The sequence below is a fragment of the Helianthus annuus genome, chromosome 15 (assembly GCF_002127325.2).
Source record: "Helianthus annuus cultivar XRQ/B chromosome 15, HanXRQr2.0-SUNRISE, whole genome shotgun sequence".
In the NCBI taxonomy this organism is placed as follows: Eukaryota; Viridiplantae; Streptophyta; class Magnoliopsida; order Asterales; family Asteraceae; genus Helianthus; species Helianthus annuus.
The window spans coordinates 64,488,447-64,560,535 of record NC_035447.2 but is presented as its reverse complement, the minus strand read 5'-3'; the positions used below and the strand labels follow the sequence as shown (position 1 = coordinate 64,560,535).

At 37.1% G+C, this 72,089-nt stretch overlaps 4 protein-coding genes across 5 annotated transcripts; 3 read left to right on the top strand and 1 right to left on the bottom strand.

Moving 5' to 3' along the window:
- Positions 1–1,041: 1,041 nt before the first annotated feature.
- On the top strand, positions 1,042–3,360 carry LOC110902791 (F-box/kelch-repeat protein At3g06240). Its single transcript, XM_022149187.2, has 2 exons — positions 1,042–2,237; positions 3,159–3,360. The coding sequence occupies exon 1, from the start codon at positions 1,096–1,098 to the stop codon at positions 2,194–2,196; it is 1,101 nt and encodes a 366-aa protein (XP_022004879.1). The 5' UTR covers positions 1,042–1,095; the 3' UTR covers positions 2,197–2,237; positions 3,159–3,360.
- An 8,781-nt stretch (positions 3,361–12,141) lies between these two features.
- On the top strand, positions 12,142–14,601 carry LOC110898105 (F-box/kelch-repeat protein At3g23880). Of its 2 annotated transcripts, XR_004880845.1 has the most exons (3): positions 12,142–13,424; positions 14,045–14,097; positions 14,199–14,601. XR_004880845.1 is itself a non-coding variant. In XM_022144845.2 (2 exons), exon 1 carries the CDS (start codon positions 12,280–12,282, stop codon positions 13,381–13,383), a length of 1,104 nt encoding a protein of 367 aa, XP_022000537.1. In that variant the 5' UTR covers positions 12,142–12,279; the 3' UTR covers positions 13,384–13,424; positions 14,199–14,601. The 2 variants fall into 2 exon arrangements, 1 of the variants encoding a protein (XP_022000537.1); XM_022144845.2 differs by lacking the exon at positions 14,045–14,097.
- Positions 14,602–20,078: 5,477 nt separating this feature from the next.
- On the bottom strand, positions 20,079–26,392 carry LOC110901029. The gene is made up of 13 exons (XM_022147883.1): positions 26,080–26,392; positions 25,555–25,989; positions 24,447–25,401; positions 23,299–24,397; positions 22,129–22,402; positions 22,004–22,061; positions 21,744–21,871; positions 21,581–21,665; positions 21,383–21,488; positions 21,246–21,304; positions 20,650–20,773; positions 20,206–20,488; positions 20,079–20,089 (listed from the first exon to the last, which is right to left on the bottom strand). The coding sequence occupies exons 1-13, from the start codon at positions 26,390–26,392 to the stop codon at positions 20,079–20,081; spliced, it is 3,930 nt and encodes a 1,309-aa protein (XP_022003575.1).
- A 43,190-nt stretch (positions 26,393–69,582) lies between these two features.
- LOC110898104 (F-box/kelch-repeat protein At3g06240) lies at positions 69,583–70,958 on the top strand. Its single transcript, XM_022144843.2, has one exon. The coding sequence runs from the start codon at positions 69,648–69,650 to the stop codon at positions 70,698–70,700; it is 1,053 nt and encodes a 350-aa protein (XP_022000535.1). The 5' UTR covers positions 69,583–69,647; the 3' UTR covers positions 70,701–70,958.
- The last annotated feature ends 1,131 nt before the right edge of the window (positions 70,959–72,089 follow it).

The window sequence follows — 72,089 nt, the reverse complement described above, 5'->3', positions numbered from 1 at the left end:
TGGGGGCCATTTACTTTAAATAAATTTCTTTCTAATTGTTATAATTTTATTTTTTATAATAAGGGTATTTTTGTAATTTCACATACATTTAACTGAATAACTTAACGTCTATCCAGTATAGGGACCAGTGTTTTAAAAACCGGTAAATATCAGCCGATTATACCGGTATTACCGTTTCCAGATGTAAATCCGGTACGAAACACCCCGGTAAATATGTGAAACGGCATAAGGTTTGTATCGTTGGTAAAATCCGGTATACTGGTTTGAAACGTAATACCAGTACCGGCCCAAAGTTATTTTAGTTTGGGTTGTTACTTATTTTTATTACATACGTTACTTATCTTACGTAATTTTTATGTATTATGTTTATTCGTAACTAAAAGTTCTTATTTAATATTGTATGAAACGAAAATAGTTATCCTCTAGTTGATGAGGATGACGATAATAGTGAATTTCATCTTTTACGCGATCGTGAACTTGATCTATTCAACACTCAAATGGCTTAAACATATCGTACACTTTCATTTAAAAGAGCTTGTTGAAAAATTGAATGATTTTTTATTATCTTTTGGATTATTTTTTTATTATAGATTTACTTTTATATCATCTTTTAATATGTGTTCGTACATTTTTAGATTAACTTTTGAGTTGATGTTGTAATTTATGAAATTATAGAGTTAGCTAGTCAACTTGGTTGAACCGCTCGGTACAACCTGGTTCAACCGGTTGAACAATTTTTAGCCTAATCCGGTTTGATTTAAAAACTGGTTTTTAAAACATTGATAGGGACTACCCGGGTAACAAGTGAGCAAACCAAAAGGAACAAACATGCTATTTTAAAAAGTTAATGACTAAAGATGAAAAAATTACAAACCGCATAGACAATCCAAACAATTAACTCTTATTTGAATCATCCATAATGGTAAATAAAGTTTTCACCAAGGCTCTTTTTGAGAAAAAAAAAATAGTCTTTAAATAAAACACACGATCACACATATCTATCGTCTTCTGTTTTCATGTCTCTTAAATAAACCCTGGAAGTTTCATATCTCCTTGGACCTTAAACCCTAGAAGTTCGAAATCACAATCGAAATAATGTCAGACCACTTACCTTTCGAAATCCAAACGGAAATCATGAAGAGGCTTCCTGTGAAATCGTTGCTTCGATTCCGATCTGTCTCCAAATCATGTAAGTCTCTCATCGACAGCTCTGATTTTATTAAACATTATATCGGCCAAAAGCAACATCTGCTTGTTCGTTGTTATGATTACGTTGCACATTCTGAAAAACAACCCATGTCCATTGTTGATGATCATACTTTCCCCACCCAGAGAATTTCTGTTACTCTTCCAGAATTTGTTAAATATCCCGACATAATCGGCAGCTCTCATGGCTTGTTGTGTTTCTACAGCCTTGATAATCCCACCTTTGGAACTACTACTGGCAGGGCAGTTATTTTCAATCCGTGTATTAGAAAAACGGTTGCTTTCGCTGTGCCTCGTGTCATATATGGCCCCATATATCGAACCGCTATAGGTTTTGGGGTTTGTTGTCAGACCAAGGACCCTAAGATTGTCAAGATTACACTTGTTAAAAGCCATATAGATTTCAAGAGTGTAGATTGGATCCCATGGCAAGTTGAGGTGTTTACATTAAGCACAAGGACTTGGAGAAGTCCATATAGCAACAATGTTCCGAGTAAATCGATTATTTATATGAATCAGGTGGTTGTAGATGGGTGTCTTTATTGGCTTGCTACTGATAGGCTTGATCAGTGTGATAATTTGATTATTTCGTTTGACATGACAAGTGAAGAATTTAGAGAGGTAAACCTTCCGGATAGTTTAGCCCATGGTTATTGTAGTCTCTACATTTATAATCTAAGTGAGTCCCTTGCTGTGGTTAAAGATGGTGTAGAGGACAATAAACGGGTTTATGATGTATGGATGATGCAGGATGATTCGTTTATAAAGCTCTACACTATTAATAGTAGTCACTCACCAGATGTATCCATACAGCGTGTGTGTGGATTTAGGAAGACAGGTGAACCTGTAGTTGCACTAGAAACTGATCCTAGCTCTAGAATACTTGCTACATATGATCCCTACTCTAAATCCATCACAAATGTTGGGATTAATGGAAAATTAGTTTCATACTTTGTGTTTTCTTACATGGAAACCCTACTGCTGCTTTGATCAGCCCGTTTTTACTTCTGCGTTTGAAGCATACAAGCAAGGTATGGATTTTTGTTCTTATTTATGTTTGTTTATTACTCATATTTGGAGCCATCCATAAGGCTTATTGATTCACATACTCATCCCAGATCGCTTAGTAGAACCAGATAATTTAAATAAAGATCTCGGCCCATTGATTGAAGAAAATAAATAAATAGTTGGCTTTCTATATTATAAGTTAAAAAAAATAGTCTAAGTTAAGTTCATTTTCTGGTTAACCGAAAGTTCGGTTATGGTTATGACCCATACACAACCCTGCTCATTCATACAGTTGCAGAATCTTGAAAAAAATATATCAAGAACCTCTTGTGTTAATGACGTTTGATTTCATGTATTGTTTTATTTCATACATAAACTTCACTTGATTGTTATCTGTGTCCAAGTGTGGAAACTTGTTCTCCCATGGAATTGCATTCTAGAACCAGATTGACAAACTTGTTATAAGTGTTTTTGCGAGAAACAAACTTGCTTTTAATTGTTGGTTAAATATGAATTCAAAGAGACTTGTTTGGGAAAAGAAATTTTTTGATCGTAAAGTGAATGGCTTCTCGCTTTATTAACACCATCATCGTCGTCGTCGTCGTCGTCGCCGCCGCCGCCGCTGCCGTCGGCATCATCATCATCATCATCATCAGCAGCAGCATCAGCAGCATCAGCAAATCTTATCAATAGCAAAGCTAAGGTAGGGTCTGAGAAGTTTAATCCATATCCCGAGAAACACCTTATAAGTTATAACACACTTTCTAAAATGAAAAAGATAAGTGTTGTTTAATTAAGTTTCGAAGTTAAGTGATAAACTACGTTTTATAAGAGTTCAAATTACATTGTTGCTTTACTATATTGCCACATTATAGATTATTGTTGTTCCGTTTATGCACTAATTGAATGTTTGGCATGGTCGTGATTTTCTTTCAGCATGACAGGTTTGAGCATGGCGAAAGGAGTGCGTTTGGACTTTGGAACTTTTAGACAACTTTGTTTGGCTAACACAATGGTGGACTCTATATCTTTAATTTCTGAATTTGGATTTTAAAACTTTTGTAAGAATGTAAATGTTTCCTTAATTGGCTATTCAAGCGACTTTTGTGATTGATTCTTATATTTTAGTATTCGATGATTATTAAAGAATATACTTTATTAGGTTTATGATTAAATACAAAGGCTCCTAAAAATAAAAAGTGTACAAAGGCTCCTGAAAATAAACCCACTAAAAAAAAACCCTTAACACCCACCACCACCCAAAAAAAACATAAACCCACTATATATATATTTTTTTCTTAATTAGTCTTCAATGCCTAAACATTCAATGTAGTAAATATCTTTTTTAGTGAATTTTGTTCTGAAAATTATGCATGTCTTTTATATGTTGGTGCAAAATTCAGCTTTTTGGTTGTTGGTTTGTATTATCCTTTGTTTGCATGAGGCATATTTTTTTAGACCAATGCTATTTCCTCGGTCACTTAATTTTCAATATAGAGGCTCAGAAATTCTTAGGTGAAGAGAGGCAGTTCCAAGAGGATTATTGATTGGTGAAATCTGCATTCTTCTTCTTCTTCTTCTTCTTCTTCTTCTTCTTTTTTTTTTTTTTTTTTTTTTTTTTTTTTTTGAACGGCAAATTTAGATCACTAACGGACTACAGTCAAAAGTGAGTGTCTGATATGTTTGCTCAATGACGTTATTAATCTGAAACATGAAGGCAAGGCAATGATCTACATATTGCATATCTTACGAAACGGAAAACAACAGCCAAGAGATGGTACGAAAAAACTAATGAAAACCCCTAGATATAATCTAGCTATAGCTCAGTTTATTTGGTTTTGATCATTTCAATTTCGGTTTGAATTTCAATTTGGTTGTAAGATAATCAAAATCGAGGAACTCAAAACCTGAACCGATGAACATCCCTACTGCTAACTCTTATGTGACATTGGATCCTCGATATTATAATTGCGTATACCACCATGTTCATATGGAATTAATTCTTTTATGGTGATTGTAACTTATAACCAATATCCTAGATATTATAATTGCATGCACTACCACGATCATATGGAATTAATTATTTTACGGTGACTGTAACTTATAAGTCATAGAACAATTAATATTTTACACCAAAGTTCTTAACTTTTATAGAGAAATAGAGATACTAAAATGATCTTATATTTCAATAATGTAATGAATTTGAAGATGTCAGTTAATTTATCAATAAACTAGCGTTGTCCAAAAAGCTCGCATCTTGAAGCTCACTCAGTTTTAGCTCTAGAAAAAGCTTGTTGGATACGTCTAGGTTTGAAACTGAGTCAAGTCAACTTGGCTCGGTTAGAAAGTGAGCCTAGCTCAACTCGGTTCGTAACGAGCCGGATTGGCTCGCTCGTTAGCTCGGCTCGGTTTAGCTCAGACTGTTTACTTTAATCTAATATATACATATAAATATAACATAAAAAAGTTGACTATTATTTATAGGTATTTAGGATTGTAGTTGGATATCTATGGTATGTTTGGGGGTTGAATATGATCAGTGGCGGAACTAGAACATTAACTCAGGGGTATCCCAAAAAAAAAAAATTTTACCGTACAATCATACAATATTAAATTAAAAAAAATGCATAAATAAAGTAAAACAAATACCTAATAGATTTGTCCTCTTCTTTTTTTCATAGCTTGAAATCGTTCCATCACATCGTTGTCTTTTACTTCACGTAAAAAATCCTTTTCGACCGCACAAACCATAGCATTGTTCAAGAATTCCGGGCCGATTCGATTGCATAAATCCGTCTTCACAAGCTTCAATTTCGAAAAACATCTTTCAATTGTTGCGGTTGCAACCGATAAAAACAAAGCTAGCTTAACTACCCGATTTGTAATGACATTCTTTCGGTTTCTTGGATTACCATAAGTTTCCGCCATGTCCAACATTGTAATGTCGATTTGGTTGGATGTTATCATTATCAACATTCGGACTTGAATCAACGTCAACATTCGGAGGAGTTGTTTCATTCGGAATTGTATCATTAATTTCCTCGTGTTTTCTTTTGAAAAAGTTCCCAATTAAAGCTTGTTTTTTGGAATTTGGTTTCGTCATCATTTCAAACAATTCAAAGACAACTAATAATCTGCCAACAAAAACAAGTAACAAGAATAAAAATAAAGAAACTAACCAATAATGAACTAATCTTCTGTTCGACTCCGTTCGATGACTCGATTATTGATATGCTACTGCCAACAATTAGTAACAACAACATATTAACAAAAAAATCAAACTTTTTTCATCTAATAAATCCAAACTGAAGTCTGAAAACAATCAAAAACAATAAAAAAAATTATAAGTAACAATAAGTAACAACAACATAAAGATTAAAGAAACTAACCAAACTGAAGTCTGAAACAAAACCTCCTGTGTGTGACTGTGAAAGTGTGAATGATTAATATTAACAAAAAAAATCAAACTTTTTATCTAATAAATCAAACTGAAAGTCTGAAACAAACCTCCTGCGATGAGCCGATCCGATAACAGCAAGCCGGTGTCAATCTGTGTCGTGATGATCAGCCGATGACAAACCTCCTGCGATGAGCCGGTAATCGTGTATTCGAGTTCGATGATGATGTCTTCGTGTTATGCGATATCCCTGTGTTAAGTTCGACTTCGACATCAAGTCAGCAATTGTCGACAATTTGTGATCGACCTTTGATATCCCTGGCTCCCTGCATAATTCAATCTGGTGCCTCCCAAATGCCCAATACACTATTGGGTTATTTTTTTAAGTATTTGGGCTAACTAATATTGGTCTACCATTTGTTTATTTGGGCCAATATATTCAGAATTATTTGGGCTTAATATCAGCTTCTAAATTTTTTTTAGGGGTGTCCTAGTAGTTGTTGAGGGGTATCCTTAGTATAAAAATCGAAAAAAAAAATTTACACTACCGGTTAAAAGTTGAGCCGTAGCCCGGGCTACGCCTCCGAGTACACTAGGTCCGCCCCTGAATATGATGCTAATGAACTTATATTGTATTTCGTTGAAATTCAAAACTTATTTTGTATTTGGTTGAACTTGATTTTTTCCTTGTAATGCATTAAGTTGAACATAAAATTGGCACTCATACGACATCGTAAACAAGCCTACTTTAAACTAACAAAAATTAAAATTGGCACTCATACGCAGGGCCGTCTATCAGGGGGTGCAGGAGGTGCCTGCGATCAGGGCCCAAATCAATATAGGGCCCGAAAAGTTTTTATTATACATATATATATATATATTTAAAAAAAATCTGGATGTTTGTATAAGTAAGGGCCTGCTAAAAGACGCAAAGTTTTTTAAATAAAGGCATGTTTAAAAGTTTTTAAAAAAATGGTCCAATTAACAAGCCCAAGTGGCTAGTCTAAACAAAAATAAGGGCCAGCTAGATCAGGGAAAGAAAACAAAATGTCGCACTGTCGCATGCAGCATAGTATATCGCACATGGAATTAGGACAAGGGAATCTGGAAACAAAACGTCGATCATCATTCGATCAGATCAGGGAGTTTCGCAATTTCGCAGTGATTTAGACTTTCAGTGATTCAGTTGCAGCACGGCAGCAGTGAGAAGATTTGCGAATAGGGCCCAAATTTGTTTATCTATTTCATAACAATTATCGTAGTATTATGGGTTTTTAGTATTTATACATTTGATTGAATGATTGATGAGTTTATATTATATGAAGATTTGCGAATAGAGCCCAAATTTTTTATCTCGAACATGGCCAATTTTTTTTTTTTTTTTGTGTTTTCAGAGACGGCCCTGCTCATACGACATGGTTTAACCTCAAAATGCTAAGAAATAAACCCTAGAAATAAGATTGTATCACAAAATTGTAGAATAACCATAAGTGGAATGATGATGAATAGTATCATAGAAAGGTGGACCAAACTGAGAAAAAAACATCATTGGTGTCGAGTGGTGTAGCAAGTAGCAACTGGTCTGGAGTCAAAACTCAAGAAGACCCAGTGGGTTCCGATCTGGGGCGCACCTCACAGCCGTGTCTGCGACTGTACAGTCCCAACCACCTAATAGATGGTATTTTAACAGTAAAAAAAAAAAAAAAAAAAACCCCATGAGCCATGTGCATATTCGGTCTAACTAAGGCCAGGGGGTGTGGCCTCACGCCACCCCGCCACATCAATAATCTTGGCGCCCCATAGCGCCCTACCTCAACCCCGGCTCGTTAACAAGGGGGCGCTACCGAACGTCCACCAGCATGCTAACGGCCATATTTTGGCTTTGATGGAGGCATTTGGTCAATGTTGCCGTTGGACAACGGTCATCTTTAAAAAAAATTAAGTTTAAATCTTATATTTTACTTATAAATACATTACCCCTTTTTTATATTTTTCATCTTTAATCTTTACAATTTTCTCATATACACACAATGTTTCCCAACAACCAAAACGTGTGGGATCCCAATCATCCGTTCGGCCGACTCATTTTCGAGCAAGTGGACCGCAATGCGGACCAAGATTAGCAATTTCAACAACATATATAATAATCTCGTCAACAATCTTAGAAAAAGAAGCGGTTCGAGCGACGTGGACATTATGACCGCCGCCCACAATGACTATAGAATTAATCATGGGCATGCGTTTACGATGATACCTTCGTGGGAGCGTTTTCGCAAATCTCCTAAGTGGCATCTTGTACCGTCGTTTGACCCAACGGCCCATAGGTCATAGCGGTCCAAATCAACATCGACTACCAAACCATCCGAGTCCGATGCTCGTACTACTATTAATCTAAACGACGATTCGAGGAATTTGAAAAACCGCAAGAGCTGCGACGACCAAAGGGTAGGGATAGAAGTAAGGCAGCTGCACGAGCACGGGACACGTCTTCTTCAACGCCATCGGATGGCCAGTCAAGGTTGGACGAGTTCGACAATAGACTCAACAAGCTTCTCTCGATCAAGGAAAATGAGCAAGAATTAAATATGGAGAAACAAATCCAGAAAGATATGGAATATCTCGCGAAAGACTTTTCGCAACTACTAGAGGAGGACCGAGTCATTTTAGAGGCTCGTAAGACAAAAATTCGAGCGAAATATATATGTAGTTTTTTTTTTTTTATTTCCTAGTACTTTAATTTTTAAGGACTTTGTAATGTTTTATTTATTTTAATGAAATTATGTTTTTTATTTTGTTTTAAATAAAATTGGCATATAAATTAAAAAAAATAAAATATATAAATAAAAATAATAATAATTAGGTAATGATGATGGATGCTTTAAACCATTGCATGTAAGTTAAAGGAGGGGGCTTTAAAGAAGCCCCCTGTGTGACGTGGCAGTGAGATGACGCTGAGGTGGCATGATAAATAAGGCTGGCAAATTTGACACGAACACGATAACACGACACGAACCTACACGAAGTTAACAGGTTTAGTGTTTAACCTTAATAGGTTTCGTGTCTATAACATGTCGACACGATAAAACCTGTTTAATTTTGTGTCGTGTTTGTGTTTACTAATTTTGTGTTCGTGTCTTATCGTGTTTGTGTCTTAACAGGTCGTGTTCGTGTCTTAACAGGTCATGCCAATATGACATGTTAAGACCAATTAAGACTTAAGATCATTATACAATACATGTTAAGACCTGTTAATGGCTGAATATCAAACATGTAGTAACAGGTTGTGCTCATTTCTTAACACGTCTTGTTCGTGTCTTAACAGGTTGTATGATACGTTGGTGAATTTTTCATGTCTTAACAGGTCGTTTCGTGTAACGTGTTTATTATCAGGTTCATGTTCGTGTTTTGAAAATTTAATACGATAAGATCTTGTGTCATGTTCGTGTTTACCTGTTTCAAAGTCGTGTCTTAACAAGTCGGGTTGACACGATATGCGAGCCCTAATGATAAAGCCTTAGGCCGTGGGGTATGGTGGGGCTTGGGTTGGGGCATATGTTGACACGTGGAATGGGAGCCCCCCCCCCCCACCGCCTGGTTACGTGGCCGCGGGGTATGGCGGGGCGTGGGTTGGGTGCATCGCGTGGCAGAATAATTAAACAAAAAAATACAAAAAATTAATAAAAAAATCACACAACATTTATAAAAAAACCTACAACTTCATTAAAATTTTAAAGAGTTAATTACACAAATGGGTCCTGTGATTTATACCTAATTTCGGCTTTGGGTACTAACTTTTTATTTTAACAGATTTAGGTTCTATGGTTTCAATTTTGTAACACCTTTGGGTACTAACACCAAAATTAGTTAATTAATAACTAAAATACCCTTGCATTTTTTTAAGTTTATTAATGTAACACATTTGGGTACTAACACATAATTTTATTTAAGTTTAAATCAATTTTACAAAATCTATTTATTTTTTTTATTTTCATCTTTTTATTATATCTCTTAATTAACATAAAGTCTATTTATTTTTTTATTTTCATATTTTTATTAAATTTCTTATTTAACATAAAATCTACTTGTTACACCAGTATTTTTTTAAATAGATTTTTAAATAAAATCTAGTAGCTATATAGTTTTATGTAAATTAAATTTCTTACTAGTTTTAAATAATGTAAACCTTACTCGTTTTGAATTTTGGATATATATGATTGATAATAATAATAATAATATAATAATAATAATAAGAGTTAATTACATAGTTAGTCCTTGTGGTTTGCACAAAATAACATACTTAGGTACTAATAGTTTAAAATCACCTTCTAGGGTATTAACTTTTCATTTTGTAACGTTTGGAGGTATTAAGTTCTTGGGTATTAACATAGGTAGTCCTTGTGGTTTGCATAAAATAACATATTTAGGTACTAATAGAATGTGATTTTAAGCCTATAAATAACGTTAATACCTCCAAACGTTACAAAATGAAAAGTTAATACCCTAGAATGTGATTTTAAACTATTAATACCTAAGTATGTTACTCTGTGCAAACCACAAGGACTAACTATGTAATTAACTCTAATAATAATAATAATAATAATAATAATAATAATAATAAATATCTTTCATGTAATAAAAATTAAGCCATTTTTAACTCGTTTTTTGTTCATTTACATTTTACTATTTTAGAAAGATATTTAATTCACATAAAATCTACTAGTTGCACCAGTAAAATCTACTAGCTATATAGTTTTATGTAAATTAAAAATCTATTTTACAAAAAAAAAAAAACGAGTTAAAAAAGGTTTAAAAAATACCTAGCTATATAGTTTTATCTAAAATACCTAGCTATATAGTTTTATATAAATTAAATATCTTTCTAAAATAGTAAAATGTTAATGAACAAAAAAAATAGTTAAAAAGGCTTAAATTTTTTTACATGAAAGATATTTATTATTATCAATCATTTCAATCCAAAATTGAAAACGAAAATTTAATTTACATAAAACTATATAGCTAGTAGATTTTAGAGTTAATTATATAGCTAGCCCCTGTGGTTTGCACAAAGTAACATACTTAGGTACTAATAGTTTAAATTCACATTCTAGGGTATTAACTTTTCATTTTGTAACGTTTGGAGGTATTAACATTATTTGTAGGTTTAAAATCACATTCTATTAGTACCTAAGTATGTTATTTTGTTCAAACCACAGGGACTAACTATGTTAATACCGTAGAAGTTAATACCTCCAAACGTTACAAAATGAAAAGTTAATACCCTAGAAGGTGATTTTAAACTATTAGTACCTAAGTATGTTATTTTGTGCAAACCACAGGGACTAACTATGTAATTAACTCTAGATTTTATTTAAAAAATCTATTTAAAAAAATACTGGTGTAACAAGTAGATTTTATGTTAAATAAGAAATTTAATAAAAATATGAAAATAAAAAAAAATAAATAGAGTTTATGTTAATTAAGAGATATAATAAAATAATGAAAATAAAAAATAAATAGATTTTGTAAAATTGATTTAAACTTAAATAAAATTAGGTGTTAGTACCCAAATGTGTTACATTGATAAACATAAAAAAATGCAAGGGTATTTTAGTCATTAATTAACCAATTTTAGTGTTAGTACCCAAAGGTGTTACAAAATTGAAACCATAAAACCTAAATCTGTTAAAATAAAAAGTTAGTACCCAAAGGCGAAATTATGTATAAACCACAGGACCCATTTGTGTAATTAACTCAATTTTAAAAATTACATAATACTAAAAATTACAAAATAAAAAAAAACCTAAAGCGTTATATAAATTTCAAAAAGGTCGATCTTGTCAAACGCCTTTTTTTCCTTGCCTCGAAACTCTATGTTAGCCACCGCCACCCGGTTCTCGTGGCTTAAATCGCCACCGGGAACGGCTTCGTAATAAACCTTGAAACGCTCAAGCTTGGGCCGTAGCTCACACCATTTATGTTGGCACGCGTTGAGGTTGTGGCGGTCGTTACCGACGTTATGTCGGTAGGCTCCGAATGCTTGCACCCAATATTTTGTTTGGCCCGGTGGCCGACCCTTCATAGCGCCAACGAGGCTTGTGACGAGAGCAATTTCCTCTTCATTGGTCCAGGATGCCATAGTGGGGTTGGGTTCGAGAGAAGTGGGGTAGCGGATTCGAGAAGGGGTGGACCAGTGGGGTAGCCGGTAGGACAGAAGTGGTAGCCGGTGGGGTTGTTGGGTTCGTGGGATGGGGGAACCAGTGGGTTGGGGTTACCATATATAGAGGCCTTTGGGGGACCTGGGTGGCGGTTATAGAAGATGAGGGGACCGTTTGAAATTTAAAATTCGAAATTCTCACCCAATGAGATTCAGCCAACTAGCATGGCCATACCTCCCCACGTCCGGCTTGAAAGCCAAGCCTCAAAGGCCACGCCCCAAATCCAAGCCCACCCATAGTGATGGATTGGGCGTTTTCCCCCAACCCAAGCCCCATACCCGACGGTCTTAACGGCTTTATAAACCTAAGAAAAAAGTGGAAAAAGTCCATTTTCCGTGTAGGAGACCTCAAGCCCCCCAAATCTTCGATATCATCTCGTAAACCCTAGAAATACACGATCAAAATCGATTTCATATCTCCCGTAAATCCTAGAAATTCGTAATCAAAATCGCAATGTTAGACCAAATACCGTTGGAAATCCAATCGGAAATAATGAAAAGGCTCCCTGTGAAATCGTTAATTCAATTCCGATCGGTCTGCAAGTCATGGAATTCTCTGATCGAGAGCCCTGATTTCATTGCACATTACAGCAGCCAACAGCAACATCTGCTTGTAAGTTATACAGTTAACTATGAGGCTAAATATGTTACAGTTGATGATGATGAAAACATAGTTTCCGTTACTCTTCCCCCGTTGGTTAACAAACTCAGAACCATAGTTGGCAGCTCTCACGGCTTGTTGTGTTTCTTCGGTGATGTTCAAGAGCTCACTGAAATCGGCAGTGCGGTTATTTGGAATCCTTGTATTAGAAAAGCAGTTCATGTTGTTGTGCCTCGTGTCAAATTAGATAAAACATATAGAACACTTCTAGGGTTTGGGGTTTGTCCTGAGACTTTTGACCCTAAGATTGTCAAGATTACACATCGTGTAGATATGGAAAGTGTAACTTTCATCCCTTGGCAGGTTGAGGTGTTTACATTAAACACACGAGCGTGGAGAAGTCCTTATAGCAGTAATCTCCCTCGTAAATCGATTTATGTTGACTCGGATCAGGTAGTTGTAGATGGGTGTCTTTATTGGCTTGCTACTGATAGAATTGCCTTGGATGATGGTACATTTAGGTCTTATAATTTGATTGTTTCATTTGATCTAATAACTGAAGAATTTAGAGAAGTAAACCTTCCGGGTAGACTAGCTGGCACTTCGTGTCGTTTTTCAATGTATAAGCTAGGAGAGTCAATTGCGGTGCTTGAACTCGGTGTAGAGGCCAACAAACTAGTTTATCGTGTATGGATGATGGAGGACGGTGTTACAAAATCGTTTTACAATCTCTTTAGTTTTAATAGCCACTCACGAGACCCAGACGTATCAATAATTTGTGTATGTGGATTTAGGAAGACAGATGAAGCTTTAATTGAATTATATGATCGTCCTAGCTCTACTAGAATACTTGCTGCTTATGATCCCTACTCTGAAACTATTAATGATATATTGATTTATGGAAGACATTCTTCATATTCTGTGTATTACTGCATGGAAACACTACTTCTGCTTTGATCAACTGATTTTTACTTTTGCTTTTGAAGCATAAAAGCAAGGTATGGATGTTTTCTTATTTATTTGTGTTTGTTATTTATATTCGCAAATTGAAACTTTTGGATTTTTTATAATAGCAGCTGAATAGTTGGAGTTCAGTTATACATCTAAATTTATCTAGATTTATATATGCATATAAAAAACTGGTATATAAACCAATATTTCATTGATAAAGTATAAAAAAGAACTAATGCTACAATATATTCAAGTAACAGAGTCATATTGTTAGTAGCTACTAGAGTTGGAGGTTTTGCATGGCGTGTATTCTGATAGCGGTTGCAAAATGGCTATTTGGGTCAGGTCAACACTGGTTCATTTGAAAATGAATATACACGTTATTAAGTCAATAATCTGAAATTTTCTGTTTGAATAAAGTCACAAAGATTGGTTGACCCATATGTATGTTGTGTTAAGACTTTAGTATAATTTTAATATAAATCTGCCAAATATGGAGTGGTAGATGTTATAAGGTTAAGGGGTGTTTTGATGCAGATGTCTCTACTTTTTAAAATGACTATCATTATTTAAGTATGTTGATTTGTTTGAAATGGGCTAGGACAATTAAATATTAAGACTGAATTAGATAACAGCTCAAAAGGATGTTAAATAGGTAACTGTGCAGGTGTGTGCAGGACATGATGTAGGCTAGGCCGAGTTCCGCGTAGGCTACATCGGGTTGTTTATCATTCCACTTTGCATGTGTTTTAACTTTAGTCTAATCTCTGACGCGTTATGCGATTATGCTAACTAACACTTACATTATATAACATGATTAGGTAAGGTTTCCCCGTTTAGTGGAGTTGAAGTAGATCTCGGGTAAGATCTAGCAAAGCTTTGGAGCAATACCCGGAGAGGATTAACATCGTTTGGTTAAAGCTTTTGTTTAGTATTGATTGGGCCCAACTCATAATATGAAGTTAAACCAACTCATAGTCATATGTTCAGTGCACGTTGTTAATGCTCTTTGGAAGTGTTTTAAAGTTTTGGGTGTAACAGATGCACCTAGAGCATATGGTATTTTGTTTGATTAAAAAGGCATTTGAATGAAACATATGAAAATACTAGAATTTTCACTATCAAGATCACGTGTGTATAGCCGTTGATTTTTATGTCTAGTGTTAATGTGGTGAGGTTAACACCTTAATCATTTGATGAATGTGGTGATTTTGTGGTTCAAAATTGTTGTTAGTTGAGTTTTAAGCTAGAATTTCAATTTCAAGTCGCATAAATGGTTAAAGCTGTTATACTAGCTATATTAGAGCTTGAGTATAGGTGTCATAGTCGATTCAAACTCTATATTCAAGGCTCCAGTTCATGAGTAACCTTCAAGTTTGATGTCGACTCGTTTATTATTAATTTTGCGTATATATTTATAATAATTGTAATTATAAATAGTTACTTTTGCGTATATATTTATAATAATTGTAATTATAAAATTGTAGATTTTTAAGGTAATGTATGTGATTCAGTTGTCTTTTATCTTTTAAATACATCTATAATTATATTGCTCATGTAATACATTTTTTTCATATTAAAACAGCTTTTTGTATTATTATATGCTACATTTGGCTTGCGAGACTACATGAGGTTGGTATATGAAGCCTGGACTCGGGGCCATTAATTCAAGCTTGGATCACATAGCCATGGTCTGACATGAGCATTTACTGACCCAATCTCAGGTAGCTTAGGCCATGGGGTATGGGGTGGGGGTTTGGGCGTGGGTTGGGGGAAAACGCCCAAGGCACCACCCTGGGTGGGCTTGGGTTGGGGCGTGGCTTTCAAGCCGGGCGTGGGGCGGGGGGACATGCTAGCTGGCTTGCTCTTATTGGCTTGCTCTTTTTGTATTATTTTTTTTTAACAATCTGCCACACCCAACCCAACCTACGCCCCGCCATACCCCGGGGACACGTAACCAGGCGGGGGGGGGGGGGGGGGGGGGGGGGGCTCCCGTTCCACGTGTCAACAAATGCCCTAACCCAAGCCCCACCATACCCCATGGTCTTATAAGCATCTTGACTTGTTTACACCCAAGTCAATTACATTGTGTTTAGAGTTAAATGCCCGGTTAGTCCCTGTGGTGTGCCTTTTTTTCACCTTTAGTCCCTAACTTTCTAAAATTACAGCTATAGTCCTCAACTTTTGCAATTTCGTACCCAGATAGTCCCTGGTGTGGATGGAGGTTAGTTTTTGTTGTTAAGTGAGTGTAAAATTACTAACATGCCCTTAATCTTAAAATATTAACTGAAATAGGGTCCACCATTAATTAAATAACACCTAAAAATAATAACAAATTAATTTAAAAAAACCGAAGTGGACCCCACCCACACCTCCTCCTTACTATGTGGAGCTGCAACATTCCTTTCACCGGAAAAAAACATCTGACGCCTCTTCACCTGCGTAGACAACCGTACCGCCACCTCCACCATAACCACCATAGACGTTGTCCACCCCCTCCCTTTCACCGGCGAAAACACCCTGCGAAGTATCACCTTTTCCGGTTGTCATAATCAGTTCCAGCGAACTCCGGTGACGTACAACCTCTCCGGCGACCTTCCATCCAAACTAGTTTAATACCCGTCCGTTGGACGGGTTACGCTAAGGTAACAGACAAAGACAATGTATATTTATGGTTTTTCGGTTTGCTTCTCCTTTTCCTCTTTTCCATCTCCTATTTGAAAATAGTACAACAATTGAACTTTTTTTTTAATTTTAAAACCAGTGAAACATATTTTGCAAAAACATTATCCAAACACTACAAAAATGACATATTAAAATTTAAGAAGTCAAAAACTTATAAGCAGATCAAAATAAACAATTACAAACGCGCACATTAAGTGAACACAAAACTAAAGTGGGGATGAGCGAATACTGATCCCGTCCCGATCCCGGCCCGACACCGATAATCCCTATCCGAAATTTCATGAATACATGATACCAATACCGAAACATGTCGGTTTGGTACGATATCAGTATTTTGAGGGAAAAAGTCGGTATTTTACCGGTACCACACCATACCGATACCGAAAAAACCAAAATGTGGATACCATTTCCAATACCGAAACATGTCAGGATCAGGATTATAGGTATCAGGATCGGGATGAGGTCAATATTTTATACCATTTGTTCATGGCCCGTCTAAAGAATATTATAAACAAAAATAACAATTTTAATTTATATACAAAAAATAGTATTTACCCTTATGGATAAACATTAACCTCACCATTTATAACCTACCCACCGTTTCCTTTTCTCCATGCACCTCAACAGGCTATTATAACAGCCACCCACTACTTCCTTTTCTCGATACACATCAAGTCCCCCTCAATCCATCAGATCAAAACATAGAGAGAGAGAGAGAGAGAGAGAGAGAGAGAAGAAACATAGACACTACGACACAGAGAAGTCGGTGAACTTCCGATCGGCGAGACCACTCCGGCAAGTGCACATCTTCAACTGCTAAAGTGCGGAAAGCTGCAAAGGTCAGATTCGTATATGGCATAATTAGGGTTTCGTGGTTGGGTTGTGATCAGAAAAAACAATGGACCTTCATTTAATTTTGTTTTGTGTTGATCTGGGTTCTTCAATACACAAAGAGAAACCTGTTTCTTGGGGTTTTTTTCTTTTTTCCTTTTTATGCTTATTATTACTATTATTTTTTGTATGTAAATCTGCGAATAAAGTCTGAAAAAGTGTTAGTACGATTCATAGATTTGATATTTGTTCCTGTTGTACGCCTTTCTGAGCATACTTAACTTTCAAAATCGTTTATATCTTGTGTTTTTACATGAAGAATGTTATATGTAACATATGGACTACTATTTGTGAGGCCAAGCTTTATGTGATGAAAGAACATGAACTATTCTGTTGATTTTGATTATATTGAAGTTATGACTAATTATAAATAGTTGTTTAATTTTTAACTAAATACATGTTAATAATTTCGTGTTGATACATTATATATGAGTGTTCTAATACTTATGGGCTTATTCAATAGTTGAACTTGCTTCTTTTGACCATCAGTGTATAGTTAGTAAGATTGTTTTTTTTTTTTTTTTTTTTTTTTCAGGTGCATAAATGTGTTTTAACTGTGTCTACATGGTTAAGTATTATGCCTTTGTGTCTACTTTCATCTTTGTTTTTTAATGTTGTTTAACAACACACCTTGTTGAGGGGTTTGAAGCCGATAACACACCTTCACAAGATTCTGGGCAAAGGCTTTTGTTTAACTTATTCTAAACCCACAAAGGTTTTAACTTGATGCATACTACTATACTAATAGTTGTAATGAACTGAATAAAGTTTACACAGGAAATAGAAGAATAAACTAAAGTTTAACTTATTAACTAAAGAAGAAAAAATAAGCAGTTTTAATATTTGATCAACAGTGAAAAAAAAATAACATCAGCCATTAAGAAAAAAAAAAGGTTCATTCTTTCATTTCTTCATCACAGTAGGTATGAAAATATATACCAGTACATGAATTTCGGTTCATCTTACTATGGATGTTTTTATTGTACAGAATGGCTGCGGATGTAAAGATACGCAAAAACCAACTACGAAGGCGAGAACACTTGACAACCTCCTAGAAGATTGTGCGGTGCACATAAGGAAGTGATTGATCAGAACGATCAATTGCATCTGAATGAATATAACCCCAGCGGTGGCAGCTACGTAATTAGCGAGCTCTGGAATTTCAAGGATAATCGAAGAGCTACACTAAAGGGGTTATCAGCTACATTCTGAAGTGCACCAATCAATAAAGATCCACAATTTTGTTAAACCAGTACAGCGTCTTGTTTACGTTGTATGTTACGGTGTATGTTACGGTGTATGTTACGGTCTTTTGTTATCGAGTCTGTAAGTTCTGTCAAGATTACCAAGTTTTACTTAGTGATATGTTCTGTCCATGTTTGATGCTTGACTGTTTAACTTTTAGTCTTGGGCTCGTTTAAGCTCGACTGGAACGCACCGTGAGTTAGTTTTCTTGAAGCATTTCAAATGATTGGTCTTTGCATTTAAGGAACTTATAACAACCTGGTATTAGTTGATTAAATTTGATTAAAGTCAAAAAAAATTTCGTCTTATATCTTACCTTAATGTAGAAGAAACTTAAAATAGTAAACCTATTGTTTTCAAATCTAATTGAGGTTATTTTACCATGTGATTATCGTTGAAACTGAACTAATTAAGCTTCTTTGTATGTTTCTTTACTTACATTTGATGAATTGGAGTGTTGAGTTAAAGTTTTTCATGTGAAAGGAATAAAGGGGTATGATATAAAATAGGGTAACATGGGAATGACAATTATGTCGCGTAATTTCTAGTGAAGTGGGGCAGGGGATCTGTTGGTATGTTCGTTGGCTTACCTGAGGGGCCATTCTTCATGGTGATGCGGTGTGGTTATGCGGTTGGAACTGTTGGTAGTTGAAATCATCAAAAACACCACAAATAAGTAACGACCACAAGTGATAAGTCCACAAATGAAAAGAATTATAATGACCTCATTCAACTAACATATTTTTTTTAATTAAATGGGTAGACTTACTAAAGTACGTACGTGTAACATGCACGTCATCTCATTTAACGTGAAAAATAAACTGAGTTAGGGACAAAAGGACAAACCGTTCATCAATATGAAATATAAAGCACAAAACTAATCCACTTTAAAGACAAATAATACTATCTGAAATTTTATATACAAATAAAGGATAAAATTCGAACATTTGCATATTAAAGTAACATTTAATTAATTTAAATACTGTGGCTTTTCTGAAAATAATGTTTTTAATAACCGTTAAAGCCATAAAAATCTTATCACTACAATGGATTTTCTGAAAATAAATTTTTTAATAACGGAGGGACTCAAACTGTTATGAATTTATAAGCTCAGCGGCTAAAAAAACCAAATAATAAATTTACGAGCTCAGGTTGATGTTTCACACATACCAAAGGGACGCAAATTGCATTTTGCTCTAATTTATAAAAGGAAAACCTACGTGAACGGTGTACAACCAGAAACAGTATAAAATAAAACTGATAGAGAGATAAAACATGAAATACTGTCGTTTTAATGCAAAAGTAAATGTTAAACAACACGGTGGAAAAGTGTTATAACAATCAAACGTGGTTTACTGCTTCAATTTTCTCGGCTTTTGGATCGTCCTCTTTAACCTCGAAGATAGCCTCTTTTCGACTTGTTGAGTTGATGCATGATGCTCATTTGTCAAAGATGGGATATTTTTGGCATCGTCTACTGACGCATCCTGATGGTTCACATCAACAACCACTTGAAAGTTAAGTATGAAAGTAAGGAATAGAAAGTATAGATATGAAGTTTGTTTACATGTAAAAACAACTACCAATTCTTCTTGACTTGTTGCATTGTGGACATCTGATGAAGTTGGTGTACATCTAGCATCATCTACCCGGGAACATTTAGAATTGCCAGTGTCGACCTCATGTTCCACATTATCAAATTTGAATGTAAGCAATATAAAGTATATACACAAAGGTTTTTAGATATAAAAAAGATTACCGATGACGTATTTTCTTCTTGTTGAGTTGTCGTCTGGTCCGCATCTGACAAATTTGGCGTATTTTTGGGATCGTTTGTTGGGGTAAACTGAGAATTAGCATAATCAACCTCATGTTCCGTATCAACAATCGCCTAAAGGTATTACACGCGCATTAAGAATAAACAAAAAAAGTATATATAGGAAGTTGATTTACACGTGAAATGAATTACCGATGACGACGACGTTTTAGATTCTGTTGGCAAAATACGTGGTCCCCATAATGACTCGTGTATCATGTCCCATTCATCATCATTGATCCGAGATAAAAACTCGCTAGCTTCGTCATGGAGAACATCAGCAGAAGGACATGTTGAAGGAAGTAAAGTGCTAGCAAGATTATTAATATCGTCACCCAAGTATTTTGATACGGTGAAGCGTGGACTGTAAGTTGGTGCCAAATTGTAATCATCAACTCTTATCCTAAAAATCACATGCCGAGCACATAAAGCGTCCATCAGAAATTCATATATCCAATACGGATCATCAGCACCCTATAAAAACACCAAGAAACAGTATTATAAATTAGCAAAAAAGGATAACATAAGCATGAAAAAAAATCATGAATGAGTATATAGACATGGCCATTTTTTAAGTATAAAGATCCGAAGACATGTATGTCATAATTAGTACATGATAATATATAAAAATATACCTCTGATAAGGTCTTTATAATCAATTGTTCAGCCGTAAGTCCGAGAAGAAGATTTGCAGCATCGTCAAAGAGAACACATGTAATCTCTTTTTCTTGGTTCCATAATTGAACAGCCAGTTTATACCTAAATAAAGAAAACCGATAACAATATATAAGAATAAAAAAGTCAGATCCACAAATAATAGTCAAAACCCCTTGTGTGTAAGACCATAGTATTAATGTATCAACCGGAACCGGTACCGAATGTCCGAATCAACTGAACGGGTACTTTATCGGTACCAAATCGATACAAAATGACGACACTTTTCCGGTGCCGCTTAGATTATTGGTCGAAACCGGGTTTACCGATTTATATCGACAAATATATGTACCGATCAGGAACTGAAACGTACCGTACCGAGTACATTAGGTATCGGTACCGCTACCCAGTTGTGGGGCTTTTAGGTACTGTTTGGTACCGAGGTGATCCCTAGTTTTAAAATCTTATAGAAACTTACAAATGACGGGGATTGACGACATATCTATTGCATTTCAAACAAAGATAGCGTGCATCTGAAAAAGTCGTCTTCTTACGACATATGGTACACCGTACGTACTTCCAATCCTCCTCCAAATCAACACCAATTATTGTGCCCTCAACATTGTACATTTTTCCCTTTAAAAAGATATGAAGAAATTTAGGCATGACCATGGTAAAAGCTGCTGGTTGTAGACTAAAAAGCAGTAACAATACCTTAGCAAGACCATCTTTAATATAATTATAGATGTCAAATACACTAACAACAGACATGTCCTCGTTGCTTTGATCATCCAATGTGAACGTAACAGGCGGCACTACACTGTTAACATAAATAAATAAATAAAGTTAGTATTTACAAGTAGACTAATCGTTTGTTACAATGAACGGAAAATTAGGAAAGAATTGGTGTACATGTTTTTGAAGGCCTCAATGACAATAGGGAAATCCAGATTGAGATAAAGTTCAGTCGCAACCGTTGACACTAAACACGGACCCCCTGGTATAATTTGACACAATTATATATAGGTTGAAATATTAACTGATGAAAATACATAATATTTTAGAAAAAACATACCATCGAACATTCGGACCTTGCAACCGGTCAAAATAACCAAAATTTGATTATTTCCATAACTGCGGATGGCCTCGTCAGTAAACTTGAGAGCAGCTTTGCCCCATAACGTAACATTAAGTTTGTTGCCACTATATTGTTTAAAGCAACAATGAAAAAAAAACATAGTTACATTATATAACTAACATATACAAAGAAAAAGTACAATAAAATTTACCCGCTCATCAGATAAAACTATGTGACGAATCTCCCGATTACATGACTGAACGTTTGAAGATTCAGTGTTAACAGGACCCCATGCGCGTAGTGCACCAAAAACATCTACATTTAAAAGAAAGTTACACATAATGATGTAGACAAAAACAAATGATAGCGTCGTCGGTAAAACCTGTCAGATAGTGATCATCATTTATGCGTTTGGTTAGATCCTCAAATGGAGCCAAATCAAAAACATAGCGTTTAAACAACCACGGTTCAATAGACGAAGCAGAGACTCTCGTCCACCGCGAAAATTCAAGATACTTACAACGTCGCAAAGGACGGTACAACATATCATAGGGATGAACAAAAAAGTTATCAATCATATACACACAGCCCTCTTCCAAACGGTTCTTGAAAATGTAAATCAAATTAGCAGGTATCCTTGCATGAATTGTAAAACCCTAAAAAGAAACAATGTTAAGTCTTAGAAAAAAGATGTTATACCGCTATGTATGCAAATAAATATTTGAAGGGGCAATCTTTACCCAAAGCCTTCCAAGTGGGTCAATTTGGGTTACGTTTAATATTATATTGGTTCAATTGGGTAAAGATATTATATCATTCGGCCCGAAACTCATACTGACCCGAAACGTTCCCATCCAAAAACCGTTCAGTCCCAAACCCGTTCCATCCCGAACCAAAAACAACCCTTTAGGTAGTTGACCCGGTTATAACAAAACCCGTTTCAAACTGAAGTTTCAACCCATGAGTCGACCCAAATCCGACCCGACCCGTTTGCCTGGTCTAAAAAATATGATCTTACACGTTCATCTGAAAAAATGATGTCGTTAGAAAGAACACGGTTTGTTTTGGGGTTGTATGTTGTCCATATGCGCGAGACCATAACAACTATTCTCCGGTTGTCAGTACGATTGCACCGTAAGTCTGTAATGAAATTATAAGCCATGCTATGGTGATGGGAAACCTGAAAAGTTGGTGAAACATGAGTAAACACAAATATGGTAAACATGAAGACAATATTTTCAAATACACATGTTAAATGAATACATTAGTGATAAGAACAATAATATTGAGTACAAAGTAAAATACCACCTTTTATACCATGAAAAGAAGATAGTCCATATTTATTCAAAACTATACAATTACCAACCAGCGACTACATTACACCACGTGTTGCTACAGATGGTAAATTGTAGAACACTTTTTTGTAAACAACATTCCTTGTGAGGTTGTTATTGCACTTCCCAGTATTGTCAATGTAAAACCTTAGGCCATCACGAGACGTGACACGGGATGCAACCACGTATAGCTGACCATGTGTAAAGACAGGATTTACCAGATACACGCTAACATGTTTAAAAGAAAAAGGCCAACATGTATTCGTTGGAGTCATATCGATCCTACCAATAAATGCCTTTTCGCCAACATGTGTACCGGTAATAATTACTGCCTCAATAACACGCCGACTAATTTGTGTAACCACCAACCGTGTACCATTACACAAGCCCTTTTGCAAATTTAAGTTGCGCATCAAAATAACCGGTGCACCGATCTTTAACTGTAACCTATGGTTTGAAATCCCAGAAAAATTCAACGTGTTAAGAAACTCAGGTGGATACAAAGCGCACATCTCGTCATAGTTGTTTGTGCTTTGACATATTTCATCAGCACTTAACAATTCTTGAAGTTCACCTGGCATTTTTTCAAGGACGTGAAGGTTGATCTTATCGACCTCATCATTCATTGGGCACAAAATGCAGCGTTTTTTTAAATAGTGAATGTCATTGACTCTCTCTAAAATATCAGGAAAGGTATTGGAAACCACTGCACCAATCGGATTTTCAGAAACCGGGATTAAAAGATCGTTAGGCATTTTGATCCACGTAGGTTCATCTTCCCCCACCAATGAAATTGTAGGCAAGCGACCGGCCCCCATGGCCAAGATCCAATTGCTGAACGTTTTCATTTTTTCAAGCGAATCTCTACTGACATTTGGATTGTGTAAGCGCATATTAGTCGTCAAATGAAATACCTTACATGCATTCCATATTGTGTCTGACTTGTTAACAACAGACGCGACAATCTGACTACGTGGGGCATGCGGAACAACCGGTAAAATTTGACGAAAATCACCTCCAAGAACCACAACTTTTCCCCCAAATACCCGATGCCGAGCGTCAACCATGTTATCACGACAAACATCTCTAAAGGTTCGGTCAACAGCCTCAAATGCATACCTGTGTTGTAAAGGTGCTTCGTCCCAAATTATTAGATCAGCAGCGTTGATTAACTGAGCAAGGTTGCTGCCGTAGTCGATCGAACAACATGAATCATTTTCAATATCTATAGGAATGCGAAACCGTGAATGTGCGGTACGACCCCCAGGTAACAACATAGATGCAATTCCAGACGATGCAACGGATAATACAATTTTCCTACGTGAACGAAGGCAAGCAATAAGTGTTCTCCACAAGTACGTTTTACCTGTCCCTCCGTTGCCATATACAAAAAAAAACGCCACCATTGTTGTTATTCACTGAATCAAGTATAGCATCAAACACTTGCCTTTGAATAGCATTTAACCCGCTATGTAGCTCATTGAATTTCACAGCTTCTTCTTGCACATTATATGTTTTTTCAGCAATAATCAACCCATTGGAACCATCATCCGTTAAATGAGGATCAAGCTGAGGTAGAGTTGGAAAGTCGGCCAATGATTTGTTGTGATTGTTTAAAATTGAATTTATCTCAAGCAACGTGTAGTTAAGTATCTCCTCATCCGTGAACACCACAAGTTGGTTACCTAGAAGTGCTCTCTGTTTGAAAGCAACATCTTCGGATAAGTATTCAAGACAGTCATAAAATAACTTCGACTGATCACTAACTGTGCAGAATAAAAGAATCGTGACAAACAACTCAAGCAATTGATTCCCTAACTTCCACTGGTAGGCTTCACGTATAGCCTCAACCCATTCAACATCGTCTCCAAGCAAACTTAGTGCTTTACAAGCTAACATATAATTTGGATACTCGACACCGTCAACCGTACGAATTTCTTTGAAGCTACGTGGACCGCGAACAACATTTAATAACAAACGGTGATAATACTTCTCACCCATAGAAGGATTCACATGATAAATGCGACCAATAGTATTACCACCATACCTTGGCATCCATTGCCTATCCTTTTCATGCCACGTGTAATGAGTTGGGTACTCAACGTAGGTTAAATTCCGACCCTCTGGGTGATTCCGATTTGCCTCCATCCATGCAGTGAACTTAGAAAAGGCAGATGTTGATCGTTGTGCTACATCAGCAACATCAGCATCATCTCGGAAGTAGACTCTATTACAACCTTCTTCATGGAATGGTAGTCTTTCAACCGCAACTGAACGGTAATTCATGTCAAATGAAAACAGCTTCCAACACGCTTCTATCGCTGAAATGTACCGACAATTTATATATTCTTCAATTTCATTTTCGTTTCGTAACAACGATGCAAATGACGTTCTACTGTTAGGACCTTCCTAGACAGCAGTTGCACGATCTGGACCTTGGTTAAGATACGTGAATAAGTACTTAACCAACATACCCTGGTTACACCACTCCACATTTATATGGCAACCATATTTGACAAGTAAGTCACGGTTATAAGGAACCACATATCGATTATCAAGCCTAATATCTTGACTACCAACCCGGACTGTTCTTGAATTGTTCGGCCTTTTATAACAGGGCCACCCATCATTTCTTATAAATGTTTCATCACAATAGTTCTTTGGATACCCTTTCGTACATTTCTGATTATGCATACAAGGACTCGTTGGATTTAGTTCACCACATGGTCCATGCATCATTTGCTTGCTAATAACTGCAAAAGCAGCAGGATCTTGCAATTCAGAAGGAAGTTCAGCGGATATATATCTATCAATATCTTCCGTTGTACCAATCTTATCCGCAGGTTCTAGAAAAAGCAAAGCATGACAATGCGGAAGTCCACGTTTTTGGAATTCAATTGTGTAAATAACTACAAATTAAGCAAAACATATTTTTTAGTTATGAATAATGAAATATATGTTCAATTAAAGAAGGTAAAATTAAAAAATAAGTAACGTACCAGCCTTCGTCTTGCCAAAATGATTTTTTTTCCTTAAATCTTTAATAAGCTCATCAAGCCGAATTTTAAAAACGCGTGCAAGAATGTCTGGTCTATCTGATGCTGTCCGCCCAGGTGTGGTAGCACTAATGTGACGGTCAACTTCAGGCCATCTCGGGTTGCAAGTCATGGTAATAAAAAGATCTGGTGTCTCAGCCCAACGGCAAATCGCCATTGCATCTTGATATTGTTGTAGCATATACCTTGCCCCCCCCGGTAAATGACGCTGGTAGAATAACCCTGCATCCAACAAACTCACACGTTGTTTCTCCATTACATACATGATCATACAATCCGTTATATAGATCTGAACGAATCGTAGCTTGGTTTCGCCTATACCAATCTAATTCACTCTCCAGAACAGCACTATAAGCATCAACGACATACGTCTAAACAAACGGCCAGATAAGTGCAACGTTCTAGCTTCAGTATCCCTAACATGTAAACGATACCGATAGTATTCCCTTAAAGATATGCTTTTCCTCCTTGCGGACGTATTACGTGATAAGGGAATGTTTGGATGGTACCCATCCTCTCCATAAGGAAAGAGCAACGGATATTGCAAAGACATGTAACTTGGGTGCAGCTCCGAAATGCGTTTTGTAGTATAAGTATCTCGCTCTTGAATAAGGATGTCACGCGAGTCAGTCGGATTACCATCACTTGGAATTAATGCAGCCACTTCGGAAGCTGTGGGTAAATTATATTGACGAGCCTGTGTATTTCGTGTGCCAAGCAAGCAAAGTCTAACTGGTTGCCTAGACGAATCATCAAACCTTTCCCTAGCCATCCTAAACGCTTGTACTAATACATTATTTTCATCAAGCATGGCCAGCAAGTCAACCACCAACGAACGAAAAATGGATTCATCAGAAGATGATGGAACACAGTTTCTTAAAGCATAAAAGCGATTATCAATTTCATGGGCCGTGTCATAAATATATAATTGCACAAATCTAGGCCGACCATCATCATGAGTTGGAAGCAGAGAGCCAATTCTATGATGGCTGTGTCCATTCAAGCGAAAGGCATACGGACCACGACTATCATTTAATTCCGAACATACTCTCCCACCGGTTGACGTCATCGAAAAAATTGAATTAAAAACTTTGATATGGTCTCTATAAACTGATGACCGTGGCTTAGAATTGCGATTCAGTAAACTTAGCAATGGCTGCGGAGGATTCATAAGTAAAGGTAAAATGACATTCCCCTCTACGCAACATAAGCTGAATCTAGGAACAGACGGTGCAAAATGTTTCAAAGTTCGTTCTGCATACCACACCATTGCATCACAATGCGAACATACATGATCTGCATCACCACAATCCCAGTACGATTGAACACGACCTTCAATAAGAATGATCAAAGTATAAGTGATGATAAAATTACGAAATCAACATAAAAATATGAAAAAAAGTTAGATAATGGTAAAAACTTTACCTTGAGTGTTTTCATCTTGATACTGGCCATATGCACCATTTCGCATTTGGTTTTGAGGAGTACATACAGTTTGAATTCAAACTGATACAACTTGAGGGAGATGGTACTGCAGAAGTTGTTGGAGTTAAAGGGCTTATTGCACTTCTACCACCAGCACGACGGCGAATTTGTGAAGGTGTGTTGTCATTATTCAAAAAAAGTGGCCGATCTCGTAAGCGAGGACGACCCATTCGTCTCGTAACTTCTAGTACTCCTTGTGAGCAGAAAATATATGTATTGTGAGATAGCATGTATCGGACTAACTATGATAAACGAACATTTGGTACATTTGTGTAACAAAACCTATCATTTACCTTCATTAGTCATATTGATATATGGCACAGACATATATTTCATTTTATCTTATATACCTTGTTTCACCACGTATCAGGCAGCTTATCCAATTCATACCTTCTTTCCCCACATGTCTAGGGGTGTAAACGAGCCGAGCCGAGCCAGTGTGGGCTCGGGCTCGGGCTCGAAGCTAAACGAGCCGGCTCGGGCTCGGTTCGATAATTATAGCGAGCCGGATATAAGGGCTCGAGTTCGGTTCGAAATAAGTTCGAGCCAGCTCGTGGCTCGACGAGCCAGCTCGGTTTAAAAAAAAATGTTCAAAAACTAACACATTTATACCTGGACAATAGTTTTATTGCTGGAAAAGAACTTGAAAAAATCACTCATTGAAACATGCTGGAATATAACATAAATGCAAGAACATAATAAAAATGCAGCCCCCATTCCCTAAATGCAGGTTACAACTCAAAAATTGCTGGAACATAATACCAACTGTTGAAGTACAGGAACATGATAATATGAATGAAGGAACATAATGCCAAAATTGGTTACAACCAAGTTCAAAACATAAATAACCAAAGTAAAAAAGTAAACAGCCGAGTTCAAAACATAATTCCAAAACAGGAAATAACCAAGTTCAAAACATAATACCAAAACAGAAAACAACCAAGTTCACTTCAATTAAATGCATCGTCACTTGTCGGGATTGGAACTTCTAAATTTTCTTCTTCCATTGCCAATTGCTACGCATAAATAAAATAAAAATGTTAGTAATAAAATTATAAAATTAAAGATGAACGATAAATATAAATATAAACTTACTTGTAATGTTTGAATAGTTGTTTTTGATGTGGCCTTTATCCAATCGCCTCCACAAACTAGAAGCTCGACCATATCTTTTGTGAGAGAGCTTCGGTAGTCATCTAGTATACGTCCTCCGGCACTAAATGCCGATTCCGAGGCAACCGTTGTAATTGGAATGCTAAAAATGTTACGAGCCATTTTGCTTAAAACTGGAAACTTGCTGGAATTTTGACTCCACCAGCTTAACACATCAAATTCTTTGTTTTCTAAAACTATATAATTAGGCTCATCTAAGTACACCTCAACTTCACTTTTTTGTGTATTTTCAACTGGTCTTGACTTAAGAAAAGCATAAAAATCATCTTCAATTCTATCGCGAACGTCTGGGGCCCCGGATGATGTGCTCATCATGTTATTCTTAGAAGCCCTAGCCATGTGAAATGCGGTGGAGTACTTTACATAAAGAGACTGTAACCTATTTATCACATCTTCAACCCGATCATCAACTTCATTGGAAGGATATAACTTACCAAAAGTCCACGAAATTGAGACCTTCTTGAAACGTGGATCTAAAATTGAGGCAATTGCCATAAGAACCCCAATTTCCCCCCAATATTTTTCAAACTTTTTGAACATCGGCTCACTCATCTTTTTCAAAAAACCATCATTTGAGATATAACAACTAGATATCTCTTTTTTTACTTTAAAAATTTCAACAAGGAACAAATTTGTCGTCGGATATGATGTACCCGAAAACAAATTTGTTGCATCCAAAAAAACCTCAAGTACTTTGCAAACCTTTTGAGCCCTATTCCACTCGTCATCGGTGAGAGACCATTCAAAGTTAGAATCTCTCAATGCGTAACCTTGATAGGCAAGTTTGTAATGCATAGCTGATTCAAGCATTCGATGTGTGGAGTTCCATCTAGTTTTTACATCTATGCACAAAGATCGACGGGTTGGAATACCAAGAGTTATAGCAATTTCACCAAACTTTAAAAGACGACCCGGAGACTTCCTTAAATACTTGACCCCCTCTCTAATTTTCACAAGACAACAATCAATTGTTCCTAATCCGTCTTGTACTACCAAATTCAATATGTGAGCACAACACCTCACATGAAAAAACATCCCCTCAAAATGCAATTTTCCCTTCCCCTGAAAAGTATTTTTCAAAATTGAAGCAGCCCTATCATTACTAGAAGCATTATCTAGAGTAATTGTACCAATATTGTCTTGAATGCCCCATTTAATAAGACACTCTAAAATTGCATCCGAAATAACCTCACCACTATGTGGTGGTGCCAACTCATTGAAACCAATAATTCTTTTTTGCATTTTCCAGTTAGAGCCAATATAGTGTGCTGTCAAACACATATAACCTATTGTTTGGTTAGAAGTCCAGCAATCACTACTAAGGGAGATCATATCAACCTTTTTTAAGACTTTTTTCAACTTCTCTCGTTCTAATTCAACCACCTTTATACAATCCTTCCTAATGGTTGCCCTACTCACCTTTTGATAAAGTGGGTTATTATACTTCATTAAGATATTAAACCAATGATACTCGACGAATGAAAAAGGTAGCTCATGAGCTATGATCAATTTTGCAATCAGTTCTCTACATTTCATTTGATCATAACCACCCATTGCATTAAATTCAGATGCATTTTCATTATCAGACAGCTGAAAATTAATAAAACCTTTTGTACCTTTCAAGCGTTTGACAAACACACACTTCTTCAAGTGTCGCAAGAGATGTGTCGTTGTCCGTGAACTTTGTGGCGCATATTTTTTCTTGCAGTGCATACACTCATGTTTCTTAACCATCTTCCCGTTTTCCTGCACTTCAACAGTTGTAAAATGGCTCCAAGCTCCAGATGAAGACTTTCGTTTTGAACCATCTCCTTCGTTGTCTAGAATTTCATCAGCCATATCATTTGCTTCCTCGTTTATCTGGACATTGTCTTCATCACTTAACTCAACGAGATCAGCCATATCATTTGCTTCCTCGTTTAGCTGAACAGATTCTACGTTTGAAGACATCTTGGTTCCTACAAAATAATAACGCAATAATACATCTTTGTCAAATGAACAATAAGTAATCGAAGAGCATGTCAAAATCGAACAGGGCATCACCACTGAATTCAGAATATGTATTCAGTAAATCAAAATCAAAACAGTAAGCATCACCACTGAATATGTATTCAGTAAATCAAAATCGAAGAGCATGTCAAAATCGAACAGGGCATCACCACTGAATATGTATTCAGTAAATCAAAATCAAAATCGAACAGGGAATCCCCTTTTAGTGAATAAAAACCCAAAAAGCAACAGATCTAACATTTGGATTCTGTAAATAAACACCCAAAAAGCAACAGATAGGGCAAAATCATACAATTAACAATCGCAAAGAAGAACGACAAAAGAATATAAGTTACCTTATACCGACAAAAGAAGAACGATTATTAACAATCGCAAAGAAGAACAGCGAGTATTATTGAAGAACGATTATTAACAATTAACAATCGCAAAGAAAAACAGCGAGTATTATTGAAGAATCCTGCAATCGGCAATCCTGCGCATAGAAGAACGATTACACAGTTAGGGCAAAATCGAAAATGAGATTTGAACAATATATAATTAGTGAGTATTATTGAAGATGAATCGGCAACTAGGGAAGTGAATCGCCATCTTGGGACTGTGTTTTGATAATGAAAACTGAAAAGGCAGCCGTATATGATATATCAGAGATTTCGCCATTCAAAAAAAAATTATAAATATGTTTAGAATACACTTTATAATATTAATATATATATATATATAATATTGATAACGAGCCAAACGAGCGAGCCAACGAGCCAACTAACGAGCGAGCCACGAACCGAACCAACCTTGGCTCGGGCTCGGCTCGTTAACATCGAGCCAATTTCGTGCCGAGCCAATTTCGAGCCGAGCTTTTTTCGAACTTTTTTCGAGCGAACTTCGAACAAACTGCGAGCCGCGAGTTTTTTGAACAGCCCTACACATGTCTAGTATCATATCCACTTCATCTTATCTAACTTTCTTAAATTTCATCACGTACAATATCAAAACAAAGACCTGACCATCATAATCCGAATCCTAATCCTAATCCTAATCCTAATCCTAAGTACGAATATCATAATGACATAAGTATTTTTAAACACGTGTGTATCCAACTAAAAGATATGATTGATGAATCAAGGCAACGAATCAAATATATAACCTATTTACTACTTTTATGAGTTCATATAATGATACTTTAAATCAAAATAGACGAACAGATAACACAAAAGATATTATCATACCTGTTGATTAGCAGGAAAACTGTAGATTGAATTGTAGAACTTGATGAACCGGCACTTAAGTGAATTCAACCTAATATTACACAATAACTGATTAACAAAGGAGTTACCAATACTAAAACACAATTATGAAAACACTAAATAATATATACCTTTTCGAAGCAACACTTGGAATAGATCAATGTATTTTTTTCTGAAAATAAAAATTATATGCAGAAAAGTTTTTGATTACCAAAAAAATAGGATATAATGGGGAGTGGGACCATAAACATAGAAGTTAATTAAATGTCTGAATAACCAACTTGTTTAAAAAAAAAAACCCTGTTTTGTAACTTCTTTACATGGGGAGTGGGTTTTCATTGATGAGGACCTTAAAAACACAACTACAAGTCAAGTGTCTTCACAGGTGGTTTCGAATGAGGTGATTAAGTACAAAAAATCAAAAGCTGAAAAGGCTAAATTGTAATTAATTTGTATACTTATTATACATACCTTAAAAATGATCATCGGTGGTCAGTGCAGATGTCCTGGTCTTCCCTCTTTGCTTTCAACATGGCAGTTTGCCTAGGCCATCCCTGTTATCAACGACCCCTAAAATCGAAATATTTGTATACTTACAGTTTTTTTATTGGATTGTTTAATCACAAAATTACCCTTGTTTTACCCTGATATCAACATCTTGTTCACACCATACACCCAGCTTCTCATTCTTGCAGGTCTGATGTTGAACATATAAAATAAATCAGGCAAATACAATATAGTTCCACCATTAAAAATGTGCCCTTCAAATTCACTGGCCATCGCCGATCATCCTCGTACCCCACCCCCAACGCCACCCAGACCATATCTATCTGACTAACTTACCATATCCGATTATCTAGGTATAGAATCCACCATCATTGCTTGAATCATTTGATTTTGGTAACGAATTGAAAAGCAACTTCAAAGCAGCTGCCGACTGAAGTTGGACCGCATACCATCACCACCCACTTTGTTGAATACACTGATCTATAACGATTCAAACGATTTTCAGAACAGATATGTAAAGATCCTCACTTCGTTTTTTAGTTTCTCAACATTTGATTTGATTTCAGACAAATGTAGAGTTGTTTTAGTAAAGACAGGTAGGTAAAATTGAATGTGAACGTTGACTCACTGAGTGGTTTTGGAACATGATGATGATGTGGACATACAATATAATTTTTCTATTTATATTTGTAACAATATATATAAGAGGTTCATTTATTAAAAATCATATATGAGTAGAATTTTTTTATTGTTTGGTATTGCCTTTTCTTTTCTCAATCACACTCTTTGGGTTAAAATTATCGGTAATTATCAAAATAATTTAAATTTAATACCATTTTTTTAAACAGTAACAGATGTGTTAACATTCTTTTGGATGAATGTCAACTATAAATGAAAACCACTAAGACCCCCCTTTAGTGGGGCGTTTTTGTTAAAAAAAAAATCAAAAAAAAAAAAACGCTGAAAATTGATATTTGTTTTGTATTTGTTGATCAATATTAAACACCTCTTTTTATTCGTATATAAAGTGGCGATATCAACTAATATCAACCGGAACCCGTTTCAAAGAGCAAATAAACCCACTGGTTTACCATAAAATGTGAAACTTGGAAGGATCAAAATGAAATTGAATCCGTAATGTTCATTCCTCGAAGCTTGATTGATGAATAAACTTTCGCCTAATCAACGCAAATCAACCATTGACCCAAATTTTCACATATGAAATTCCATTACAAATAATATTTATTTAACATTGCCCTAATAATAACAAAACAAAATATGAAAGGCCTCTCAGGGGTAATTTTGTAATTTAAACGTTGAACTATTATTTCTTCACCTCTGGTCTTCCCTCTTCACCATTACAACCTACCTGTATTGTGTCATGCTTGTCTTTGACTACATCTTCAGAGACATAGAGAGTGAGGCTGGAGAGAGATGATAGTGTGTTTGGTGGGTTAATTTAACGCCGATGAAGATTAGGGAAATAGATTGTTTGGGCGAGCAGATCTGGTAGCAGAGATGCTGCTGGATGGTAGGGACACCAACAATCGATCGTCAGTTGTGGGGTCGTCATTGACGAAAAAGACGGAACCTTCTTTCAATCCTCCCAGTGATCAGGTACATATTTCTTTTCCTTGTTAGGGTTTACACAACTTAGAGGGTGTTTGGGTTAGCTTATTATGTGTTTAAACACAAATGCGTATCCAAAAATTAATGTCATCTAGGACATTTCGAATGGAGTCTTCTTGCTGCATTTGTTGAAAAGTTTTGAAGTTCTCGATGGGTTTGATTTCAGTTTTGTGAGTTTTGAAATTTAGGGTATTGGGTTTTTGATGATGTAGTCTAAACACGAAGTGTATCAAAATATTTATCTCATCAAAGGGGTTTTGAATGGTGACTTGTTGTTGTATTTGTTGAAAAGTTTTAATCTTGATGATGGGTTTGGTTAGGGGTTTGGGTTTTCATTTGTGTACTCTAAACACGGATGTGTATTAAAAAAGAAATCTTATCAAGGTGCTTTTAAATAGTGTCTTCTTGCTGTATATGTTGAAAACTTTTGATTAAGATGATGGGGTAGGCATTCATTTTGTGGTATTGAAAATCTGAGTTTTGGTGTTTGGATGGCGGGGGATCCAGGTTATCCAGGATACAATTGAGACTGTTCAAGAGCGTGGTTCTAAGTTTATCAACTTAGTGAAAAGTGAGTAAGTAGTTCGTTGTGGACGGTTATTTTCATACACTATTTCTGTACTCACTGAATGGTTTAAATGTTTAGATAAACAAACCTCTGTTTTGATAGATTATTTTAGTGTGTGTGCGTGTGTGAGTTTTTGGTTTTATGAATAATTACAGTGGAAATAAACAAAGTTGTGTAAAAAAAAACTTTGTCACAGAAACGGTATTGAAGCCCTGGCTTTTAAAGCATTACATATTATGGAAACGCACATTTAAGCAGCTTAGATGTGTGAAATAATTGAACATAGTGTGTGTTCATTGAAATTTGAAGTTTGCCGTAGTTTTTATCAAATTATTAGCCATACGAGTGTCTAAAATCAAAGCTTACATTTCATACTTGTCTAATTACAGTTACATGAAGAGCTTGGCTGGCGAGGCATTTGTTTGCAGAATTTGGCAGAACATATCTACTGTCACAGGTAATAACTATGTGTTTTCTATTTTTTGATAGATAAAAAATTACTTTTATCTAAAAGAAAAAAAATTAAATTTAGAAGATCAATCATAATCATGCTGAACAAAGGAGAAACCTAAGCAAAACATAAGAAAAACATTTTTCAAGTGATAATTAAAAGAAACATACTTCAATTGAGAAACCAAAACAACCACACAAAAACACTCTTCAACAAATAACGAAAAAACCCATCGTTAAATTACCATTTAAAAATAAACAGTCATCTTTGGAATCTTCGGAATCTTTGGCTTTTTCCTCACTGACCAGATTGAATCTGCAGTATCAGCGTACTCGTCCTCGACATCATTTTCTTTACCCCTGGTGTTGTTAACAACTTCACAACTTTCATTGGAACTACTAATGTCAATAACATCATCCCATTGCCAAGTTAGTATAGCTCTTGCCCGTTTGTTGGATCGATCACACCTTCGAATCTAGTACAAATGAAAGGCTTGGTTTAGTCGAAAATAGACAAAGAATTTTAAGACAAAAAAGTGAAATTAAGTTTTACACAAAATCATACCAATTCGCTAATAGTTTCCTCAACTTTGTCACCATGCTGTCACATGGTAAATAAAATAAGATTTGAGCACAATATGTTAATACCCCATGAATGTTAGAGAAGGTGTAAGACTACCTTTGGCATTGGTTTGACTGTCTTAGTTACCTTCTTTGTTCTATTTCGTGTGGTTTTCTTCTGTTGAGGATGCTCCATTCTTACCAAGACGTAACTGACAAAAGCTAAACAAAACAAAATAGCAGTCTGATATGTATAGGGTAAACAAATAAAAAAAACGAAATGAACCACCACTGAAATCGGTTACCCATACCATAAAAAATGGAATATGGCTATACCCCCACTATCAAGAAGTAATTGAGGTGATTACCCACATTCCACATATCGTGGTATGGTGGTTATTTTTTATTAGATATTATAAATTACTATAGTTTGTTAAAAATAAAGGTAACCAACTTTGTAAAATGTCTCAACTAAGAAATACAAACTATTTTTTATCTCTAAAGTAAATAAACTTTAATTTAGTGTTTCAATAGTGTGTAATTAGCAGATAATCAAGTTATTGTTTTTATTTCTATTAATTCTTATATAGTTATTATATATACATACATATATATATATATATATATATATATATATATATAGGGTAGGGCTAGATAGAAAACCCTATATATATAAAAAACCCGAGAAAACCCAAGCTCCCGACATTTTTTTTTTTTTGAAAAAAATAACACATGTAATATACATGTTTTTAAGACTTTTGGGCCAAAAAAATCAAAAAAGCGCCGAAGGGATATTTTTTAAAAAAAAAAAACAAGTTTCAGCAATTTTCAGCGAAATTATGTCTTTTTTGCTTAACACGTGTTAGGAGCTGAAATTTGTTTATTTTTTAAAAAAAAATCCCTTCGGCGCTTTTTTGTTTTTTTTTTGGCCCAAAACACTCTAAAACATGTATATTACATGTGTAATTTTTTTCAAAAAAAAAAATCTCGGGAGGTTGGGTAAAAATGGCTTCCCATTTGGGTTTCCAGAGTTTTCTAAGAATTTTAGGGTTTTTTATCTAGCATTATCCTATATATATATATATATATCTTAGGTGGATTTCATAGAAATCAAAACTTAATTTTAAACCATCTGTTTCCAAGTGTGACATTTCAACCATCAACCTTATTTTTAAACCTGGTCAACATGAGCCAGACCTTTCGTTGACCAACAACAATTTACAATTATTTTCTCTTATTTTATAATTTGTTTGTAAACTGATCTAGGTTTTGATTTTACACTTGTATGAAACAACAACTGAGCAAATACTAAAAAACAATAATAAACCACATATAATGTATAATATATTCAATGCAAATAGAATGCACGCCTAAGAAAACGAAATAAGGTAACAAACGGTAACGTGAAAATAAAAAAAACAAAACACGTAACAGAGCTACATATTTGGTGGCACCAGAGTTTTCGTGAATACCGCGCCTGCCAACCTCGAATAGCAACCTAACACAGGATAGTAACAATCTTCGCCACTTAAAGTTATGTCTAGTTCATTAACGTCTCCATAATCGCCTACGACAAGAAACTTGCCAGTACTAATCACGTATGTAATCGTGCACCCTAAAAGAATCGGCCGAATTGGAGGAAAAACCCAGACTTTAATCCAACTGTCACCGTCCAACCTCCACAAATGTCACACCCCCAAAATCCACATGCGGAGTACCACCGCTTGGAGGCATGACTGACCAGGATCTTAGCCACCAATCACATTGAACATCTCGAGTATATTTAAATAAACTTTCATTTACTAATAACAGTGTACAATATTTCATAGTTTACAGCGGAAGCATATTCAACTTAATACGTGTTTATAAAATCACATGTAAGCTCTTATTCTTGTGTTGTGTTTCCTTGTGTCCCGACCCATGAGTCCATGACCACTCCAGCTTCCCAGACAGCAAGTTCCTCTGGCATGCACCTAAAGGCCTGCAAGGCATGTAACAACGAGTCAACAACAATGTTGAGCGAGTTCACAGATGGGTGTTCGTTTTAAGTGTTTTACGAAAACGTAGTTTGTATTTAGCTGGCTCACTTGCCGTGGGGGGGGGGGTTTCCCATGTTGAAAATATGATTAACCAGTTTACCCTGCTTCCCAAACCTTTTTACGATGTTTAATGGGGGCTTCCCATGTTTGTATGTACTACACTAGTGGTAACCATAAGTGTTCTTCTTAACCCGAGAACAGGAGTACGTACGAGGTTTACGTAGGTTTTACGTAAGTGCCCTTGTTAACCTGAGGACAGTGGTACGCGTGTGGTTTACGTAGGTTTTACGTAAGTGTCCCTCGAAACCTGAGGACAGTAGTAAGCACATGTGTACGTAGGTTTTACGTACGTGTCCCTCGAAACCTGAGGACGGAAGTAAGCACAATTGTACGCAGGTTTTACGTACGTGTCCCTCGAAACCTGAGGACAGAAGTAAGCACAAGTGTACGTAGGTTTTACGTACGTGTCCCTCGAAACCTGAGGACGATGGTAGATAGTCTAGCAACTGTGTAAGTACGAGTAATTTCTCAATCTCATTCCATCAATACCATTCCCAACCCACCGGGAATCCCATGCCTTGGAAGTGTGAACTCACCTTTGCTTTGCTCGGTAGATAAAGCGTTTGTCCTAAGTTGGTCAACCACACCCTATTATGGTTACCACTCGTTAGGATGGTAAACAAGTAATCGCGTATAAGCTACACGTATCTAACACGTATTTGTCAAGTAGTGTACACGTATTAATCAAGTAACAGCTTATACCAAGCATAAACGTAAGCACAATTTTCATGGTATCATATCAGTCATAAGTTATGGTAAACAGTGCAAGTGTGCGGCCTACTAGACCCAGGCCCATTAAGTCGAAACCCAAACATGGGAGTGTACAGACCGTAGTGTGCGACCAGTTTCTAATATCACTTCCACAACTTATATTAAACACAACCTCAATTCTAATTACTCATCAGACATAAGCTCAAATCTAGTCTCAAATCTAGCATACAGCTTGTTACAAGAATATTATTAAGCACTCCATCCTCATTTTTAACATCAACATGTATAAGTGTACACTTTCACTTCTCAAATCAAAAATCACAAAAGATGCAAGATAAAAGAAGAGGAATAGGTATCGACCAACTTCTATATTCATACTTTTATTTCACAGTTTAAGCTCACAAAGAATTTCAAAGCAACATATACTACCTTCTACATCACATAAACGGTTTATACAAGAAGATTCATATCATCACTTTCAACTTCAGTAAACATAGGTCATTCTTTCAAATGGTTCGAAACAATCATACATATTTAGATTTTCTTATCATTATCACACATCATAATCTAATCGGCCCATTAATCTAATTCGGCCCAATGTCATGTGTGGTTATTAAAGAACTTTGAAAGACACAAGGTTTGCAGCAAACTTTCTTAATTTGGGGACCACCATCCTCGAAATACAGGGCAATAGGGATTGACTTATATTTTTTTTTTGGTGGCCCTTATAATAAAACATCATCATCAGATTCAAATTTTTAGAGCCTTACATCATAAAAGTCACATGAATAAAAAGTGGTGGCAGACACATAGTGTGTTTAATGATTATGTTGGCTAATGAATTAGAAAGCATGCACACAATTTGGATCACACGCAACACGTTACGCAATCACACCTAACAATCCATTATTTAATAGTCTCATACTTCACCCCTAACCTCCTTAAATTCATCGATTTATTCATGGCAATCATTATGGTGATCATACTCAAATTCAATTGTGTCACATAATCCTTACAGCTAGTCAATGAACATCACGCATAAACTTGGATCTCCACACAAACAATTCAGATTTAAATTATGGTAATTCATGGATGTTTTGGGTGTGCACGTTATCCTACCTCACGGAATATGAATCATGCAGGCACATTAGACAAATAACAACCAAATCATTCATCTCATACAACCCTAGTTCATCAATAGACATTTGCTAATACTCAAGAACACTGATAGATCGCATAGATTGATTATCACATCGGGTTTAACAAAACTTCATTATTCAAGTGTGCATAATCATCTTGTCACATGATTCAAGACATAATTACACAAGATGAACAATAACGACCAAAATAAACATGAATATACTAACCTATGAGTTATGTGCACAAGATGTCGAAACCGAATAATCTGCGGTCGATCCAAGAAGAGGGAAGAGGAACGCTAGGGTTGTTGTGGTTTTTCCAAAACCACAATTACGTGTCCCTATCTATAATCATACGTAACCCATGAAAGGTGGGCTCAAGTAATTCGGGCCCGACTAAAAGTGTGAGCTGAGATAGAATAGAAGTGGGCCGAGATAAAACATAAGTGTGTGTGCGGCCCTGTTACAAGTGCGCGGCCCAAATACACAATCGATCCTACTCGATTACGTTTAGGTTTAACAAGTTTATCCCCACAAGTGTTCGACAAATTATCATAGCACAACCGTCTCACAGAATGTTTAATATAGCAAAAACGTGGAATGAGGGAATTAGGAAAAGTTAGAATCACGAGAGTAAACAACACTAACCTTGAAAGTTCGGGTTGTCACATCATTCCCAACTTGAAAGAAATTTCGTCCCGAAATTTAGTACGTAGTTACTGAGGAAGCTAGTTAGGTTGCGTAGTTTTCCTGGTTTTCTTGGGGTGTCACATCATCCCCAACTTGAAAGAAATTTCGTCCCGAAATTTAGTACGTAGTTACTGAGGAAGCTAGTTAGGTTGCGTAGTTTTCCTGGTTTTCTTGCGGTGTCACATCATCCCCCCGTTGGTTTGGAATTTCGTTCCGAAATTTCGAAGTAGCTTCAGCCTCAGTAGTGGTTTCATTGCTCTCGAAAAACTGGGGATATTTGTGTTTCTTTTGGTCTACTCGTTCCCAGGTGAACCCTAGGCCACGACGGGATTTCCAACGAACTCGAACAATAGGTATCCTGGTGCGTTTGAGAATCTTGACCTCCCGGTCCAAGATTTCCACTGATTCTTTGATAAATCACAACTGGCCGTCGATGGTGAGCTCCTTGAAAGGAAGTGTGAGGGTTTCATCTGACAGACACATCTTCAAATTCGACCCGCGGAATACGTTGTGAACTCCACTGAGTTCTTTGGGTAGGTTCAATCTGTAGGCCACCTTGCCAATTCTCTCCGTGATTTCGAAAGGTTAAACATATCGCGGTTTGAGTTTTGTCTCGTATACCAAAACGAAGTACACCTTCTCAAGGTGAGACTTTAGGTAGTACTCGATCCCCAACTTGGAACTCGAGTGGTTTCTTGCGCTTATCAGCGTAGCTTTTCTGACGGTCACGAACTGCCGCCATCCGTTGTCGCATCTGGGCAATCTCCGTTTTGTTTGATGGCTAGAAATTGTGCTGGTTTCGTGAGACAATCAACGATCATCCAGGTGATATTGTCTCCGTTTCGAGTTGTAAGTAGATCAGTGACAAAAAAAATGGATTTCAGTCCGTTCTCATTTCCGTATGGGGGTTTCCAGTTGCTAATACTTCACCTTGACTTTCCCTCAAGTCTAACATCATTCCCCTACCTAGCTAGGTGGGCCTTCATGTCTGATTACCAGCACAAGGTTTATAAATCCTAACGTATCTCATCAAAACCTAGACGACTTGAATATCAAGGCCGGTGTGCTTGGCTCAACACGAGTTCCCTATAGTTGCCGCAAAATGAGACTCACATTCGTTCCATGAGTAACGAGTATCGTCTGACCGGTCAAAGGTTGCTTCTCCATGCCCCGCATGGGTTCGACTTGAAAATCCTCTTCATTCAGTTCTCCAGTTTGGGCAGAGCGAGTCTGATCAGGTAAGTTAGAGTCGATAGCGAGCTGCAAAGCTCGTGTGTGTTTAGGTTTCTCAGTCGTATTCATTCAGAAGTTCCATCAAGTGATGTCATTGCATGCTTTAGCTCTTTCGAACACCGATACACGGGAGGCCCTTGGGATCGGTCTAAATAATGCATCTGGTACCGACCAAGTGATGCCTCCATCCTAAATCCCAAAGCCACGGTCTTCACCGCCAGTCGTGTGTGTCGCGCAGTTCCTCTTTATAACTCCATCACGTATGTCATCACTCTCTCGTGTTGCGTCGATGTGCAGCTGGGACTCTGATTCGGACCATAAGGATATACCACTGAATCACCCGCATCCTCGGGTAAAAACGATGCTCAGTGCATTGCAGAGTTGTGATTTGAAAGCTGAAAAGACGTCCTCCTGTTCTGTCTTTCACGAACACAGCACCCTGCTGTGCTAAAGAGAGTTAAGCTGCGCAACCTTCGGAAATCCTATGATTTATCTGCGATAGTATCAAGTGAGACCAAGAAATTGATGTATCCTCGAAGGACTCTTTGGTGTCGATCAGTTTCCAACCAAGACGGATCTTAGCGAGATCCACGTACATTCCCACTTCGCTGATTATATGCCCAAAAGGTAGCTCTCGAACCCAGAAATTACATTTACCAAGACTTTGCGCAGAGTGGCTCCTCCCTCAGAAGTTCTAAAATAAGATACAAATGCCACCCATGGCGTTCCATTCTCCTGGTCAGGATTCAGAACGTTGTCAACAAATGCGGTCGATTCATGTGATCCCCTGAAGCTGCTGGTGTGTTGGTCAATTCAATGGTCATGGTGTATGACGTTGAAATGGCGGCAATACATTCGATATGTTGTTATAAGAGCATTCTCCCCTTGGATTCCCATCTGTCAATAGTTCGTTCACTAGCCAATTCCCGAGTGGAAGCTTGTTCCTCGCAGCTGGTCGACGAGTTGTTAATACGTGGTTGAGGCAAACAGCTCTTGACTGTCACCTTGTTGAGTTCTCGATAATCAGTACACATGCGGAACAAATTCTCTTCTTGAGTATAACGGGGCTCCTTAAAACGAAAACTAGGTCCGACGAATCTCGAGTCCAATAATTCCTGGAGTTGATTAGACAGTTCCTGTAACCTTCCTGATGTAAGGTAGTAAGGTATACCAATAACGAGGGTTACTTCTAGCATGATACAGGTCTGACATCCCACCTGTCGATGTATAGATAAACCTGACAGTTCTTCGGGTAACATTTAGGGAGAAGTCACGAATAATTGGTGGATCCGATCCTCTTTTCCTTAGTCTTGACATCCGTGTTGAGGGTTAACATTGCGGGGTAATCCTTCCGTAGACACTCCTGGCCCTTCTTACTGAAATGAAGTTAACCGTTGTGCCACTCTGACACGCTGCAGTAGTTAACATTTCTCCGCACAAAGTTTTCTCCTCACTGGGTGTATGCATACGATATCTGGGTAGCCAATCCACACGGCTACTGCATCAAATCTATCATGGGTAGCAGAAGGATGGTCGACGTTGATCACTTGTCCCACAAGGTCGAGTTTGCATTCCTACACCCATATGAGGTTTCAATAGGCTCGCCATCTGCCGTTTCCATAGCGGGTTCGGTTTCGAGATGTACCAGGGTTGAGCCGAACAGTGACGAAGTGATTTACTACTAAGAGCACGAAGGCCACCATGTTGTTACAATCTTGGCGTTGTCCACACCAATCCTAAATGCCCATCGCGAGTACCACATCCAGCGTTGTTGCTACTGCTACTAGAGCTCCCAAAACTGTCATTGTTCCTTGGGTTGATCACGTTTTAACTTAACCCATACTGAGGTCGGTAGGGTGCTACGCTCATCCTCCTGTCCGTCGTCGTTACGAGTGGTTCAAGGAGTTCACTGTCTGATACGAGAGTGTTGCGGAAGTGATCACACTTCGGGATCGGAGACATCAATCCATGAGTTTCAGAAGACGAGGAGGAGTAGGAAAGGTACCGTTCAATCATTCGACGCGGGGACATCCAACTCAGGGACGTTTGTATAAGCACCTAACATTCTACACGGTTCGCTAGATGTTCTGGTGGGTGTTCAGGTAATACTCGACAACATCGAGTTTCGAAAGAATCCAACGATAAATGAGAGGTTCACGTTTGAGTTTAAGTAGGGGACAATTACTACTATGGCCCCTATAGGTTGGTTATGTTTCATACTGATCGAATAACAGGACAGAACCCCTTTTCCACTTGTTAAGCCTAAGTGGGACTCACATGCACCCCACATTATTATTATGTGTGCACCCACAATAATATTGTGATTTGCGTGTTCATCTCAGCTCCTCTTAACTCATGTCAAATGGTTCCCTACACTCGAGTAGGAATCAAACAGTATCACATAGCGTAGGTTATGAAGGTTTAGGGAATGACCACCCTATCGGTCACTTATTACGTGAAAGTGTACATGAATTCATATCGGTGTGCTAAACGTGCAATCACATGCAATATCGTATGTAGGTATTCACTAGTTATGTAGTAAAATGAGTATAAGAGAGACGAACCTTGCAATCTGGAGCTGAGTGTCATGGTCGTATTCCCGTTTTCAGAACTGTCCGGTTATAGTCTGGTTTTACAAAACGGTTTCCCCCCTTTTTTTTAAAAACCAAGTTCACTATAACCAATGGCTCTGATACCAATCTGTCACACCCCCAAAATCCACATGCGGAGTACCACCGCTTGGAGGCATGACTGACCAGGATCTTAGCCACCAATCACATTGAACATCTCGAGTATATTGAAATAAACTTTCATTTACTAATAACAGTGTACAATATTTCATAGTTTACAGCGGAAGCATATTCAACTTAATACGTGTTTATAAAATCACATGTAAGCTCTTATTCTTGTGTTGTGTTTCCTTGTGTCCCGACCCATGAGTCCATGACCACTCCAGCTTCCCAGACAGCAAGTTCCTCTGGCATGCACCTAAAGGCCTGCAAGGCATGTAACAACGAGTCAACAACAATGTTGAGCGAGTTCACAGATGGGTGTTCGTTTTAAGTGTTTTACGAAAACGTAGTTTGTATTTAGCTGGCTCACTTGCCGTGGGGGGGGGTTTCCCATGTTGAAAATATGATTAACCAGTTTACCCTGCTTCCCAAACCTTTTTACGATGTTTAATGGGGGCTTCCCATGTTTGTATGTACTAGACTAGTGGTAACCATAAGTGTTCTTCTTAACCCGAGAACAGGAGTACGTACGAGGTTTACGTAGGTTTTACGTAAGTGCCCTTGTTAACCTGAGGACAGTGGTACGCGTGTGGTTTACATAGGTTTTACGTAAGTGTCCCTCGAAACCTGAGGACAGTAGTAAGCACATGTGTACGTAGGTTTTACGTACGTGTCCCTCGAAACCTGAGGACGGAAGTAAGCACAATTGTACGTAGGTTTTACGTACGTGTCCCTCGAAACCTGAGGACAGAAGTAAGCACAAGTGTACGTAGGTTTTACGTACGTGTCCCTCGAAACCTGAGGACGATGGTAGATAGTCTAGCAACTGTGTAAGTACGAGTAATTTCTCAATCTCATTCCATCAATACCATTCCCAACCCACCGGGAATCCCATGCCTTGGAAGTGTGAACTCACCTTTGCTTTGCTCGGTAGATAAAGCGTTTGTCCTAAGTTGGTCAACCACACCCTATTATGGTTACCACTCGTTAGGACGGTAAACAAGTAATCGCGTATAAGCTACACGTATCTAACACGTATTTGTCAAGTAGTGTACACGTATTAATCAAGTAACAGCTTATACCAAGCATAAACGTAAGCACAATTTTCATGGTATCATATCAGTCATAAGTTATGGTAAACAGTGCAAGTGTGCGGCCTACTAGACCCAGGCCCATTAAGTCGAAACCCAAACATGGGAGTGTACAGACCGTAGTGTGCGACCAGTTTCTAATATCACTTCCACAACTTATATTAAACACAACCCCAATTCTAATTACTCATCAGACATAAGCTCAAATCTAGTCTCAAATCTAGCATACAGCTTGTTACAAGAATATTATTAAGCACTCCATCCTCATTTTTAACATCAACATGTATAAGTGTACACTTTCACTTCTCAAATCAAAAATCACAAAAGATGCAAGATAAAAGAAGAGGAATAGGTATCGACCAACTTCTATATTCATACTTTTATTTCACAATTTAAGCTCACAAAGAATTTCAAAGCAACATATACTACCTTCTACATCACATAAACGGTTTATACAAGAAGATTCATATCATCACTTTCAACTTCAGTAAACATAGGTCATTCTTTCAAATGGTTCGAAACAATCATACATATTTAGATTTTCTTATCATTATCACACATCATAATCTAATCGGCCCATTAATCTAATTCGGCCCAATGTCATGTGTGGTTATTAAAGAACTTTGAAAGACACAAGGTTTGCAGCAAACTTTCTTAATTTGGGGACCACCATCCTCGAAATACAGGGCAATAGGGATTGACTTATATTTTTTTTTTTGGTGGCCCTTATAATAAAACATCATCATCAGTTTCAAATTTTTAGAGCCTTACATCATAAAAGTCACATGAATAAAAAGTGGTGGCAGACACATAGTGTGTTTAATGATTATGTTGGCTAATGAATTAGAAAGCATGCACACAATTTGGATCACACGCAACACATTACGCAATCACACCTAACAATCCATTATTTAATAGTCTCATACTCCACCCCTAACCTCCTTAAATTCATCGATTTATTCATGGCAATCATTATGGTGATCATACTCAAATTCAATTGTGTCACATAATCCTTACAGCTAGTCAATGAACATCACGCATAAACTTGGATCTCCACACAAACAATTCAGATTTAAATTATGGTAATTCATGGATGTTTTGGGTGTGCACGCTATCCTACCTCACAGAATATGAATCATGCAGGCACATTAGACAAATAACAACCAAATCATTCATCTCATACAACCCTAGTTCATCAATAGACATTTGCTAATACTCAAGAACACTGATAGATCGCATAGATTGATTATCACATCGGGTTTAACAAAACTTCATTATTCAAGTGTGCATAATCATCTTGTCACATGATTCAAGACATAATTACTCAAGATGAACAATAACGACCAAAATAAACATGAATATACTAACCTATGAGTTATGTGCACAAGATGTCGAAACCGAATAATCTGCGGTCGATCCAAGAAGAGGGAAGAGGAACGCTAGGGTTGTTGTGGTTTTTCCAAAACCACAATTACGTGTCCCTATCTATAATCATACGTAACCCATGAAGGGTGGGCTCAAGTAATTCGGGCCCGACTAAAAGTGTGAGCTGAGATAGAATAGAAGTGGGCCGAGATAAAACATAAGTGTGTGTGCGGCCCTGTTACAAGTGCGCGGCCCAAATACACAATCGATCCTACTCGATTACGTTTAGGTTTAACAAGTTTATCCCCACAAGTGTTCGACAAATTATCATAGCACAACCGTCTCACAGAATGTTTAATATAGCAAAAACGTGGAATGAGGGAATTAGGAAAAGTTAGAATCACGAGAGTAAACGACACTAACCTTGAAAGTTCGGGTTGTCACAACAAATCTACTGACCAAAAAGGCATCCCGTGAGTAAGAAATATGTGCAGATTGTTATGTATAAGGAATAAATGGCCTTCCAAGTCATCACGAGGAACGTTTGGATAGCGTATCTTATTAAATTTTTCCAACTTCACATCAAAACCAAGTAGCATGCTTCCCGAGTGAAAATGATTTTTGATGAAGTCAACCGTAAAATAAACAACACCTTTGCAGAAAGTTCCGTTAGACCATTTAAGCTTCCTTTTGAAATACTTTTGTTCGTTAAGAAAACCTACTTTCCGCCACAAGTCACGCCTCAATGAATATATATAAAGCCACATTTTACCACCAAAACGCTTTAAATGTAAAAGCATGTACCCATTCGAAGAATCTACATAAAAACCAACAGCATCCAGTCGTGGGTTGCATAAACCACGAATTTTTGAGTTAGCCACAATTTTATACACCTGTGTTAGTGGGTTCCAAATAAGCATCTCACCGGTATCGCACAAACAAATACATAATAATCCTTCAAAACTCGCAAGAATCCGTACATGACACGAAGAACGTCCGAATGGAAGTGAAAGTACAGTTTTTGAGGAACGACTTAAATGGTCAAAAACAACAGGATAAACGTAACCCGATAACGATCCGATTAATATGAACTTTTGGTCGTAGGTAGTCGATATGTGGCGACAATGCGTGATAGCAAATTGTTGCGTCGATAGTAAAGAAAGCCATTCCCTGCACACACACCTACACCGACCCACACACCTTGCCGGAAGCCTGATTAATATATGAGACACAAGTATGTCAATACCAATATCGTCGATGCACGTCCTACTTTGTGCATGGCGTCTCATATGTAATTTCTTTCTAACTGGATGCAGACAATCCATGAGAAGTATTCACTGCAGTTAATATTAATACAAATCAAATAGTGATTTTTGCAGTCACAATAGAATTACACAAGAGCGATAATGATTTCCCTTTTCACCTATGATTCTAACCGCGTTTCTAAGTTTTTGTGTTAACCTAATTCTATGTGTATATCTGAAAGTTTGATTTCTAACTGAATATTGCAACTGTATTTAATTTATGGTAAGCTGTTACTAACGGTTTTATGTTAACGGTGCAGGGCAAAAGAATGGTTATTCTAACCTCTATAAAAGTCCCTACCAAATGAACATCACAAAGCATAAAGTAGAAACACAAATGACAGGTAACCTACAATCCTTCTGTTGTTTGTGAATGACTTTCGAATTTTAAAAAATTGATTTGATCAGAGGTTAGACTTTCATTTGATATGTTCTAAATTGAGTCTTTGGCACATACTTTGTTCTAAATTCTAAACTATAGATTACGTTTTTTATTCGATAAAGATGAGTCTACAAAGTTAACACTCAGTTTCATATAATTGCAACAGTAAGACAGTTCAGAAATTAAAAATAAAAAAAAGATTCATAATACTTTAAATGACCATAAACGAATAGATAACACAGAGAGATTTTAACATACCTGTTGATTAGATTAGCAGGAATAAAACCGTAGATTGCATTGCTGAACTCGATTAATTGTCTCTTAAGATAGTCAAACCTAAGGATTAGATAATAATTCATCAACGAAGTGGTTAACAATGGTAAAACACAAGTATGAAAACACTAAACAATACATACCTTTTGAATGCAGCAGTTGACATAGATCAAATGTTTTTTGTGAAAAGACATAGTATATGAAGGAAAGTTTTTTATTAACAAAAATTAGGTAATAATGGGGAGTGGAATCATAAATATAGAAGTTATTTAAATGTTTGAATTACCAAATTTAAAAAAAAAAACTAATCCTTGTTTTGTAACTTCTTAAGTTGCATTGGAGAAGTTATGCTAAATGGCCATAAAGAATTGAGCCTGGACATTTGATACGGCTGGTTGATTTTGCAATGAGGAGCTTTAAACGACAAGAGCCTTGCTCAGCTATAATGTAAGTATACGAAAACCACATATTTTATCAAATGGACTGCATATTCTATTTAGGCATCATTGTGACCAGGTTAGGGGGGGACCGGCATTGAATTTTAACTGTTATTTCTGAATGGGTTTCTACTTTTCACAATTGTTTTAAATAGAGGTTACACTTTAGCATAAAATATTATGACTGTTAGGTATTCACATTGTAAATCTACACAGCAGGTAAAAACAATGCGATTTTATAATGCGGAAAGTAAATACGGTGATGTTAGACGGCGAAAGTTAAAAAAAATAATCCAAAAATACATCGTTTTGAAAAAAAATTCCTTAATTAGCCAACTTTGTTTTAGAATCAAAAAAGAGGTAACATTAAATTTCGAGTCTTTGATGAAAGAAGACTTTCAGTATGATTTTACACCTTATTAAACAGTTTTTAATTCACAGTAAATGTCTTTAAGAAAAGTCATAGACAGAATGTTTACTGTGATATGTTTAAAGAGACGACGAAAATGGAAGTTCAAAAGTAATTTTCTAAATTGAACAGCAGACTAACAACACTAAAGGGATGAGATCTTTTAAATATGTATATCAGTATCGAAATGTTTTTTATTGGATTAAAAGGCATTTTTAATCAAAACGACGTACTTTTGATTGGGTTTTCGTGTAAGGTTACACGTCTACCATCACCGTATTCAGTTCCCCCTTTTATAATATCTTAAACATCAATGATTTTTGTATACTAAAAATAAACACACACAAATATCACAATGCAACGTAATATAAATCCAAATGAAAGATAATACCATAGTTTACATAGAAGACGAAAACACACAATACAAAAATCAAATACCTTAACGTTACTAAACTCTATTGAGAAACAGAGTCCAAAAGAAATAAAAACATAAGGTAAATGGAAAACCTAATCATAATTGCTTCTAAAAAGACGGTAGCACTTGCCACAAAACGGCATCATTAGAGGCAAATTAACATAAATTTGGCACCCCATACAGGCTTGACCAGCACCAGCGGCACCGTCATCACCCTCACCGTGACCCCATCATTGTTTGAAGGCCCGACATTTTATTCAGCCCCAACATTCTCTACAGCCCCGACATTCTCTACAACCCCAACATTCTCTTCAGCCCCAACATTCTCTACACCCCCACCATTCTCTACAGTCCCAACATTCTCTTCAGCCCCCACATTCTCTTCAGCTGCGACATGCTCTTCAGTAATCTCATTAACATCACTTTCACCTTCCATGTTATCATCCCTTGCCCCTTGCACCATCATCTTTGCATGCTTCTTCCCTCTCAAATGAGCGTCAAGTTGCATAGAACTTGTACAAAAAATGTTGCACAAACCACAATGAAAATCGATGAAAGGAAACGTAGCTTTGTCTACCTGTCACATCAAAATATGAATGGAACGTTATATTATGTACGAATGAAATATAAAATGAAAGATTTAAAAAATAGATGTACCCTGTCAAGATGTTTGCGTGAAGATACATGGACATTGTATTGGTGCATGTCAAGGCATATTATATTACAAAGAGGGCAACCTACGAGATCTTCTTCGTTGGCACCATTTGCTAGTAAATTGTGTAACTTGGTATACATTGACATTGAGATTGAATTTTTTAGATGATGAAAGAGATATAAAACAATAGAATAGGGTATAGTTAATAACTGTAGGTTATGAAGAGAGATTGTGGGAAGGTGGGTAGGTTATGATGAAAGTTTGTGGGGAGATGGGTAGGTTATGAGGAGAGATTATAGGAGGTGGCTAAGTTAGGAGGAGAGATTATGGACAGGTGGGTAATGTTGATGGAGAAGAAGGTATAAAATTTTGAAATCTAAATCTTTTGAAAATCGATAAAATAAAAAGTGGAATCGGGTATTTACTGATAGCAGTGGGTTAGGGGCAAAGAAAACACGCATACAACATAATCTGATCAATTAGGGCTCCATAAGCTAACCCATGTTGGCTCAAAACACCTAGGTAGCATCACCACATTTTAAATTCCACTAATTTATAATTTAATGTTTTATATTTTTAAACTAACCACTATTTTTAATTTTCGAAGAGTGGAAAAATAATGGTATGTTTTTTGTTCCACATGTTCAGATAATATATAGTGTTTCAAATTAATCATGCCTGTGTGTATTCGTCTAGAATTAAACCATACCATATTGGCCAAAACTCTTAAAAACTAAAAGTATGAGAAGTATTCTAACAATTTATGAAGCATAACCAATAACTTAGATTATATGGATTGTCACGTGACTGAAACATTTGATGTAACTGATAAGCTTGACATGATATTGAATGGAAAAACTCTGTATTTATATATCGAACATGACAACACCAAGTATATCAGTAGTAATAAAATCGGGTTGTTTTTACCATTATCTTCATTTTGATACATCCCACATAACTCCACACATGACATTATTTGGTGCGTTTGAGAACCGAAACTAAATAGACATAAACCAAAACTTATAAATAGACATAATCCACAAATTAAAATGAAAGAAAAGCCACTAAAGATGCACGGACAAACATAGTAAACAAAACACGAAAAAACAAAAAAAACAATAAATTCAAAGACGAACAACCCGAGAGCGACTGTGAATTTTAACTGTTGGAATCTTCAAATTCTTATGGAAAGTTTCTAGCGAATCAGCAGTATCATCAAATACACCTTCAGGATCAGCATACTCATCATCATACGGAGTGGAAACCTCACTCCCATCAACATTGCTAGTCATATCATAAAAATCAATTTCTTCTTTAGAGCTGCTAATTTCTACAACGTCATCCCATTTCCATTCTAGCAAGTCTCTTTCTCGTTTTCGCTGCTTTTCAAACTCTTGCATCTAAATAACCGAAATAGCTTGAATGTAGCAGTGCTAATACTCTAACAGGAGAAATAAAACTAAAAATAATTATGTATTCATCGTGTATTACCTCGGCACTGAACTCACGAGCTAAATGTGATTTGAAAGGACTAAATGGACCGAATGAAATAATCCCTACACATTCACTACATGACTGAAATTAAAAAGAATAAAATAATAAATTAATTTGACGATAATAAGTAAAAACTGATAAGATAATTGAAATAAACCTTTGCTAGTTCATTTGGCTGGGGGATCAACTTCTGTTCCAGGTCCTCAAAGACAGAGATAGTTTTGACAACCTAAAAGACAGAATTAGTAATGGTAGACCCAAACTGTAACGCCCGGCTCTTTTGTACTTTCCATTTATAGAAGGTTTTGTTCGTATATCTATTTTTGGAAACTTTGTATTCTTGTAATCGTTCCCTTCTTTGTAATCATTGTCAAACCGAGACTTGGATCATTAATGAAGCTTGTATTTTGTTACATTTATGTTATACGCATTCTATATATGCTCGTATGTTCGACTTCGTGAATCAATCACTGTTTAAACGTGATTCTTGGAAACTATGTATGAAACTTGCAATTAATCTAAACTTATGCATTGAACGTATTTTGAACGAGAACGACACTTGATTTGATACTTATACGATTGATTATACTTAGTTTATACTCCTCATACTAAATCATAACCTAATCATGCTTTTGTGACAAGAATGGCCCTTAAAACACCTTAAAAGCATCAATTACACAACTTCAGGGGCCAAATTGTAAAAAAATGAAACTTACCCAGAACCACAAATGGCTCACGGCCCGCGTAAACTTAGCCTGAAACCTCAGGCGGGCCGCGTGGGGATGCCAGATCGGGAAAAAACACAACAGCTGATTATCTACGCGAATTAGCACGAAATCCTAAGTTCTAACACTCCCCAATCACCATTAAGCCACCTCTAAACACCTCCAATCATGCTCAAACTCTTCCACTATAAATATACACCTTCTCCAAGTATTTCTACACTTTCAACACTCACAAATCACTCCAAATTCACTCTCAATTCAGCTGTAAATCTGCATTTTCGGACAGATTCATACTCTTGCACAAAAGTGAGTATAACTTGCTCATTTCTTAACGAAATCACTCGATTCTTCTTCCTACTTGCTTGGATAATCATGGGGTTTGATTCCTTGACTTCTCCTTGGAGAAATCAGACCTGGAATTGCTCCGAAATTGTCCACAAACTTTCTGTTTTGTTTCAAGTTCTTCAAAAGTTTGTTTAAACTCATCCAACTTGTGTCTAACACATCTCAAGCCTATGTCCTAATGCTTACAACCTCTCTTATGGTTGGTAAAGCTTAAAAACAAGGTTGAGACACTATAAATCAGAGGTTAAAACCTCAAATACTTTCTGTTTTACTAGGGTATTTCACCCACAAGTCATGTTCAAGCTTGGTTCTTGATGAGAAGTGATTATGGAACAACTTGGGTTGTTCCAACATAAAATCCTCACATGATTTGATGATTTCCTTTAGTTTAGATTATTTACATACTTATATTAACCCTAGTTCGTGACCCTCCTTGGTTTTCTTTACATCAAGTGAAGTGGTGAACCTTCAAGGGGTCCCTAAACGGAAGCATGTTCTTCCTACCCCATACATGACATTCATGAATGACTCGAGGTGCCTAAACAAAGATCTTAATCTTCTACCTCCTACTTGAAATATTGAACTTAATAATATGTAATACTTAAATATATATACACACACATTCGAACCTTTAATATTAGACTTGTGTTTATATGTTAAAGTAGTAGAATGACATCTAAGACTTAACACTCCAAGTATGATTCTAATGGGCTTACTACCCATGAAATACAATATAACCCTAGTGGTTACGTAGTGTCATATAAGAGTATAAGTCAAGGATGATTATTTTGATATCCTACTTTATGCTATGTTAAACTCCAAATTATAATCTTCCGTTTTACGCCAAACTCACACACCTACGTTTCCTCGTGTAGAAGGACAAGGTGCTCCAAACTAATTCATCCACCAAACTTGCTCTCAGAACTTCAAGTCAAGACTTGTAAACCGTGAGTATACTCGAACCCATTTACTTTTAAACACTTTGGGTGCAACATGTATTCTATATTAAACGCACGTGACACTTGAAACTTATTTGAAACATGCTCTATCCTTTTAAACATGAAACATGAAACTTGTGAAACTTGAGACTATTTTGTGCTATGTGAACGTTTAATCCTTGTGTGTAGTTCCGCCTTAACAATGGTAGCGCTATAGGGGTAATGCACCTCCCCGTTAGTCTTTGGGGTATTGTTAGGAGGAGACATATTAACCTCCCGTGAAACTTTGGGTTAGGTACTTTAACGCATTGGAAACTTGGGCTATCACTTGGACTGCGTAAACTAGCATGGTTGAAACTATTTTAATATGTTCATGTTGGATACGAGTTTTTATTCTATATGCTATGTAAACAAACTTGTATACTCGCTCTTTGCTTTTGCATTGAAACTCTATTTTAATACATGTTGCAGGTTGATTATTGAAGTATGGATGATTGATGAAACAAGTTAGGGTGGACTAGATACACACCTAAATTTATCTATCTTTTGTTGTTCTGATTTTGTTGAAACAATGTTGTTACCTCCTTTTTAATTTGTATGACATTTAGTACTGCAATGAAATTTGAATTAAATTAAATATTGTCACATAGTGTTATGACGTCTCTAGCAATCTATACACACTTCGTCTCATCCCGATGTTTCCGCCATCGGTTGGGGTGTGACAGATTGGTATCAGAGCCATAACTATAGGGAATTAGGAAAAATTGCCATGCTTTTGCCCTAATCTATAGTTCTAGGAAATTTTGCCTTTTATTTGTTGTTTAAAACTTTTGTGCTCTACCATGCATGCTTCCTAGCTATACTTTCTATTAAAATTATGTGCCTTTCCTAAGGCAAACACTAATACACTTATGCTATTTTCATACTCTTGTAACACCAACGAGAAGAATTTACCAAAATAGGCGTGAAACCCACAATTTGGTAAACGACTCTCATTCTACCTTTAATCTATTTTGCACGAAATTTCACCATTAAGCTACGAGTGACATCCATAACTTAATGGTAATTTCCATTTCAACTCTAGTGGACCCTCGTCAAGGTGTCAAAATTTTATTTTGATCGACGAGTACCAACTACATTTAGGGTACGAAATCGTCAAGTTAGGGGTGAAACCCGCATCTCGTCGATTAAGTCCCATTCCTCGATTTTTATTCTCGCCAAAGTCCCGAATGTTTCAATCATTTAGAGATGTGTAGTAACCGGAAGGGTAAGATACCGTTAATCGCTTCTCGACGAGAGTATCTTACTTATAGGCCAAAGCACAATATCTCTAATTCGAAAGAACTTTCGACCCACTTTGGAATAGTCGACGTTTCTCTACCCGAAACAATCCAATGTTTTATTGAGCCTCTCTTTTATGTATCTCAATTTATATGTGATTTTATACTTGAACGTTCATTCATTTCCAAAAGTCGTTTTAATCATTTCGCACGTTATCGCAATCACAAACAATAATAATTCCTCGTGAACAAACTAAATTTACGATGCTTTCGTTTATTCATGTTATGCTATGTGGAATTCATGACTATGCTATATGAAACACTTTTATGCTACGTAAATCAAATTGAACCTTTTATGCAATGTGAATCAAATTGAACCTTTAATGCTATGTGAACCTTTATGTTATGTGATCAATTTCGTTTTCTTAAACAAACATTATGACCAAGTCTCACCTATTCGTTCTTTTGAATCTTAGATGTCTTCTCGTCACTCCAACGCATCTAAGAAGTCAAAGTCTCGCTCCACCAAGAAGATGATGGCTTTCATGGCCGATCAATTTGTTCGCGTCGTTCCAAAGGTCATTTCCGAGATTCGAGCCTCTGAAATTCCTCACTCTTCCGTCGACTCTAAGGTCGAAGCACGCAAGCCCGTCTCGTTCAACTTCAAGCATTTTTCATCGTGCAATCCAAAGCCATTCACTGGCAATGATGGGGTGACCGCCATGCTTGAGTGGTTTGACAGCATAGAGGTCACATTCATCAATAGTGAGTGCCCCGATGAGCTCAAGACGCGCAGCGCGACTGGGGTATTCCAAGCCCGAGCTCTCGAGTGGTGGACGAATGAAAGAAACATACGTTCGAACGAGCTAGCATATGCTTTGACATGGGAAGAGACTAAGGCCCTAATGATGGATGAGTTTTGTCCTTCGCATGAGCAACGAAAGTTGGAGGAAGAATTTTGGGTGTTAAAGCAGATTGGTGATGACAACCTAGCCTACACCACCCGTTTCAAACAACTCTGTTTCATTGTCCCTCACCTTGTCTCGACCCCTGATCGCAGGAAAAGCAAGTATATCAATGGTTTACCCCCTAATATGCGTGACACAATCGAGGCAGCTAAACTCGATAGCATCGAAGACATTTACCGTTTGGCCGCGTCCTTGAATAACAACCGTATTCGCGATAAGCAAGCCGCAAACCTCGCTCCTTCGAAGCCAGCCAATCAAATCACCCAACAATCGAATAACAACAGGGGAAAGAAGCGAAAGCAATCCAACCCCGTTTGTAACGCGATTGTGCCGCCTGTTAACGCGGACCCTGTTGCTCCTGATAACACCCAAAGGCCGTACACTGGGATTCACCCCAAGTGTGCCACTTGTAATTTCCATCATCCCATCAATGCTAGGTGCCGTCGTTGCGGCAATTGCAACCGTTATGGTCATACTACCAATTTTTGTCGCCAACAACCACAACAAGCACCACCAGCTCAGCAAGCTCAGCAAGCCCAACAAGCGCAACAAGCCCTACCTGCTCCTCAAAACGCAAGACCCGCTAGAGCTTGTTTCAAATGTGGGGATGTTAATCATCTTCGTCCTCAATGCCCACAATGGAATCAAGAGCAGCAACAACCTCCTCGTGGACGCGCCTTCAACCTAAACGCGAATCAAGCACGCAACGACAATGATGTCGTTAACGGTACGTTTCTTGTTAACCATCTTTATGCTTCGATACTATTTGATACTGGTGCGGACAAAAGCTTTGTGTCCTTAGAATTCGAATCATTGTTAAATTGCACACGCTCTAAGCTACCTAAGTCGTTTTCCGTTGAAGTCGCCAATGGCAAATCTATCTTAGTCGATTCCATTCTCCTCGATTGTCGTCTTACTCTTAACGAGCATGCTTTCTCTATCGATCTTATACCCATGCAATTGGGTAGTTTCGACGTCATCATAGGCATGGATTGGCTTCAAAAGAATCATGCTGAAATCGCTTGCCACGAGAAATTCGTTCGTTTGCCTCTTCCATTCGGTGACGTTTTGCACGTTTATGGAGACCGACCTTCAAAGGGACTAAAGTTGATGTCCTGCACACAAGCGAACAAGTACTTACGCAAACAGTACTTTGCCTTTTTAGCCCACGTTGTGGAAGAAAAGGGCAAGGGAAAAAGTTTAAGTGATGTTCCAGTGGTGCGCGACTTCCCTGATGTCTTTCCTGAAGATCTACCCGGTCCTCCTCCTCCTCGATCTGTTGACTTTCGCATTGACCTCGTACCTGGTGCAACTCCTGTTGCCAAGGCTCCTTATCGTCTTGCACCTTCCGAAATGCAAGAATTGTCTTCTCAGCTTCAAGAACTCCTCGATAAGGGCTTTATCCGTCCAAGTACCTCTCCATGGGGTGCTCCTGTGCTTTTCGTTAAAAAGAAAGATGGTTCTTTCCGCATGTGTATCAACTATCGTGAGCTCAACAAACTCACCGTTAAGAATCGTTATCCCCTTCCGCGTATCGACGACCTCTTTGATCAACTTCAAGGCGCTACCTGTTTCTCCAAAATCGATCTTCGTTCTGGTTATCACCAACTTCGAGTCCTCGAAGAGGACGTTCCAAAAACCGCTTTTCGCACACGCTATGGACATTACGAGTTCGTGGTTATGCCTTTTGGCTTGACCAACGCACCCGCTGTGTTCATGGATCTCATGAATCGTATTTGTAAGCCTTACTTGGATCGCTTCGTGATCGTCTTCATTGATGATATCCTCATTTATTCTAAAACTCGAGCCGATCATGAGCGTCATCTCCGCCTTATACTTGAACTTTTGCGTGTTGAACGTTTATATGCTAAGTTTTCTAAATGCGAGTTTTGGATCAAAGAAGTTCAATTCCTTGGGCACGTTGTTAGTGAAAAAGGAATCCATGTCGACCCTTCAAAAATCGAAGCCGTGAAGAATTGGACCGCGCCTAAATCTCCTTCTGAAATCCGTTCTTTCTTAGGATTGGCGGGTTATTACCGTCGATTCATCTCGAACTTTTCGAAGATCGCCGTTCCTCTCACTTCGTTGACTCAAAAAGAGAAACCTTTTGCTTGGGGTCCTGAGCAAGAGGAATCTTTTCAAACTCTCAAGGACTTGCTTTGCAACGCTCCTATCCTCGCTCTCCCTGATGGGAATGATGACTTCGTGGTGTATTGTGATGCATCAAATCGTGGTCTTGGTTGTGTGCTCATGCAACGAGACAAAGTCATCGCTTACGCCTCTCGCCAACTCAAAATACATGAGAAAAATTATACTACCCACGACCTCGAGCTTGGCGCAGTTGTTTTTGCGTTAAAGATTTGGCGACACTACCTATATGGTACTAAGTGTGTGGTTTTCACTGACCATAAGAGCCTACAACACATCTTTGACCAAAAAGAACTCAATATGCGACAGCGACATTGGGTGGAATTGCTCAACGACTACGACTGCGAGATTCGCTACCACCCTGGTAAGGCGAATGTCGTGGCCGATGCACTTAGTCGTAAGGCTCATGTAGATGTCATTCGTTGTTTTCATATCTCGAGTGATCTTCACAATCGTATTCGTGAAGCACAGTACTCATCTATCAATGAAGGTTCCATGGCTGTAGAAATACGTGGAGCATCTGAAAGTCAACTCGTTTCAAAACCTGATGGTTTCCTCTATTGTTGCAATCGTGTTTGGATACCAGATCGTGACAATCTTCGTGACCTTATCATGAACGAAGCACACAAATCTAAGTACTCAATTCATCCTGGCGCTGACAAGATGTACCATAATCTACGTACATCCTATTGGTGGCCCGGTATGAAGAAAGACATTGCTGTGTACGTTTCCAAGTGTCTTACCTGTTCGAAAGTCAAAGCCGAGCACCAACGACCTTCTAGTCTACTCGAACAACCTGAAATCCCCGTGTGGAAATGGGATAGCATTGCGATGGACTTCATAACTAAACTCCCGCGTACACCTTCTGGTTACGATAGCATTTGGGTAGTCATTGATCGTTTAACTAAGTCCGCACAATTCATTCCCATTCGCGAAGATTTCAAGGTTGAACGACTTGCTCGTGTCTATACCAATGAAGTCATATGCCATCATGGTGTTCCTCTCGACATCATTTCTGATCGTGATGGCCGATTCACTTCGCGTCTCTGGCAAACTTTTCAGTCCGCTATGGGTACTCATTTGAATCTTAGTACGGCTTTTCATCCTCAAACGGATGGACAGACTGAACGTACTATCCAAACCCTAGAGGACATGCTCCGTTCTTGTGTCATCGACTTTGGTGGTAGTTGGGATGTGCATTTACCTTTGATCGAGTTCTCATACAACAATAGCTACCACTCCAGTATTCAAATGGCTCCTTTCGAGGCATTGTATGGTCGCAAATGCCGATCTCCTTTAAGCTGGCACGAGATTGGTGACAAACATTTTACTGGCCCTGAGATCATACAAGAAGCAACGGATAAGATTCTTCAAATCCGTGACAATCTACTCAAGGCTCGAAGTCATCAAAAGAGCTACGCTGACAAGGGATGCAAACCTATGGAATTCAACGTTGGTGACCACGTTCTTCTCAAGGTGTCTCCTTGGAAAGGAGTGGTTCGTTTTGGTAAAAAGGGAAAACTTGCCCCTCGCTATGTTGGTCCTTTCAAGATACTCGAAAGGATTGGTAAGCTGGCTTATCGACTCGATTTACCTCAAGAGCTCAACAACGTTCATCCAACGTTCCACGTCTCTAACCTAAAGAAATGTCTCGCTGATGAAGGACTTCAAGTTCCTCTCGAAGATCTTCAAATCAACGATACTATGCATTTTGTGGAAAAACCTGTAGAAATCGTGGATCAGCAAGTCAAGCTACTAAGGCGCAGTAAGATTCCTATCGTCAAGGTTAGATGGGAAGGAAAACGTGGCGCCGAATTTACTTGGGAACTCAAAAAGGATATGAAGTCAAAGTATCCTCACCTTTTCCCTACGTCTTCCTAAATTTCGGGACGAAATTTCCTAAAGGAGGGGAGACTGTAACGCCCGGCTCTTTTGTACTTTCCATTTATAGAAGGTTTTGTTCGTATATCTATTTTTGGAAACTTTGTATTCTTGTAATCGTTCCCTTCTTTGTAATCATTGTCAAACCGAGACTTGGATCATTAATGAAGCTTGTATTTTGTTACATTTATGTTATACGCATTCTATATATGCTCGTATGTTCGACTTCGTGAATCAATCACTGTTTAAACGTGATTCTTGGAAACTATGTATGAAACTTGCAATTAATCTAAACTTATGCATTGAACGTATTTTGAACGAGAATGACACTTGATTTGATACGTATATGATTGATTATACTTAGTTTATACTCCTCATACTAAATCATAACCTAATCCATGCTTTTGTGACAAGAATGGCCCTTAAAACACCTTAAAAGCATCAATTACACAACTTCAGGGGCCAAATTGTAAAAAAATGAAACTTACCCAGAACCACAAATGGCTCACGGCCCGCGTAAACTTAGCCTGAAACCTCAGGCGGGCCGCGTGGGGATGCCAGATCGGGAAAAAACACAACAGCTGATTATCTACGCGAATTAGCACGAAATCCTAAGTTCTAACACTCCCCAATCACCATTAAGCCACCTCTAAACACCTCCAATCATGCTCAAACTCTTCCACTATAAATATACACTTTCTCCAAGCATTTCTACACTTTCAACACTCACAAATCACTCCAAATTCACTCTCAATTCAGCTGTAAATCTGCATTTTCGGACAGATTCATACTCTTGCACAAAAGTGAGTATAACTTGCTCATTTCTTAACGAAATCACTCGATTCTTCTTCCTACTTGCTTGGATAATCATGGGGTTTGATTCCTTGACTTCTCCTTGGAGAAATCAGACCTGGAATTGCTCCGAAATTGTCCACAAACTTTCTGTTTTGTTTCAAGTTCTTCAAAAGTTTGTTTAAACTCATCCAACTTGTGTCTAACACATCTCAAGCCTATGTCCTAATGCTTACAACCTCTCTTATGGTTGGTAAAGCTTAAAAACAAGGTTGAGACACTATAAATCAGAGGTTAAAACCTCAAATACTTTCTGTTTTACTAGGGTATTTCACCCACAAGTCATGTTCAAGCTTGGTTCTTGATGAGAAGTGATTATGGAACAACTTGGGTTGTTCCAACATAAAATCCTCACATGATTTGATGATTTCCTTTAGTTTAGATTATTTACATACTTGTATTAACCCTAGTTCGTGACCCTCCTTGGTTGTCTTTACATCAAGTGAAGTGGTGAACCTTCAAGGGGTCCCTAAACGGAAGCATGTTCTTCCTACCCCATACATGACATTCATGAATGACTCGAGGTGCCTAAACAAAGATCTTAATCTTCTACCTCCTACTTGAAATATTGAACTTAATAATATGTAATACTTAAATATATATACACACACATTCGAACCTTTAATATTAGACTTGTGTTTATATGTTAAAGTAGTAGAATGACATCTAAGACTTAACACTCCAAGTATGATTCTAATGGGCTTACTACCCATGAAATACAATATAACCCTAGTGGTTACGTAGTGTCATATAAGAGTATAAGTCAAGGATGATTATTTTGATATCCTACTTTATGCTATGTTAAACTCCAAATTATAATCTTCCGTTTTACGCCAAACTCACACACCTACGTTTCCTCGTGTAGAAGGACAAGGTGCTCCAAACTAATTCATCCACCAAACTTGCTCTCGGAACTTCAAGTCAAGACTTGTAAACCGTGAGTATACTCGAACCCATTTACTTTTAAACACTTTGGGTGCAACATGTATTCTATATTAAACGCACGTGACACTTGAAACTTATTTGAAACATGCTCTATCCTTTTAAACATGAAACATGAAACTTGTGAAACTTGAGACTATTTTGTGCTATGTGAACGTTTAATCCTTGTGTGTAGTTCCGCCTTAACAATGGTAGCGCTATAGGGGTAATGCACCTCCCCGTTAGTCTTTGGGGTATTGTTAGGAGGAGACATATTAACCTCCCGTGAAACATTGGGTTAGGTACTTTAACGCATTGGAAACTTGGGCTATCACTTGGACTGCGTAAACTAGCATGGTTGAAACTATTTTAATATGTTCATGTTGGATACGAGTTTTTATTCTATATGCTATGTAAACAAACTTGTATACTCGCTCTTTGCTTTTGCATTGAAACTCTATTTTAATACATGTTGCAGGTTGATTATTGAAGTATGGATGATTGATGAAACAAGTTAGGGTGGACTAGATACACACCTAAATTTATCTATCTTTTGTTGTTATGATTTTGTTGAAACAATGTTGTTACCTCCTTTTTAATTTGTATGACATTTAGTATTGCAATGAAATTTGAATTAAATTAAATATTGTCACATAGTGTTATGACGTCTCTAGCAATCTATACACACTTCGTCTCATCCCGATGTTTCCGCCATCGGTTGGGGTGTGACACAAACTATTTCATGTAAATAGACAACACAAACATTAAAGTAAAAGCAAGATAAGTATTAGATGCATATTACATTGACAGATCGATCACTTGTTTTATTTGTGTTTTCGTCCATACTTTTAATCGAAAGTATTATTAATTTTTTGGGTTGTGAAGGGTATCCCTATTATATAGGCTGAAAGACAAACTGCTTGTAGGAAATTGCAATCAAAACATATCTTGAGTTGTAAACTACCCTGTAGTTAGTGGAGTCATGGGGTTAGTGGAGTGATGGGTTGGTTTATCGGTTATCTTAAGAAAATAACTGCTTGCAGGGAACAGTAATCAAAACATAACTTATGTTATCAACTACCCTGTAGTTAGCGAAGTCATGGGGTTAGTGGAGTGATGGGTTGGTTAGTCGGTTATATTACAAGAAAATAAAAATGTTTACCAAAACAGCCAATGACTTTCTTTGTAAAGACCAAGTCAACCCAAATTAGACATTTGGGCCAAAACTGCCAGATCAAAGGTCTACATTTGGGTTTCTTTTTTTTTTTAAACAACAACTCAAAATAGAACATAGGGCTAGTAATACACTGGAAGTCCCCAAAGGGCCAGTAACAAACAAACTGGTAGTATATTAGATAGCATAAGCTTAAAACTTTTGGAAGCTAGGTTACATATTCTCAGTTCTTTAAACTCTGATGGAAGGGTGTTAAACTAATAAGAATTTTTTAGAATTTGCTATTTTTTTGTGTAATTTGACTATTTTATTTCTTCTGTTGTAATTCCAATAGAACAAAGGGCTAGTATAGTTGAAATCTATTCAATATAACCTAGAAAAACTTCTTTAAAGAAACACAACAATTAAAGATGTATGCAATATTAAGTACATGAATACTTGGTCAAACATAAATGTTATCCAAAAGGTTGTACAGTAGTATATAATAGATAATATAATCTAATTGCTGACAACAGTTGAAACACGAGCCGAATTCTGATCCATTGCATAGCAATCTGATTGTGATCCCATTAATTAGTTGACTCAAGCTTTTAAATACCAAATTATGATAACATAATTACTTTTTACTCAATCAAATAAAAGGAATCCTCCACATAATGTAAACAAATGCCACTAAATGGAAATAACACCTTCCTATATAGCACAAAGCTTAGTGTTACAAAGTCAATCCAATAAATGTTAAACGGATTAACCGAATTAGACAAAAGTGCTAAAAGAGAGGTTAACTTAAAACGGGTTGAACCTTTAAAAGAGCCATTTCATTCAATACAATAAAAGATACAGCCACATGGTCCAGCCTAGGAAAGGAAAAACACAAAAACTACAATGTACAATTTCTAACACCACTACAAGACCCCTTAAAAACATTTCTGTTTCTACCCAACAACATTTGATTCAACAACAAAAGCATGCTTAGCTCTTTTTATCACAGGTGTAACATCCTCTTCTTCATCTTCGGTTTCACTATCAATTTGTATCACTTCATCCCACTTCCAAGTCTTTAAAGCATTTGCTCTTTTGTCGAATCTCTTAAACTTGCTAACCTAAAAAAACATTGAAGTCATGAGAATAATAGAATATTAATACGTGTACAAAATTAAGTTTAGTATAATGTATATACTTTTGCCCATTCATAGAAAGATTCACAGATGCTTGCTTGCTGGCTATCCTCGATACTGGATGGAATGTCTTTGTAACCACCATTCGATGCCTAAAACTCCACGTCATCAATTTCCTGTTTTTTACACAATAATATATGACTTGTATGATAAATTATAACAATAAAATCATAGGTATAAAAAAGCTATTAAATTGATTATAAAGCTCCTACTTACCTTATCCGATTCATTTGTAGGTTTACACACGATTGGGCTAAGGAAGGGGTTGTCCATTGATGCAACCTGAAAGAAACAAAAAAGTGGAGTTTACAACCAGCCGAAATAAACAGGTATGTCTGAAGCTTACTTTAACAGCTTTATCCATTGTTGCATCTTCAATCTGCTGCTCCATGTTCAGCAACAAAAACCCAGGATGCTGCTCCATGTTCAGCGACATAAACGCAGCGACAGAAGGTAAAGAAAGAAAGCAGGATGTACTATTGATCGGCCAGGTTTCAATATTTATAAGCACAGGTATAACTGCAACGGAGCTAAAATATAGGAAGGTGGAGAACATGGCCATTTTTTTTAGGAAAAATAAAAACCATTAATAACAGAGATTTCGGAGGTAACTTCCAGCTAAACAAAACTGTGATTTGCTGAAAATAACTTCCACATTTATCGTGGCTTTAGTTATTTTGAAAATCCTCCACATTTATCGGTTGCAGGTAGATAATGGGGCAGAAATAATGGAGCAAAACCACCAGATCATGGGCCAGAAATATATGGAACGAAACCACCACCGGAAACTACCAGGTAACTTCTCTGAACCGCCGCTGGTAGCGGTTATTTATGCTAGTTTAAACGGACAGGATTTAATCTCAGCAAGTTTAAACGGCCAGGATCGATTTAAAAAACGGTTAGACTTAATGGGTTTAATATATATATATATATATATATATATATATATATATATATATATATATATATATATATATATAATTAACGACCTTCTTGGCTGTAACTCTGTACTCAGCATAAATTCGTATTCGGTCCAAATCGAATTCAAATTTATAAAAACAAAATTCAAACTTTGATATTTGAATTCGAATCAAGTCGAATTTCGAATATTTCGAATTCGATTTAATTACTTAACACTCCTGGTGTGTTGTTTAGGTACACGTTGTGGAACGATGAGTACAGAGTTACATTGATGAGGAACTTTGAAACATCTTCGAAGCGGTTGAATCCAGGCAATTGTAATAATGATGTTACCAAGGATCAGAGTGAGGAGGATACTGTTGAGATGGAGTATTGTTATGAATAATTAGAGAGATTGAACCTTAAAAGTTGTTTAGGTGATTTGTCTCCTGATGCTAGGAATTACATTCAGGAATTGGAATCAGAGCTATCTACAGCCAAGAAGGTGAGATAAATCTGCAGGTGTCTACAGCCAAGAAGGTCATTAATTTGGATGGAAGGTCGCCGGAGAGGTTGTAGGTCACCGGAGTTCGCTGGAACTGATTATGACAACCGGAGAAGATGATACTTCGCAGGATGTTTTCGCCGGTGAAGGGGAGGGGGTGGACAACGTCTATGGTGGTTATGGTGGAGGTGGCGGTACGGTTGTCTACGCAGGTGAAGAGGCGTCGGATGTTTTTTTTCGGTGAAAGGAATGTTGCAGCTCCACGTAGTGAGGAGGAGGTGTGGGTGGGGTCCACTTTGTTTTTTTTTTTTAAATTAATTTCTTATTATTTTTAGGTGTTATTTAATTAATGGTGGGTCCTACCTCAGTTTATATTTTAAGACTAAGGGTATGCTAGTAATTTCACACTTACTTAACAACAAAAACTAACCCTTATCTACACCAGGGACTATCCGGGAACGAAATAGCAAAAGTTAGGGACTATAGCTGTAGTTTTAGAAAGTTAGAGACTAAAGGTGAAAAAAGGGTAAACCACAATGACTATCCGGGCATTTAACTCTTGTGTTTATGTTTAAAAGGAGAGTATCACTTCTTCTCTCTGTAACTTCAAAACTCCCCATTTTTAAAGCCCACAATCTTCAACATTTTCTTCACTTTCTACTCAATAATCACTACATTATAGTGCGATTTTTTGTCAACAATCAATGATTCAAACACCCAATCAACGTGTTCTTCAACTTTTTTGAAGAAACCCAGTTTAATTTCATACAATATCTCATTTTTTCCGTGATTTTAAGCGAATCACTCGATTCGTTCTATTCGATCGCTGATAAGTGTTTTTAGCATTCAAATTGTCAATTGTTGAAGAAATCTAAAGAAATCGGCTTCGATCTATGTAAGAAAATTTTGAATTGCATTTTTACGATCTGGAATGAAAAACATTTTTTTTTTGTATTTTCAGTTCATTGCGTTTTAGAAATAACACATTTTATTGTGTTTTAGTCCATTGCGTTTTAGAAAAAAGAACACTTTCTTTTGTGTTTTTATCTATTGCGTTTTAGGAAAACACTTTTTTACGTGTTTTTTGGTCCAATGCGTTTTAGAAAAAGACATTTTGAAGTGTTTTTAGTCCATTGCGTTTTAGAAAAAAAAAACACTTTCTTTTGTGTTTTTAGGCCATTGCGTTTTAGAAAAAAAGACATTTTATGTGTTTTTTGATCCCTTGCGTTTTGAAAAAAAAAACATTTTTATATGTTTTTTGGTCCATTGCGTTTTAGAAAAACACATTTTGAAGTGTTTTTAGTCAATTGCGTTTTAGGTAAAACACATTTTTATGTGTTTTCAGTCAATTGCGTTTTAGAAAGAACACTTTATTTTGTGTTTTTAGGTCTTTACGTTTAGAAAAAAACGCCCGTTTTTTGTGCAATTTTTATAAAAAAATAATGTCGTATGAAAGAGTTATTAACGTTTAAAAAAGGGATGGGGAATTGGATGAGAGAGAAACTATTGTCTTGGATTGACTAAAATGCCTCTAGACAAATCCACGCGCCTCATTTTTTTTTCAATTTCACTCATTCAATCTTAGCCCTTGATTAATAAATAGATGATCAAGTTTACTTTCTAGCATTCCTACCCAAATAAACTTTCTATTATATTTAAAATAGTTAAACATGGTGTTGAATAGTGAACACTTGTATTAACCAGAGTATCAATAAAATAAGAGTAAGAAAAGGAAGAAGAATGATACTGGATGCTTTAGGAGAACAATGCAAGCTAATGTGTAGTTAAGGCCACCCGCAGTGGAGAGTGCCGCGCCCTATAGCTTCCGATCACACCGCTATGATCGGTGCTATGGGTTGATTATTTTGTGTATTCGCGAAGCTGATAACGCTAGAGAAACGTTATGTTTTCAAAAAATATCGTTGAGCGTCAAGTTAATTAAAAAAATTAATTCTTTTAAATTTCTATAAATAATCACCATTTCAACTCATTTTTTTAAAAAACCAACATACTCCCAAACCATCTTCTATCTTTATTTTATAAAAATCTAGGTTTTTATACAATGCATCCCTACAACCGTGGTTTTGTTCCTCCGCGTTCTAGTGCGGACACGAACCAAACGACCAATCCTAGCCATCCCATTTCTCCGGTCTTCACTCGACCCACCGCATATGGATCCGGTTTTGTCGAGTAAAATCAACATCAAACCGAGTTCATGAACCTATTGAGCCAACCCCTCTCATGGACCCAAATTTATACGGTTAGAACCCAAATCACAACATGGGAGGGATCGGGTCGTCTCAAGCCTTCGGCTCGGCGCAAGCATTCGGCTCGCCACTACGCGAGCCCTACTTCGTCCCGGATACACAACCGGTAGTAGAGGAGGCGTAACAAAACAAAACCAAACGCAACCATAAAAAGAAAACTGAAACCCGAACGAAAAAACGTGCAACCATGGGATGATAAAGAGGAGTGCGCATTAACTCGAGCTTGGCTCGACGTGTCGGAGGACCCCGAAATAGGTAATATTTTTTAAACTTTTTAATTTTTTTTGTATTATTTTTTTGTTATTTTAGCAAACAACAAAAAGAAAACCGTCTTTTGGAACCGAATCCGTGAACTGTTTTTCGTACTCATAGGTAGGGGGATAGCTACCGGCTACCGGATTCAAGTCCCGGTGGAGAATTAAAACCCGAAGATGCTCTCCAATTTATTGCTCAAAGAAAGTATCTCAGACTCACTCAATTTCTACCACAACTCAGCAGAATTGATGTTTATATAGCCTCATAAACTTACTCAATCTCTACCACGACTCAGCAGAATTGATGTTTACATAGCTTCATAAACCTGGCTATTACAATTAGAAGAATATAAGATAATTAAACTCTCCACAAATATCCCAAAACTTAGATAAACATGTAACTAATAATAATATTAATTATCTTCATTAATTCTCGATTTCCCCCGTTAGCTCGGTTCAACCCATCCGACCCATTGACTCGGGTCGAAATTAGTCCAAAAGTCCAAGAATCACTCCCCTAATTTCCGACTCGAAATTATATCAAGCAACTGTAGCATCTCACCAAACTTGATTCTTGCGAGTGGCTTTGTTAGTACATCACCTCCTTGCTATATACTCGATCAAAACTTGCCCTTTTTAAACACATTACCGAATAAAATGGTATCTTGTGTCAATATGCTTGCTTCGACCATGAAATACTGGATTCTTCATAAGTGCTATGTCATGCTTATTTAATATTCTGTTTTGTTTTGTTTTATTTTTTTAAACTAAAGGGGCTTTTATATATTAATATGTATGTTTTTTAGATTAATTAAATGGTTTTTTTAATTAAAGATTTTTTATACATAAATGAATAAAGAAGAAAAAAAGATTTTTTGGTTGAAAATGACAAATACCAAACTATGTAGTGTGAATTACCTGACATTTATAACGGAGTTAGTAGATTGGACGAAAATGACAAAAAAATCATAATTAGGGTCTAAAATGACAATTTACTTAAATGAAATATAATAAAGCAATAATATAAAATCGCTGCACCTCCAAATCTTCCGTTCCTTTCATCTCTTCTCTTGTGATAAACCCTAAACCCAAAATTCACATTCAATAATCCAAATCAAAATCATGTCAGACCACCTACCCTCCGAACTCCAATCAGAAATCATGAAAATGCTTCCTGTGCAATCATTGTTTCGTTTCCGATCAGTCTGCAAATCATGGAAATCTGTGATCGACAGCTCTGATTTCATCACTGGTTACAGCGGCCAACACCACCATCTGTTTGTAGGGTATACAGATGATAAGGATATGTTTAACTATAAGCAAAGTTTTGTTTCAATTGTTGATGATAATAATATTAATTCCCCCAAACAGAGAGTCTCCGTTACTCTTCCCGGGTTTCAGTACATAATCGGTAGCTCTCACGGCTTGCTGTGTGTATACAGTCCCAACAGGGTACTTATTTTTAACCCTTGTATCAGAAGAAAAGCGGTTGCTGTTGATCTGTCTCGTGTCGAATATGGGTGGAGCATAATAACCGTTTTAGGTTTTGGGGTTTGTCGTGAGACCAACGACCCTAAGATTGTCAAGATTACACCCACTATAAGCCTTTGGCAAGTTGAGGTGTTTACATTAAGCACGGGGGCTTGGAGAAGTCCGTATAGCGATGATTTTTCTTGTAAATCGGTTAAATTTAGCTGTGATCAGGTGGTTATAGATGGGTGTCTTTATTGGCTTGCTCGTGATAGGCTTGTTGATGAGTATTATAATTTGATTGTTTCGTTTGATCTGACAAGTGAAGAATTTAGAGAGGTAAACCTTCCGGATAGTTTAGCCGGTTATGGTTCTTTTTCCATGTATAAGCTAAGCGACTCCCTTGCTGTGGTTAAAGAAAGCATAGACGCTCACAAACTAGGTTTTGATGTATGGAGGATGGAGGATGATTCGTTTAAAAAGCTCTACACTATTAGTAGTCACTCACCGGATGTATCCATACTGCGTGTATGTGGACTTAGGAAGACTGGTGAACCGTTACTTGAAGTTATTTTACGAGCTCAGCATGGCTACACTAGAATGCTTGCTGCTTATGAATCCTACTCTAAATCCATCACTAATCTTGGGATTATTGGAAGAAATATTTATGTGTATAACTACATGGAAACACTACTACTGCTTTGATCAGCCGTATGTTCTGGTAGCTAATGCTATAAAATACTTTTTGAATTTTCATTTGTATTCTGAACTGTTTAATTTTGGTTTGCGGAATTATGATTCTGACAGAAGAAGTTTGTTGTTTCGTTTTTTTTTCTGGTTTACGTTAAGTTGTTTCCAGATGAGTTGTATGATTTTCAGTAAAGTGCAGTTCTGGGTCTGCTGTATACTAGTTTTGCTGTTTGATTTCGGATTAAGTTGATTTAGCTCTGTTCTGAATGCATCTTCTTCTTCTGCCTTTTGATTGTTTGATTATACCGGCATATCTACTCGGTTAGTTGCTTTTTGGCATGGGATTGGTTATTGGTCGGTTAACCTAGATCTTTGTATGATATTGCTCCTGATTCTACGTAGGTTTGGTTCGTAACATCCTGTTACGTATCTTATTTATTTTTTAGTTTTATTACTATTGTTAAGTCAAGGGATTAGGATGTTATTTTGGTTTAGTTTGGGGGTGTTTTGTGTAAGTGTCTTGTTTATTTAATTGGTTTAGGTATGGAATGAAAATCAACCAGAATTTGAGTCAAATTTCCTTCTATCTCTTAGCTTTCTTCTTCCCCAAGGTTTTAACCCTATCAAGGGTATCAGAGCCGTTCCGACTCCTCATCGGAATACCTTGCCGCCGCCGCCATGACTAACACCCGCAACCACAAAGTCGACAACACCCTCAAATCCCACGATAAGGCAATCGCTGATATCCAAACTGCCTTAGCCGCTTTGATGAAACAACAGGAGCAATCATCGAAGCAACAGGAAGAAATCTTGAAGGTTGTCCGTGACAAAGGAGTTCAATCGTCAGGCAGTTCCTTCGGGTCCTTCTCCGGCCCAGATGGTGACTCACGAACATCCAAACCATTCCGTATCGGTAAGATCGACTTCCCTAAATTTTCGGGGGATGATGTTGAGGGATGGGTCTATCGCTGCGAACATTTTTTTCGATGGATGACACCCCCGATGACTCGAAATTACGTTGTGCTGCGGTCACTTGGAAGGCAATGCCCTCCAATGGCACCGTGCCTATTTGAAGACCCGTAATGCCACGGTTGCCGAGGTCCCATGGGTGGACTATATCTCTGCCCGTTTTTCTGATGCAATGTTTGAAGACCCTATGGAAGAGATTGCATCTCTCGTTCAACTTACTGATGACGCCAAGGGTCTACAAGAATATAATTCAGGTTTCGATCGCTTGCTTAACAAGGTTACCGTTAGCGAACCTTATGCTGTTAGCCTATATTTGAAGGGTTTGAAGCCGGAAATAAAAGGGCCGGTAAAGATGTTTAAGCCTCAAACACTACGTGAGGCGTATGGGTTAGCAAGAATTCAAACTATCAACAACACATGCTTGATGAAGCGTTT

Bases quoted from the DNA above. Each gene is read 5' to 3' on its own strand.
- LOC110902791 (XM_022149187.2), top strand. From the start codon at position 1,096: ATGTCAGACCACTTACCTTTCGAAATCCAAACGGAAATCATGAAGAGG.
- LOC110898105 (XM_022144845.2), top strand. From the start codon at position 12,280: ATGTTAGACCAAATACCGTTGGAAATCCAATCGGAAATAATGAAAAGG.
- LOC110901029 (XM_022147883.1), bottom strand. From the start codon at position 26,392: ATGGAGAAACAACGTGTGAGTTTGTTGGATGCAGGGTTATTCTACCAG. The intron at 22,403-23,298 runs GTAAATCCTGTC...GTTTCTTTTTAG, and splicing joins AACATGTTAGCGTGTATCTG to GGTTTTACAATTCATGCAAG. The intron at 22,062-22,128 runs GTTTTACCGACG...TTTTAAATGTAG, and splicing joins TGATGATCACTATCTGACAG to ATGTTTTTGGTGCACTACGC.
- LOC110898104 (XM_022144843.2), top strand. From the start codon at position 69,648: ATGTCAGACCACCTACCCTCCGAACTCCAATCAGAAATCATGAAAATG.